At 41.3% G+C, this 72,089-nt stretch overlaps 1 protein-coding gene across 1 annotated transcript; it reads left to right on the forward strand.

The window, feature by feature from the left end:
- Positions 1-2,578: 2,578 nt before the first annotated feature.
- LOC126191063 (uncharacterized) lies at positions 2,579-55,291 on the forward strand. The gene is made up of 7 exons (XM_049931780.1): positions 2,579-2,729; positions 13,545-13,596; positions 20,636-20,697; positions 20,813-20,848; positions 26,822-26,972; positions 43,913-43,977; positions 54,941-55,291. The coding sequence occupies exons 1-7, from the start codon at positions 2,652-2,654 to the stop codon at positions 55,166-55,168; spliced, it is 672 nt and encodes a 223-aa protein (XP_049787737.1). The 5' UTR covers positions 2,579-2,651; the 3' UTR covers positions 55,169-55,291.
- Positions 55,292-72,089: the final 16,798 nt, after the last annotated feature.

Below are 72,089 nucleotides of genomic sequence, written 5' to 3' on the forward strand. Positions count from 1 at the left end.
AATTTACACCTGTCCATACATGCTGGTTATGGAAATCCACAACACATTTCATGTGACCCTGCCTCATCGGTAAATAAAATCTAGGATGTGAACAGTGGATCTGGGGCATACTTCTGCAACAGCCACTGACAGAAACACCGTCTACCATGATGATCCTGTGGTCTTAGGGCCTGAACGCGCTGTAGATGATATGGGTACAGCATTTGTTCATGAATTACCCCCAGGTCGGAGAGTGACCCTAGCCTTCTGCTGCTGCTAATGGTCACACACTGGTCCCAGAGGTTTGTTCCACGGAATGTAGCACTCCCTCCTCCATCTCAGGCGTGCGGACTGTGCGGGGTCTTTCACTGTCGCTCTTGCAAGGTGCAAGGGTACCTGCGTCCCTCAGACGCTGGAAAAGACTGCCGAACAGCTCCTCAGAGGGCACCCCGCGCTGTGGACATTTTTCATCGTAGAGGATACCCTCTTATAGACTACATCCATTTGCTAAACCATAGCAAAATATCATATCCGCTCTTTCACATGTCCAATGGTAGGCTTCCATTGCTAACAAGTGGTGGGAGAGAGAAAATGTAAATGTACAACATCTGTACGTATAAACAGTGCAATGATAGTAAACACATAAGTGAATCCGGTTTTGGAAGAAGATAAAACACCAATACGTACCCTGGATTGACAGTGCAGTACAATAAGGCACACAAATACGACGAAAACTAACGTAGCTTGCAACACGACTCGAACCACACAACTGACTGCAGACCACCTAGTGGTTGGTAGAGTACTGTGAGTAAGACATCACGATGCCCTGCCGACAGTGCCAATATCCACAACCAAGCATCGCGCAGGCCGTCCTATAAACACGTCTTTATCTCGGAAAGTATGTGTATTCGGACCCGTGTTTATTGGACTTATTTTTCTTGTTTCGACGAGCACTACCACATCTCAAAGTAGTCGACACCTCCTTTTTAAAACCGGTATAAAGAACAGGACTGGACCCAAATTTGCGCCGGCAGTTGTGACCGAGCGGTTCTAGGCGCTTCAGTCTGGAAACGCGTTGCTGCTAGGGTCGCAGGTTCGAACCCTGCCTCGGGCGTGGATGTATGTGATGTCCTTAGGTTACTTAGTTTTAACTAGTTCTAACTCTAGGGGACTGATGACCTCAGATGTTATGTCCCATAGTGCTTAGGGTCATTTGAACCATTTGAACTCAAAATTGAATCCTGAGAGACTCCTATTCTAATTTTACCCCAGGCACTAGTTTTTTCTACCTTTGCGACGTTGTCTGAACTACTAAGCGCGATATCTTTTATTCTGTTTTTCAAGTATGATTCAAACCAGCTGTGTGTAAAACCATCAATTCCCTAAACTTTGAGTTTTTCTGAGAGAGTATAATGGTCTAAACAATCGGAGCCCTTGGAGAGATCGCAAAAAATACCTGTTGGCGATATGTTATTATTTAAGGCTTGTACTCTTTGATAAGTGACTGTATAAATAGCATTCTCAGTCGGGCAATCTCTCTGGAATTGAGACTGTAATATACTAAGCAAATTGTTTCCTTTTAAGTGTGCGACAGTTCAAAAATCGTTCAAATCGCTTTGAGCACTATGCGACTTAACTTCTGAGGTTATCAGTCGCCTAGAACTTAGAACTAATTAAACCTAAGTAACCTAAGTACATCACACACATTCATGCCCGAGGCAGGATTCGAACCTGCGACCGTAGCGTTCGCTCGGCTCCAGACTGTAGAGCCTAGAACCGCACGGCCACTCCGGCCGGCTGTGCAACTGTACTTGAGTATATCATTTTCTCGAATATTTTGGAAAAATGTATCAGTAAGGAAACTGAATGATTGTTTTTCTTGTCACCTTTCTTACGGTGTGGCTTAATAGTGTGTGTGTTCAAGTGTGTTTGTGTGTTTGAAATCTTATGTGACTTAACCGCTAAGGTCATCAGTCCCTAGGCTTACACACTACTTAACCTAAATTATCCTAAGAACAAACACACACACCCATGGCGGAGGGAGGACTCGAACCTCTGCCGGGACCAGCCACACAGTCGATGAGTGCAGCGCCCTAGAACTCGCGGCTAATCCCGCGCGGCGGTGTGGCTTAATAACTACATATTTAAACCTGTCTGGATAAATTCGGTGTGCCAATGATGCATTGTACGAGTATATATCACTAAGGACATTACTTATGATTTTGGGAGAACTTTTCGGAATTCTGTTTGAAATATCATCAACCCCACAAGAGCGTTTGTCTTTTTGAACTTCTATAATTGTATTAATTTCATTGAGGATGTTGGAGATACTGGTTGCTTAAAGTTTTGTGGAATGACGAAACACTGTTCAACCCTAACCTGGGCTCCATCTTTGCAACGACTGGTGGGGAGCGGCGTTTCGGCGAAGCCTTCGTTGGCCGCAAACTAGGGAGCGACAGTATCAGCTTATTTACACAGCTCGGCCGCGCCACGCCGCGCAGAGCCTTATCTCAGACACGGGCTTTTTTGCAGAGCGTGGCGTCACCCGCGATTCGGCTGAAGAGCGGAGCAGAGTCCCGGCAAGTGCAGAGGCGCGCCGAGGCTGCCGGAAGCGGCGGCATCCGCCCGCCGCGGTATAAAGCGGGCGCGCCGGCCGCCGACCGCCACACACCATGGCGACCACCGTGCTCTCTCCGGCAGCGCTGCTGCTGGCTCTGCTGCTGGCGGCTGGTAGCGTCACCGCTCGCAGGGTAAGTGCGGCTGCTCCTGTGGCAAGTCTGCTTGCCATTCAACGGGCTAGCGAACTGACTGTAACAGGCTGCTTGACGTTTCCACATCTCGTATACTAAGGTAGGCAACGGCCTTGCCGCAGTGGATTCACCGGTTCCCGTGAGAGCACCGAAGTTAAGCGCTATCGGGCGTGGTCGGCACTTGGATGGGTGACCATCCAGGCCGCTATGCGCTGTTTCCATTTTTCGGGGTGCACTCAGCTGCGTGATGCCAATTGAGGAGCTACTCGATCGAATACTAGCGGCTTCGGTCAAGAATACCACCATAACGACCGGGGGAGCGGTGTGCTAACCCCACACCCTTCTATCCGCATCCTCCACTGAGGATGACACGGTGGTCGGATGGTCCCCGTTGGCCACTCGAGGCCTGAAGACGGAGTGCATATACTAAGCTTCTAAAAGTCATGGGTTACCTTCTAATGTTCAAGAAAAACAATACCAATCGCCGTTATATAGGTTTATTTCTAGGCAACCAGTTTCGACGTTACACTACGTCGTCTTCAGGCCAAAACTGCTCCAATCCAGTAACCTTCGTGTTACAAATATAGCAGCGCCTTTGACTGGTCTCGTAATAGCTATTACGGGCACACGTGCTCGTATGCCCATAATGGCTATTACGAGACCAGTTAAAGGCACTGCTATATTTGTAACACGAAGGTTACTGGATTGGAGCAGTTGTGGCCTGAAGACGACGTAGTGTAACGTCGAAACTGGCTGCCTATAAATAAACCTATATAACGATGATTGCTATTGTTTTTATTGAACATTGAACAGCCATAGTCTCATACTGCACCAGAAGGTGGAGTTACATTCACCTCCTAATGTAGTGTCGGACCTCCTTTTGCCCGGCGTCGTGCAACAACTCGACGTGGCATGGACTCAACATTCCCGTGCCATAATTGCAGCAGTTTTGCCGGTGCAAGATGTTATGCTTGAATTGATCTCTCTATCGTGACCCATAAATGTTCGATGGGGTTCATGTCCGGTGATCTGAGTGGACAAACCATTGCTCGAAGTGCCCACAACGTTCTTCAATCCAGTCATGAACAACTGCGACCAGGTGACGTGGCTTATTATTATCCATAAAAATTCCATCTTTGTTTGAGAACATGAATTCCATCAATGGCTGCAAATGGTCTCCAAGTAGCCGTAAATAACTTTGACCAGAGTACCCAATCCGTTACATGTAAACACATCCCACACCATTATGGAGAGTCTGCAGCTTGCACAGTGCCTTGTTCACAACTTGGATCCATTGCTTTGTGGGGCCTGCGCCACACTCGAACCTTACCATCAGTTCTTGCCAACGGAAATCGCGACTCATCTGACTAGGCCTCAGTTTTCCAGTAGTTTAGGGTCCGACAGATATGGCCACGAGCCCAGGAGAGGCGCTGCAGGCGATGTCGATCTGTTAGCAAAGGCACTCGCATCGGTTGTCTGCTGTTATAGCCCATTAACGCCAAATTTCGCCACACTCTGCTAACGGATACGTTCGTCGTACGTACCAAATTGATTTCTGCGGTTATTTCACACATTCTTGCACGTCTGTTAACACTGACAACTCTATGCAAACGGCACTGCTCTCGGTCGTTAAGTGAAGGCTCACGGTCACTTCTTTGTAACCTATTATTCTCGGCAGTGAAATTTAGTATTCCCGGCACACTCGTCACACTATGGATCTCGGAATATTGAATTCCCTAATCACTTACTAGGTGGAATGTCCCAAGCGTCTAGCTCCAGCTACCATTGCGTGTTCAAAGTCTGTTAATTCCCGTCGTGCGGCCACAAACACGTCGGAAAACTTTTCACATCAATCACCTGAGTACAAATGACAGCTCCGACAGTGCTCTTTAGATCTTGTGTACGTAATGCACCGCCATCTGTATACGGGCATGTTGCTATCCCATGATTTTTATCACCTCATTGTGTGTGACCATATAGGAGGGATAGTTACGTTCTTTCAAACGATGGATAACCTGGGTGAGACCTTTGTTGCATCGGTTGTTCAGGAAACACCCACCTCCTCATCATCCCGGAAATCCTTGCCACGCCGTGACATACTACTGCGCGCCATGTCAGGAGAATTGAGCAAGGTGAGCCAAAATTTGATAGCCCAAAGGAGCAACTTGTGTGCCACTCTGTCCTGTGCAGAATGACCTGAGGCGTTGTCGTGGAACGAAAACACCCTCTTGGACAACTTCCCACAACGCCTCGAGAAGCTTTGAAAATAATTTATTTTCCGCCACGGTCACACTAATTTCAAACGAAACGACTAGTTTCGACTGGAATCGGCCATCCTCGTATCATAAAATACTTGTCGTGGTTCACTCCCATCACTGTAGAAACCTCACTGGATTGACTGCATGGGTGAACATTGTGGTTTCTGTATTAATTAGAATGAACCAAGTCATGTGTTACGATGTAAATATATCTGATTTCGGCTGAAACACTTAATTTGATATTAATGTGATTGTTACAGATGGTAAATTATCTTCAGAACAATCATTCTACAGCCGACTGAAACGTCATTCCTTCAACAGTCCTGTGGCTTCTTTAGGCGATTTGCCCCTTGCGAATACAACTTGTTGGAATCGCACCATGGCAGTCCCAGAATACATTGAACGTCACTTACCCCGATGACAGTTGGGTAACTGCACTTTATGGTGGCGGTGTATCCGCAAGTTTCCTTTGTCTCTTGATAATAGCTATACAATACTCGTTCATAGTGATTATACGGCTAAAGAACTCATATAGACTGGCATAGCACAGCTGCAATATTTTCGCATTTTGCATTTTGCTTTGTTGGTCGACATTATCTCCTCTCTATAAGAATTTCGTCGTCAGTATACGTCTTGAGTTTGTTCTACACACTAAGTTTAGTTTTTACTTTTTCTCGTATTTGATTGACAGAAATTTCCGAGACTGTTTTCCCCCCGCAGGGACGACTGTCACAAGTTTCCAGGAGGTTGTTTCCCACAGCTCATATATTTGAACAATGTCATTTTACCGTCTTGAGTTTCTGATAAAGTTCTTTATTTACACAAGCAGTTCCAGTGTTCATTGTACCATGCTACGTGAAAATCCTTATCGTCAAAATCGTGAATTATACATTGTTCTGATACTAATATCACTTTCTTGTCTACATGTTCTTGTATGTGAGGTCTTCTCCATGCGGTATGAATCTGTTCACAGTGTCAACGCCGATTGCAGTTATAACATGAGTGAGAACACTACCTAGCACAAAATTTATAAACTGGCAATGTAATTTATATCGCGGTATGACAACAGTGTATAGCTCATGATTTTATCATCCGACCATAATGATTTTATATTTCGCCTGACATGGTGCTGTGAATACCTTTACGAACCTGATGATGGATAGCCGACTGAAATTGATCGTGTAAGTGTAGAGTTTTACCAACTGTTCAAGGCAGTAATATGAAATTTTTCGAAATTTTCAGTTGTTTGTTTCATGTAGCTTAATCGAGCTAAGCTTTGTATTTACTGCTGCTGTTTAATTTACTCCCAGATATCAATTTCACAAAACAAAGTTAAATGTCTTTTGGATATATTTGCTATACTGACGTTTGTTCTCTGTCAGTTTATTTCCTTAAAATACTGTTAACTCTGGATTTATGGAGCACCTCTATATATTGCAGCTTTTTTGAAGGTTTTGTATTTAATTGTATCTAGTATACAGCTGCATTCCATGTAATATAGCCCAGTACAGTTCAAGAAATGACTGAGATATACTGGCTAGGTAGATTCACGCTTTGTTGTTGTATATGTTTCAAAATCACAGCTGTTAAACCATTCGGTAGTTCTTTTACTTCCCTCCACGATTTATATCCTACAAAGATACGACATCACATTGCCTTTTAATATCCCACAACCATAATCTTCCTTATGCTACAATGAAGTTAAAGTTGACATTTTAACCTTGAGCATATTATGCTGCCAGATACACAAGTCTATTTCAGATTTTATCCAAGTTACGATTTGTTTCGGCACTGGTACGATTTATACCGTATTTTAGCCAAAATAGATTGTAAACAGCCTCTATTTTGGAGTAATGAAAAGTCTCTTTCAGCATTTTTCTTTCATTTTCTCTCTAATAACTCGTAACACCTTTCTCCAATTATTTATTTTTTGAGAGTTGTTGTAGATTACATCTAGTATTTTTCGGGGCTCTGTCTACCGAAACTCATGTTTGTTGGTTACCCTGATACACATTCCTAACATAATAATCTCGGTCTTGTCGCTCTTCGCTTTAGAACCTCTTGCTGCTATTTTCTTGTCCAACGTTTTCATATCTTTTCGGTTCTTTAGCGCTATTCAGATAACATCTGCATTTGATACAGAAGCAGTAAGTACACCAACGACGTTTAATAGTTAAATTTCATGATCTATTATTGATATAGGAGATCCAGCACTATCGGGAGCACCATCATGGGTAAGGGGCATTTTTGTTTTACTGAGCGGTTTGTGTTTATTACTTTAGTACTTTGTCCATATATCACAATTCTCGAGCTTGATAAGCTGTATATGACTCAGTGGTTTTATGAATTCAGGATTAAACCCTTTCGCGGTCATTATTCTGTAAGGTACTTCCGGCTTCTTCTATCGAATGCTTTCAAGAAGACAACTGGTATTTATTTATTTATTTATGCATTTATTTTACCTGGCAAGATTAGGGCCTTCAGGCCCTCTCTTACACCTAACCAGGCATATTCAGATTCAACAAATTTCAGTTTCTACAGATCATTAAGGACATATAACATGTTATACAGTATTAATGTTACAGAAAAAAATAGAGATTATAAAAGTAGTACAATGATAATTATAACAATCAAAAAATAATTATAACAATCAAGAATAATAATAATAGTAATGACTATGTATATGAAAGTAAACATATTTTTTTCTTTTATGAATGTCAGTCCTATTGCTAGTTGGGAATTTTCTCGTTATATTCTTGCAGCTTGTGAGTTATTCTCATCAAGCAGTTACGTCTGCACTCGCTTATGTTGCGTAATGTTATCAAACTGGGATTAGTACGGCTATTCCTTCATCAAAATTTTGCAGAATATCGTATACAATTCATTACATTGGTAATTTGCTGATTTTTCCTCTCCCAAGAATCTCATAAGACTCGGCTGGTGTTTCATCTGAGCCCGATAATTTCCCTTCCGGTGCTTGTCTTATTGATTGAAGAATCTCTTTGTTTGTGTAGGGCTTGCAAAATGTTCGATTGTCATTTGTGCCGAGCTTTTTTGTCACATAGTGAGTTTCCTTATCACCGGTAACACCCTCTCCACAAAGGTTCCGAAAGTAGGTATGAGTTTCTTTAGAAAACCTTTTTGCTCTCTCACTACATTTACTTTCTCTATTTGCGTACTTTTTACTATCTGTTGATTGCTCATGTGTTGTATCTTAGAAGATAGTACAAGAATGTTTGACCTGCCTCGGCTTCGTTTATTACTTAGGTTCTTTCTTTAAGACCATCCAGCTGTTGCTATGTGATAGATTAAATTTTAACCTAAACCTTATCAATACTTTGTATATCACACACAAGGTCTGTACGTTTACTACAAGATTTACAGATATATGAATATTCGAAATTCAAGATGTCTAAAAGCGTATTAGAAACTTCTTAGTCAGCCGACTTGCCCGTTTTACCCAGCATTCAAGAGCACTAGAATATTTCTGTACTTGCCTTATACAAGCCACCATACGCGTTAAATTATTTCAATCCTCGGCGTAATGATTTGCTTCAAAATCTTGATCTTTGCTGTGGTAGTAACCCGATATAGGCTATGTATCAGTAATAATCAGAGAAGGTGGGAGGAACTATGTCAGGATTAATTAGGTTCGTTTTCGATGACCGCTGCAGAAATACTATCCAGCCTGTTACTGCTGCGTTCATGAGACAGGTGTAGGTCGGTACCTATACATGTGTTGTTTTCCACGTGTCATGAAAGCCAAGGCTTCAGTCTCTTAAGTTTGGATGTTGGCCAGTAATATGTAACATACAGTTGAAATCATTGCCTTAGGTAACTATCTGTGTGTTCTTACGCAACAAATACACATACTACTTTAAAATTTTGATCCCTCAGTTTTATTACCTGACCAACAATGGGTATTTTCAGTATTAGTGTGTTAGAAAGAAGTCCAGAAATTTCACGGCGCGAATCTGAGTGTTTCATTTCCGTAAACAGAATTCCTTCCTTCACTAGTAAGTCCACCCTGATCAACAAGTCCTGCGTATATTCATATAAGACTCGTAGAACGACACATGGATTTCCTCTGAAGAAACGTACTGTACAACAGCTACGTCGACAGAGTAGCGATACATAAAATCTGCAAGTACTGATATTTTCAATTTGCTCGTCAGTTTGTTTACATCAGTTTTTGCAGTGTTATAGGCCTGCACCGTTTAATTGTGACATGTATGAGCCAAATAAAAGAAACTAAAGTCGGAATTTTCCCGGTGTGCCTAGAAGTTCATCTGCCCAGGGTCCGTATTTCTGTTTACCGCTTGCCAGTCCCAAGTCCCTACATTCTTGTGCGTACAGAACCTTTCTTGATGCTCACATACGGAGTGTATGTAACCTTTCTCCACAGAGCGTATGTAGCCTTTCTTATCGTCTTTCCTTCTTTTGTGATGTTAATTGCTCCTGGACCTTTCTCTGTTAGGGATAGATAATGTCGGCCTTTTAGGTTGCATCACAGCATTGTTTCCTACATCATTAGCCAGACTGCGCTCCTTTATTTCGTAGTCCTCATACTGAGTAACATTCAGGTCTCCGTTTGTTCCAGTTCCGTCGTAATTTGTTCACCTGTTGATCATTTGTTTCTTACTCGTGCTTTACATAACTTTTCCCTCCTTTTCTGCAGTTACTGAAGTATCACTTACTTCTTGATCAAGTGAACCTGTCATTCCTGGAAATAATTACTTCAGTATGTTGTTTTCTACACGCCCTATTTTTGCTTCTGTACGTTTGAATTTTCTGGACACTTTTGCTCAATATTATTTCTGTCTGTTTTTGATATATCTGTCTCTGACGTATTAGCAATACATTTATTTTCAGAGCATTATTTTCATTTCTTCAGCCCATTCAGATTTATTCGCTTAAAGGGATGTAAGATGCACTGATTTCATTTCACCTTAACAAAATGGTTGCGTGAGTACTTATCCGGTGGTAGCCGTTGTTACTACGTTCCTTTAAAGGTCTTTTGCGATTACAAGAATTGTTAAAATGTTCTGCTGAGCACAGGGGTAATCTTCTTTTGTTAAATCCTTTGTGCTTACAGATAAAGAGACAAGACCCTACATGCTTCTGAAACTCTCATGCAGACCTCCATCTGACAATGTATCGTCTCCAACCCATCAGATGGAACTTTAAAGTGCTTATTGTAAGTTCTTACAGATCTTAAACCGAAACCAGCACAAATAATGATAGCTGTGCTTACCAAACTACCAACGTGCTTAAATTTTATGCGTCTCACAAATACGCTGTTTTAATGTTGTTGTAGCTGTAGTTGTGGTCTTCAGTCTGAAGACTGATTAAATGCAGCTCTCCATTATACTCTATCCTGTGCAAGCATCTTCATCTGTGAATAACTGCTGCAACCTACATTCTTCTGAATCTGCTTACTATATTCATCTTTTGGTCTCCCTCTAAGATTTTTACCCCCCCCCCACACACTTCTCTGTACTACCAAACTAGTGATCGCTTGATGTCCCAGAATGTGTCCTATCAACCTATCTCTTGTTCTAGTCAGGTTGTGTCACCCCAGTACCTTCTAACCTTCAGCATTCTTCCGTAGCACAACATTTCAAAGGCTTCTATTCTCTTCTTGTCTAAATTGCTTATGACCATGTTTCACTTCCCTACATGGCTACACTTCATTCAAATACTCTCAGAAAAGAGTTCCTAACTCTCAAATCAATATTCGATCTTAACAAATTTCTCTTCTTCAGAAACGCTATTTTTACCATGGACAGTTTACATTTTATATCACCTCTACTTCAGCCATCGTTAATTTTTCTGCCCAAATATCAAAAGTCATCTACTACTTTAAGCGTCTCGTTTCCTAATCTAATTCCCTCTGCAGAAACTGATTTAATTCGACTACATTCCATTATCCTTGTTTTGCACAATGGTTCAAATGGCTCTGAGCACTATGGGACTCAACTGCTGTGGTCATTAGTCCCCTAGAACTTAGAACTAGTTAAACCTAACTAACCTAAGGACATCACACACATGCATGCCCGAGGCAGGATTCGAACCTTCGACCGTAGCGGTCGCGCGGTTCCAGACTGAAGCGCCTAGAAACGCTCGGCCACTCCGGCCGGCTTTGTATTTGTTGATGTTCATCTTACCTCCTCCTTTCAAGACACTAACGCATATGAATGCCTGAGAATTTCTCACCATCCAGTTTTACTTCACTTGTTTTATTTGAAAAGCGATATTTTTACTGCACCGTGACGAATGTACACTGTGAAAGGAAACAGAGAGCACTCTAGCATACATAAGCAGACCCACTCACGGCGCACACAACACCGCATGCCCGCTCACTACGGTTGCCACAGGCAGATTGATCGATGATTATTCTCGTCAGAATCGACAGTAGAGGAACGCCAACAACAATTTTTCGTGTTTATCTACCGACAAGCAGAAAACGAAGAGATAGAGTGTACGATGGCACTGAACGAGTAACTCATTATGCAATGGGCGATGAAAATATAATAATCATGGAGGAGCGGACTACTATAATAGTAGAGGGAATAAAAGTTAGTTCTGTGCAATAATACGGACTCGGTAATGGGAATGAGAGAGCAGGAGGACTCTTTGAGTACTGCAATAAATTTCCGCTAGCAATAGCAAATAGACTGTTCAAGAATCGCTGGAGAAAGAGGTATACCTGGAAAAGGCCTAGAAACACGAGAATAATTTTTTCAATCTTCCGACTTGTCTGGTACGTCACGTGACGAATTCCTGTCTTATGCCAACGCCTTCGTTTGAGAGTAGTACTTGCATCCTAGAGGAAGATGCCAGATGGATCAGGTGATCATAAAACAAAGATTCTGAAATGAGATACTGTAGTACGTGCCCAGGAGCAAATACAGACATAGTTCGCAGCTTAGTAATGTTGAAGATTAGATAATAGTCAGGAAGGTGTGTTAGGTAATGGGATACTGAACAACGGAGGAAAGATAATCTGCGTTTTAGGTTCTCTGAGGCTGTAGATACTACGATAATGAATATCACAGAAGGCATTTGAATTGAAGAGGACAATTACTAACCTCGACAGACATGATGAATAGAAGAAAAGTAACCGAAGAAACTGGGAGCGACAGAATAAATATTTGAATTGATCGATGAAAGAGTGAAATACAGAAATATTTATGAAAAGAAAGGGACAGAGCAATGAAAAGTGATGGAATTGATATGAAGTGCAGGAAGTTACTGCGAAATGACTGCAGGAGATACGTGAAGAAATCCAAAAGGAACTGGTAATCGGAAAGTCAAGACATCCTTCGGTAAAATTAAAACCAAGGGAGTCAGTATTAAGAGGGGAAAAGGAATTCCACTGTTAAACGCAAATGAGAGAGCGGGTTGGTAAAATTGTACGCCGAGGTCCCCTACGAATTGCAAAAACTGTTTTAAGTGTTAGAAGGAGAAATGTGTTCCAGTTGAACATAAGGGCTCCTGTATTGCAGGCAGTGTGTGAAAGATCTTTTGAAGGCTGAGATCAAATATAAAGCAGAAAGCGAAGATAACATTGCCTTAGAAATTCTAAAATCAGACTGGTTTGCAGAAACTATGACTCTGGAACATACAATCGGGCTATCGGAAGAGCGTCATCTACACAATCAAATGCGAGATAAATGCGCGAGTCGCACAGTTAGCTTAATAGTTCATGTATCCAAGTAGCAAGGAAGAAGAATATACAGAGAATTAAAAAGGAAAGGTGCGAATATCTAACATGGAGATTTGTTTGACTTTAAGAAATTACCGGAGAGGGAATTCCTAACTTGCAATTGATAACGTGGTCAAGACAAGAAAAGTCAAGACACTGTTGTAGGATGTGTCGACCTAGGAAAAGCGTTACACAACGTAAAATGGTGCAAGATATTTGGGAGACAGACAGGTAATAGAAAATAAGTATACCAATCAAGCGAGGAACAATAAGAGTGGAATAACAGTCTCGGGTCAAAAAGAGCATATGGTCTTGTTCATCATGTACATTGAAGAAGTAATGACGGGAATAGCTTTTTCAGCAGTCTTTAGTTGATGAACGAAGCGAAAGCGTTGTTGATACCAGAAGTCTACGGATAAGAGTTACTTATTGCTGACCCCCATTTAGACTGCACATGAGGTTGGATTCCTCCTACACGTTAGTTATGGCTCAAAAGACGGTGTACTGAAACAACAAAACTGGTCGCATAAATAAAATACATTCAAAATACACACGGCTGATGGCGTTTTTAATGTTACGTTTTTTTGACGAAAAAGAGTCATGACGTACACCTTTCAGAGAGTCTCTGTTATTGGGTTATTTATGTTACTTGGCTATACCAATACAAAACAAAAAACACTATTGAGAATAATAAGCACGCAAATACTGATTTACTATCCGTAAGAACAGTAACAAAGACAATATGTATGTTCTTGGAAAGGCAAACCTGCTAAACATTAAACTAAGAATAATTTTTGTAGTATAGAGTTTAATGAATACTTTAAACAATTTTTGACCTTTCTTCTGCAGGGTCCTAGACCTTTCGGCCGATGTGCTTCGTCGGTGGGTGATATAGATAGAGGTAAGTAGAAAACTGTAGATTGTGTGTTCGTTATTAATTTATATAACTAATTGGACAGTTCTTCTGTTTGGTATACAGAAACAGCTGATATTAGACTGAACTGGTTTAAATTACATGTAATACATTAGCAAAACAAAATTCGTAATTTAAACAAGAATTGTTATTTTAATTTAATGTTAATTTAAAGTTCATTAAAATGATTAGTTCCTTTTCATTGTGGGTGTTTCAGACTTTAAATACTGAAATACGTTATCATTAAAAGACAAAAGCTATCATAAGCAGACAAGTATGTAGTGCATAGCAAATTTTACGCTTTTATTTATTCTTATTTAGCCTGACCATATTAGAGCTTTAAGGTCCTCTCTTATGTCTGGCCAGGAACAACACAAACCATATTATTATATACCATTCAAAATGTAAATTATTATTATTATTGGCACAGCTACCAATATTAACAATAAATGGCATTAAGAATGATATAGATTAGTGTAGCGCATTTGAAGCATTATCAGAAGCGGAAGAGATGAAGAAAGAAGAGACGATTGAAATGACAGTGACAGTTGCTGTTAGGAAAGGACAGAATTTAAATAGAGAACTCTGTGCACAGGAGGGAGATCGAACTGTGAAGGAGAGCATATGGGAGAAATTTGCTATTGTTATAGAAGATGTTTTATGAAATTTGAAAGGAATTTAATTTTTCTGATATTCTAAGAAAGATTGTTCCAAAGATGAGTTCATGACACAATAAATGATCTAGAGAATTTCGCAGTGTTATGTAATGCTGTAGAGAGGATTTTATCTTTTTGAGAACAAGTATTTCTGCTATGCTATTCTGAAAGTATAGTAAGAGTTGAAAATAAATAAGAGGGAGTTAATTGCCTGAAAAACTATGGAGCTTAGAGTATGATAGTCCCTATGCTTATCAGCGTGTAGACATGAGTATTGTTAATAAGCAGGAGTGATATGGTCGAAATGGCTAAATGTGTTCTACACAAACATTTATCGGCAGTTCTAGCGGGCGTAAGTGGTCGGACAGAAGTCCTTTGAGAATAGGATCATCGTAATCAAGTATGGGGAGTATTAGAGACTCTACGACTTTCTTTTTCAGCTCGAAAGGGAATATTGTTATATTTTCGTAGCGAATGATGTGATGGTGATATCTTCTTACAGACTGGATTTTGTATTCAGTCGAGTCTAAGCGACGGTCCAAGAGGAAAAGTTATTTCTATACTGTTTACGATTAAGAATGGAAGAGTTTCTGTGTACTGATATTTAATAAGTTTTTTGAGTGACTACGACTGCTTGCGTTTCAAATGGGTTAAGTTTCAAATCTAAGTTATGCATTCACTCTGATAAGGCAAGTAAATCAGCATTTACCTGCAGGATGTGTGTACATAGGTTTGTTAGACTTTCACTTAGCGATAAAGGTCGTTGGCGTATGCCATAACAAAAGATCTTTAGCATATAAGTGATATTTGCTATGGAAAAGAGTAGTCGAGACATCATTAATATATAATGAGAAAAGTAATTGGCCCTGTATTGATCATTGAGAGACCTCTGATTTTGGCGGGATTTAACAAAATAAAAAAGTGGGTTAGAGAGAGCGTCTTTGGTTAGTACAAAAACGTCCTAGTTCCGGATTCAAAACCCATCATCGCTTAAATTTTGATTAATAATCAACACTGGCGGTCGAAGATTTCCAGCATAAGAAGTCACTGTCATTCTGCCAACGGTCTTTTCAAAGAGAGCAGAGGAGCGGACGGAGGTTCAGGGCACTCTGTTGTCCTCAGGGTGGGAAATTGTCCCTAAAGGTGGAAGAATCAGCAATGATCAACGGTATGAGGATGCAGAAGGCAATGTAAACCACTGCATTAAAGACACCTAATGTGTATCCATAGGACATATGACCTGTAATTGAAAAAGTGACATGTTGATATCTCCAGTGGGAAAAGATTCCAGCATGGTCCCCCATTCCAGAATTTGGGAAGGGACTGCCAAGGGGGAGGTGACGCTGAGAAAAAATTTCAATAATCAATGAAAGGATAACGTTCTACAAGCCGGGATGTGGAATGTCAGAAGCTTGAACGTGGTAGGGAAGCTAGAAAATCTGAAAATGGAAATGCAAAGACTCAATATAGACAAAGTAGAGGTCAGTGAAATGAAATAGAGAAAAGGATTACTGGTCAGATGAATATAGGGTAATATCAAAAGCAGCAGAAAATGACATAAAGGAAGTAGGATTCGTTAAGAATAGGAAGGTAGGGCAGACAGTGTGTTATTGTAAACAGTTCAATGATAGTGTTGTTCTTATTAAAGTCGACAGTAAACCAACACAGACAAGGATAGTTCAGGCATAAATGTCGACATCGCAAGCCGAAGATGAAGAGAAAGTGTATATAGGATATTGATTGAAAGGCTGATGAAAACCTAGTAGTCATGGGGGACTGGAATGCAGTTGTCGGGAAAGAAATAGAAGAAACGGTTACAGGAGAATACGGGCGTGAGACGAGGAATGAGAGAGGGTAAGACTAATTGCGTTCTGCAATAAATTTCAGACCGTAAAAGCCAATACTCTGATCAAGAATTAGAAGAGGAGGATGTATACTTGGAAAAAGCCAGGTCGTACAGGAAAATTTCAGTTAGATTATATCGTGGTCAGAGAGAGATTCCGAAATCAGGTAATGGACTGTAACGTGTACCCAGGAGCAGATACAGACTCAGATCACAATATGGTAGTGATGAGCAGTAGGCTGAAATTTAATAGATTAGTCTGGAAGAATCAATACACAAAGAAGTTGGATACGGAAATACTAAGGAATGACAATATACGTTTGAAGTTGTCTAACGCTATAGATACAGCAATGAGGAATAACTCAGTAGGCAGTACAGTTGAAGAGGAATGGATAGCTCTAGAAATGGTATTCACAGAATTTCGAAAGAAAAACATAGGTATAAACAAGGTAATAGGTAAGAAACCATGAATAACAGAAGAAACACTTCAGGTGATCGATGAAAGAAGAAAGTACAAAAATGTTAAGGGAAATTGAGGAATACAGAAATATGAGTCACTGAGGAATGAAATACATAGGAAATGCAGGGAAGCTAAGACGATATGCCTGCAGGAAACATGTGAAGACATCGAAAAAGAAATGATTATCGGAGGAACTGACTCAGCATACAGAATCACTAAAATTAAAAGCAAGGGTGGTAACTGAAGTGTTGGCAGAAGAGCCAACACTGTGTTGCTAGAGGAGGTCGAAATGCACGCGTTTAATTACACGCTGACTGGCGTGAGGTCTGGAACAGTTAAGGGAATTAATAGTAGCAAATAAAGTACGTAGTTGATATAATACTTAACTCTAATCCACAATTGGTGTACATCGCTCTTGATAGTACATGTTATAATCTCAATATCAAATGCTATGGCGCCTTGCTAGGTCGTAGCAAATGACGTAGCTGAAGGCTATGCTAACTATCGTCTCGGCAAATGAGAGCGTAGTTGTCAGTGATCCATCTCTGGCTAAGTCGGCTGTACAACTGGAGCGAGTGCTAGTACGTCTCACTAGACCTGCCGTGTGGCGGCGCTCGGTCTGCCATCACTGACAGTGGCGACACGCGGGTCCGACGTATACTAGCGGACCGCGGCCGATTTAAAAGCTACCACCTAGCAAGTGTGGTGTCTGGCGGTGACACCACAGTAACATTATGAATTCAGCAGCAATTTCACTGTTAAATGCAGAGGAGAGAGGAGTTAGGTGGAAAGCGTACGCCTCTATGCGGGAGAAGATTTGTCTGATATGATAGAAGAAGAAACAGGAGTCGATTTAGAAGGGATAAAGAATCCAGTATTATCCTTTAAAAGAACTTTGGGGGACTTCAGGTAAAATAAATCAGAAGGTATAGATGACACAAAGATATAATTTCTAAAATCATTGGGGGAAGTGGCAACAAGACGACTGTTCACGTTGGTGTGTAGAATGTATGAGTGTGGCGACATACTACTGACTTTCGGAAAAATATCATCCCGAAGACTGCAAGAGCTGACAAGTGCGAGACCTATCGCACCATCAGCTTAACAGCTCATGCATCCTAATTTCTGACAATGTTAATATACAGAAGAATGGAAAAGAAAGTTGAGTTTCTGTTAGATGACGATCAGTTTCGCTTTATGAAAGGTAAAGACACCAGACAGGCAATTCTGATGTTGCGGTTGATAATGGAAGCAAGACTAAAGAAAAATTAAGACAAGTTCATAGGATTTGTCGACCTGGAAGAAGCATTCGACAATGTAAAAGGTGCAAGATGTTCGAAATTCTGAGAAAAATAGGGGTAAAATAGAAAGAGACAGGTAATACACAATGTACAAGATCCAAGACGGAATAATAAGATTGGACGACCAAGAACGAAGCGTTCGGACTAAAAAGTGTGTAAGACAAGAATGTAGTCTTTCGCTCCTACTGTTCTATCTGTCTATCGAAGAAGCAATGACGGAAATAAAAGAAAGGTTCAGGAGTGGTATTAAATTTCAAGGATATTAATGATACGATTCCCTCATGACATTGCTGTCTTGAGTGATAGGGAAGAAGAATTACGTGATCTGCTGAATGGAACGGTCTAATACCTAGGAATTACAATTACGAACAATTTAAATTGGAAAATGTTGTGGGGAAGGCAAACCAAAGCCTGCGTTTTATTGTCAGAAATCTCGATTGATGCAAGAGTGCTCAAACGCATAACAAAATGAGACGTCCGTCTAATTGTTCATCGAAATCCTCGATTTGATAACCGTTTACGAAATAAAAGTGGTGTTAGGCCTTACGTGAGCCATCGGGTGTACCAGACGTGTTTTTAAAGTTAAATACAGTTTTTAAATGTCACAGCTTCAGACTGCTGTATGGGATCAACGCAAACACGGAGAGTACGTACGTTTATTGTCTGACCACAGATATTGCAGTGGAAGTACGCGTCGGTGCTTACGTTTTTTTGTGCTTGTTTAAAATATCCTAATTAATTGATAATCCCATTGAGTGTGAATACTGACACTGTTATAGTTGTTAAAAAAACACGTAAGTGATATATGCAGGTGTAGTTTGAAAAGGATGGCCAGATAATCGGCCGTGACCTTATAGTCGGAATCATCCGATAATTTGCCGGTACTAATTTAAGGAAGTCGTGGAAAATTTAAATCAAGTTTTCAAACAATCGACTTTCCAGTGCTTTGAATACCATTGAACGATACTGTAACAAAGATTAATAATTTTTAAGCAGAATCGTCAATGTTGACGAATCATGGATCGGTAAGTTACACGCGAAACGAAACAACAATCCAGGGTATGGAGGCATTCATAATCAAAAAAAAAAGTTAATCTGATGCAAACAAGCTCATGTTTACTGTGTTAATGGGATAGGTCGGATATGTTGCTTGTACCGAACGGGGCAGTGCAGTGGTTAACACACTGGACTTGCATTCGGGAGGACTGACCATCCTGATTTAGATTTCCTGTGACTTCCCTAAATCGCTTAAGAAAACTGCCGGGATGGTTACTTCGAAAGGTCAAGGCCGCTTTCCTTCAGATCCGCCTGTAATGACGTCGTTGAACACTAATCTCTTCCTCCTCATTCCAATGTTGCTCGTGATTTTTTTGCTTCAGAGTAACACAATCATTTTCGAGAGCTCATTAAAGGGATTATTTTAACTTCATGACAATGCCCATCCATCCACACACGGCCTAATGAATCGCAACGTTTGGCTGAGGACAACATGATTACCCTCGGTATAGCAGTGATGTAGTATCCAGCGCTTAGCACTTGAAAAACATTTGAGCGGACAGTGACGATGATTTCAAAACAGCCGTTCAGCAGTGGCACCCAAATTAGGTCTTAGGTTCTTATCAAACTGGAATTAGCAGTTGGCCGTTCGTTATGATGAGCACTACAGCGTTGGTGGAAACTGCGTTGAACTGCAGACAAATAAAGGTATATGCTTTTAAGTAATAACCTTTTTTAAAATGCTGTTTTACTTGTTTCAATAAAACCAGCACCTTGTATTCGACATACACTACCTACGACAAAAAATGACGAATATCAACACCAATGAATTATAAATGTAACATGAATGAATGAACTTCGCATAGCCATGATATATTATTTCATCCTCTGAAAAATATATTATACGATGTTGTAGCAAGGTGTGGACCGTTATGCTGGCACAGGCTAACTGTCTAAGTAGCTGCTGCTACTTTTGATGAGACAGGTAAGGGTACCGCAGGCAATTCACGATCTTTCACATATATCGTTCAGAAGAATTGCCTTAATTGCTTTCACCGTTTTCTTGAGGTCCCATTTAGTCCTCTGCTGTTTAGGACGGCCCGCATCTCGTGGTCGTGCGGTAGCGTTCTCGCTTCCCACGCTCGGGTTCCCGGGTTCGATTCCCGACGGGGTCAGGGACTTTCTCTGCCTCGTGATGGCTGGGTGTTGTGTGCTGTCCTTAGGTTAGTTAGATTTAAGTAGTTCTAAGTTCTAGGGGACTGATAACCGTAGCAGTTAACTCCCATAGTGCTCAGAGCCATTTTTTTTGTTTAGGACGCGCGGTAAGCTAACATACGTTTCGCTGAGATGTGGATTCCAAGGCAGACATGATAAGAAACAGTAACTGACAAAAGTCAACTGATTTCTCTTAGCACTTTTAATGAGTCATTTCGTCAATTACGGGTAGGGTAGGCAAATGGATGAAATACCTTGGCAACCATTCCTAGACTTGTTTGCGCTATCCGAACTTACTTTCCTTTTAACCTCTGAGCTGACAATATGACTAGCTCGTCTGTGTCAGAAAATCTTTGAAACTTCCTGAATTGTGAATAGTTACACTGTGTTGATAAAAAGAACATCCTTTCCGTCTTATGGCATCTTCCTTTCCTACTGCTATATGGATGAGATTTTTTAAAATTACAATAGAAAAAAATGGCAAGTTTATTCGCACGAAACTTCGTTTTGGTATTGAATTACTTGCACGAGTATAATAAAGTTTCTTCTGTTACAGATACTATGATGAAAATCGTCAGAAACTTTGAAGTTCCCGATGAAACCTCTGATGATCAAAAGGTAATTTTTTCATTTCTTAATATTACACACAGGAAAAAAGTATAATGTTTTCGTTCATGAAACAATGTTTCGGGTGTGCTATGTGTTGTTTCATATATTCTTTTCTCTCTTGCAGTGCATGCTCCGCTGCGCTTTAATGACAAATCGATTGGTAAGTACTTAACAACTTATGTCAAACACACATTTTTCGTCAAGACCACTTTTAGATATATGGTTCCATTTGGCATGTGATAAACGAGCGAGTGGGAGGGTCCATTACTGTTAATGTTAGCAACATATACGGACGGAATAGGATACAAACCTCCTTCCCCGTACACTGATTTAGGTTTTCGGTGAAAAAGCGTGGAACGTCTAAATTAACATAGTCTTATGGGAATTCGAATTTACGGCGACTGGCAGATGGCATTCCTGTTGATCTGATAGAAACTGTATAAGAACGTACTGAAGATGGGATACTAACGTGTTTACCTGCGTGATAATACAATGAAAAGATATTTTGATCAGTGGTAAATGAAACATGTCAGCCATTTCAAAAAATCTGAAGAAGACTATGACACTACATGTAAATCATTAATGGCAGCTTGCAGCGATATTTATTCGTGCATACATGTCCGATGAAACATTGCATCTTAATTCGGAATAAATCAGGCACTGCAATATCGTATTTATCCGCCGACACCGGAGAAGCGACTTTCAAATAAAATGTCTCCTCTGTACGGGAATATATACAGGGTGGTCCGTTGATAGTGAACGGGCCAAATATCTCACGAAATAATCATCAAACGAAAAAACTACAAAGAACGAAACTCGTCTAGCTTGAAGGGGGAAACCAGATGGCGCTATGGTTGGCCCGCTAGATGGCGCTGCCATAGGTCAAACGGATATCAACTGCCTTTTTTTTTTAAAAAAAAAGGAACCACCATTTTTATTACATATTCGTGTAGTACCTAAAGAAATATGAATGTTTCAGTTGGACCAATTTTTTCGATTTGTGATAGATGGCGCTGTAATAGTCACAAACGTATAAGTACGTCGTATCACGTAACATTCCGCCAGTGAGGACGGTGTTTGCATCGTGATACATTATCCGTGTTAAAATGTACCGTTTAGCAATTGCGGTAAAGGTCGATATCGTGTTGATGTATGGCTATTGTGATCAAAATGCCCAACGGGTTGTGCTATGTATGTTGTTCGGTATCCTGGACGACATCATCCGGACCGTTCGCCGGATAGTTAAGTTATTTAAGGAAACAGGAAGTGTTCATCCACGTGTGAAACGTCAACCACGACCTGCAACAAATGATGATGCCCAAATAGGTGTTTCAGCTGCTGTTGCGGCTAATCCGCACATCAGTAGCAGACAAATTGCGCGAGAATCGGGAATCTCAAAAACGTCGGTGTTGAGAAAGCTACATCGATTGCATCCGTACCATATTTCTATACACCAGGAATTGCATGGCGACGACTTTGAACGTCGTGTACAGTTCTGCCACTGGACAAAAGAGAAATTACGGGACGATGACAGATTTTTTGCACGCGTTCTATTTAGCGACGAAGCGTCATTCACCAACAGCGGTAACGTAAACCGGCATAATATGCACTATCGGCCAACGGAAAATACACGATGGCTGCGACAAGTGGAACATCAGCGACCTTGGCGGGTTAATGTAGGGTGCGGCATTATGGGAGGAAGATAGTTGGCCCCCATTTTATCGATTGCAATATAAATGGTGAAGTGTATGCTGATTTCCTACGTAATGTTCTACCGATGTTACTACAAGATGTTTCACTGCATGACAGAACGGCAATGTACTTCCAACATCATGGATGTCCGGCACATAGCTCGCGTGCGGTTGAAGCGGTATTGAATAGCATACCATGACCCTCACGTTCACCGGATCTGACGTCCCCGGATTTCTTTCTGTGGGGAAAGTTGAAGGATATTTGCTATCGCGATCCACCGACAGCGCCTGACAACATGCGTCAGCGCATTGTCAATGCATGTGCGAACATTACGGAAGGCCAACTACTCGCTGTTGAGAGGAATGTCGTTACACGAGTTGCCAAATGCATTGAGGTTGACGGATATAATTTTTAGCATTTATTGCATTAGTGTGGTATTTACAGGTAATCACGCTGTAACAGTATGCGTTCTCAGAAATGATAAGTTCACAAACAAAATAAAATGTTCAAACGTAACTAGGTTCTGTATTTTAATTTAAAAAACCTACTTGTTACCAATTGTTCGGCTAAAATTGCGAGCTATATGTTTGTGACTATTACAGCGCCATCTATCACAAAGCGAAAAAAGTGGTCCAACTAAAACATTCATATTTCTTTACGTGCTACACGAATATGTAATAAAAATGGGGGTTCCTATTTTAAAAAACGCAGGTGATATCCGTTTGACCTATGGCAGCGCCATCTAGCGGGCCAACCATAGCGCCATCTGGTTTCCCCCTTCGAGCTAGACAAATTTCGTTCTTTTTAGTTTTTTCGTTTGACGCCTATTTCGTAAGATATTTGGCCCGGTCATGATCAACGGACCACCCTGTATAATGGATGTACGAGTACAGGTTATAGAGATATGGTTTACAGCATATGGAAGTTTGACTCTGGCTGTGAGTCGCGCTCGGTTAGCCAAATGGTAAGGCGACCGGTCGCGATAAGCGGGAATTCCGGGTTCGAGTCCTGGTCTGGCATAAATTTTCAGTGTCGATATTCCGGTCTGCAGCTGATGGTCGTCCATACTCGTAACTGCGAATGCATTTCATGTATAAGCAACTATACGCTACGGGTCGCGTGTTGACGGGAATGACGGAAACGAAGAGATCTACACAGTCCACGGTGGTAGGCCTCTATGGTGGGTGGTGGAATGGGATAGTTGGAGATCAGGATACCAGTAATCCACCACGACGCGCTGGGTAGCAGTGGAACCGCGAGTTGTCTCCTGGCAGTGTAACGCCTTGTCTTACAAATATCATTGGTAAAACATTCGTTTATCGTACATCAACTACAATAGCCGTGACGACGCCGAGAGAGGCAAACGCCTGCAGTATATACACTGAGGTGACATACATGGTGTGAAGGGCAGTGGATTGGCAGAACTGTCATTTGTACTCACATGACTCATGTGAAAAGATTTCCGGCGTGATTACGGCCGCACGACGAGAATTAACGGACTTTGAACGCGGAATGGTTGTTGGAGCTAGACACATGGGACATTTCGTTTCGGAAATAGTTAGCGAATTCAATGTTCCGAAATCTATAGTGTCAATAGTGTGCCGAGAATTCCAAATTTCAGACAACGCAGTGGCCGACGGCCTTCACTTAACAACCGAGAGCAGTGGCATTTGCATAGATTTGTCAGTGCTAACAGAGAAGCAACATTGCGTGAAATAACCGCAGAAATCAGTGTCGGGCACACGGCGAACTTATCCCTTAGTATAGGGCAGTGAAGTTTGGCGTTAATGGGCTGCAGCAACAAAAAAAAAAAAAAATGGCTCTGAGCACTATGGGACTTAACAGCTATGGTCATCAGTCCCCTAGAACTTAGAACTACTTAAACCTAACTAACCTAAGGACATCACACAACACCCAGCTGCAGCAACAGACGACCGACGCAAGTGCCTTTGGTAGCAGCACGACATCGCCTGCAGCGCCTCTCCTCGGCCCTTGAGCATATCGGTTGGTCTCTAGACGACTGGAAAACCTTTGCCTGGTCAGATGGGTCTCGATTTCAGCTGCTAAGAGCTGATGGTAAGGTTCGAGTGTGGCACAAACCCCACGAAGCTATGGACCCAGCTTGTCAACAAGGCAGTGTGTAAGCTGGTGGTGGTTCCGTGGTGTGGGCTGTATTTACAAGGAATGGACCGGATCTTCTGATCAATCTGAACAGATCATTGACTGGAAGTGGCTGTGTTCGGCTACTTGGAGACCATTTCCAGCCATTCATGGACTTCATGTTCCGCAACAACGACGGCATTTTTATGGATGACCATCTGTCATGTCACTGGGCCACAGCAGTTTGCGATAGGTTTGAAGACCATTCTGAACAATTCGAGCGAATGATTTGGCCACGCAGCTCGCCCGACACGGATACCATCCAATATTTATGGGACATAATCGAGAGGTCAGCTCGTGCACAAAACCCTGCACCGGCCACACTCTCACAATTATGGATAGCTGTAGAGACAGCATGGCTCAGTGTTTCTGCAGAGGACTTCAACGACTTGTTGAGTCCATGGCAAGTCGAGTTGCCGTACTATGCCGGAGAAAAGAATGTCCAACACGTTATTAGAAGGTATCCAATGACTTATTCCAGCTCAGTGTAAACCGTACACAGCCGCTGAAGGACGCTGTGGTCAGCTTGCGACTCATGATCACAGGCAGCCAGCAGCGTCGTTCAGCCGAGAAAGACAAGACCGCCAACTCCAGCAGGAAGACGCCCCACAGCCGCGCCAAACAGCATTGGTCAAGGCATGCCGTGGCGTGGACCCAGGGCAGAAGGGGAGAGCACACGACAACAGTGCCTGCCCACACAAGTAGAGGCAACGAGCAAGGAGTTTACCTGCAGAGGCGATGGCAGCTGAATGGCTGCAAGGCCCTAGACTGCAGCTGTAGACCTTATAGTTTAAGAGGCCACTAAAGCACGAGATGTGTGAGAAAAGCCGGCTGTTGTGGCCGAGCGGTTCTAGGAGCTTCATTCCGAAAACATGCGGCTGCTACGGTCGCAGGTTCGAATCCTGCCTCGGTGTGATGTCCTTAGATTAGTTAGCTTTACTTAGTTCTAAGTCTAGGGGACTGATGACCTCAGATGTTAAGTCCCATAGTGCTTGGAGCCATTTGAACCATTTATGAGAGGAAAGTAATTAGAGTTTTTTTTGTCTACAAAAGTTTTTTTTTCAAACACTAATTTTGTCCCTTCAAAGTCGGAGTCGTTGTTCTTGGTAGCAGCGCTGAAACGCATCAACTAGTAGGGCCTTTCAGGTGTCGGTTACATTCCTTCGAATGTTCTCCCGAGTCCTAAAATGACGTCCTTTTGAGACATTTTTCAATGTCAGGAAAAAAAAAGTCAGTTCAAGTGAATAAGGGTGGGGGGGGGGGGGGCTATGGAACAACAGGAATGCCTCTTGAAGTCGAGAATTCCGGGATGAAAGTGGTCGTGTGACATTGGACTTCCTCATGATACAGCATCCACTTGGCTCAAGTGCGCATTCTCTCATGGTTCATCCTTTTCCTGGGCCTTCCTAGGGCATCTTTAATACTTGACAGCATGTGCTGGAGGAACAATCTCACAGGAGCACGCACATGTTCGACGTTTGCGTCGGTTATTGAAGTGGAAGGTCTCCCTGAACGAGGTTCATTTTCAGTGTGTTCTCAGCGATCCAAAAATGATTTTTGCTCTTGATAAGGATTGTTTCACGTAAGCCTCTTTCAACTTTTCAAATGTCACATTCGCTGATTCCCTGAGTTTAACACGAAACTTAATGGCATAATATTGCTCTAAATTCCGTTGTTTCGTTTTCGTAACACACAACAAAACCAGTATTCTAAAGCACAGCAACATTTTGGTTTCTTAAACATTTTCTTCCCCTGTTGTGGTGTCTCCCATTGATTCGAAATTGTGGCCTCGAAAAGTGCAACTGCACAGCAGTGGAAAGTAAAGCAACACATCCCACGATACACACGAAACGAGTGGACCCAATATGGCCCTATGTGTCACGTGACAATAACAAACAGCAGACGGTGGCAAGTGAAGGGATGGGGACGGCCACTTTTTCCCTGCCCAGAGCCTTAATTACTTGGGTGGACCACATGATCAACGAGCACGACACACAAAAAGTCGCGGGAGATGGATCTTCAGAAACGCAGATGACAGGGAAATCGTCATTTCGATGGGGCACTGTCTTGTACAGTCAGATATATCGATCAGTATATCTATCTCTTGGTAATGGTTGAACACATATAGAAAAGTTTCCTTACATAAGTTCTGCAATGTATCTCGCCGTTTCTCTGTTTTTATTTTTAAATCTTCTAGAATGTGTCACGTATATATTTTCATAATGAACCGACTGCCTTGTTTTAACCTCAAAGTGGTTCAAATTTGTGTGTTTCGTCACAGGTTCGAGATGGTGTGCTGGACACGAGGCAGATCCTGATGAACATTCGAGCGGACGCGCACTTTGCGGGCAGGATGGCCTCCGTCTACGGCCAGAACATCACCCTCGACATGGACCGGCTATCAAGCGACGTGGAAGCCTGTGTCACCTCTGGTTAGTGACACGTTTCAGCCTTCGTAGCACCTCTCTCTCACACGAAGTTCGCTTTTTTAAAAGTCATGGGTCTGTCATAGATGCTGCAGCTATTTTTCCTATCTTGCGCTAATCTTTTGACCCCCTAGGTAGCTACTGTATCCAACATCCTCCGTAATCAATTTTTTGCATATTCTAGTCTTTATCTGCCTCTCCTTTGTCTCCTGCTCATTCCAGTGTCGTTCCGCAGCAGATGCCCCATTAACATCCGCCTTCTTATAGTAAAAGTTCTCTATAGAGTCCTTTCCTCTCCCATTCTTTGTAGTATTTAGTCCTTTAAACTATTTTCTATATCACTGTGTGAAAATAGATCCTGCGCTACTGGCCGACGTGACTCAGGGACACTCGTACCACAGCTCACTCTGCTGAATGTTGCCGAAAGCGTCGAACTTTTCTCCTACTGCAGGCTTAATTCGTCTTGGCGCCACATTTGATCACACGTAGTTAAAAGTAGATGATAGAGAAACTCTAAATAAAGTGAGAATCGGCTACAGACACAACTGAACATACAGCTTGTTCCCAGAGGTCCTTGAGTTTCCACTTGGACTAATAGAATTAATTAATTAGAAGACACGGGAATGACAGGCAAACGTGCATTATTGTAGTTAACCATCAGTTAAGGGACTGGCAGACAATGTTCGGTCAGTAAGAACAACATACAAAATGACCGTAGGAAAATGTGAATATGGAAAGTGAACAGCAGGCCGTTGTGGCTTCAGTCTGGAACCACGCGTCCGCTACGGTCGCAGCTTCGAATCCTGCCTCGGGCATGAATGCGTGCAATGTCCTTAGGTTAGTTAGGTTTAAGTAGTTCCAAGTTCTAGGGGCTGATGACCGCAGATATTAAGTCCCACAGTGCTCAGAGCCATTTGAACCATTATGAAAGTGAAAAAAAAAAAAACATGAGGGCGAGTAAGACAGCTTCTGTTCACTGACTGTACATGGCTGTGGAAAGTCAAAGATTATCTTATCTGCTGCGTTCAGGCTTCGGTAATACGTATGCGGTAATTCCCAGATGTCAACGTAATTCCAGTGTGTCGATTCTCTTATCTTGAGAGCAATGAGATTGTGATGTTGTTACACTTGTCTTTCTTGGAAATTAATTCGTAATACATTTGGCACTTGACTTCATTTGAATCTGGAAGTCTTAATAACTTCGTACACAGTTACTTTGAAAATAAGGGTAATAATACAACGTAAATTACAGATAAACTGTAACATGCAGTTTCTGGCGTTTCAGTAAAATTTACATCTACATAAGGACTTAGAGATGTAAATGTAACAATGAGGCAAAGGTTTGGAAAAGTTAAAACATATAATTTCTGCGTTCCCTGTATAATATGCACATCTTAGTTTCCTTTCTTGCTTCTCCATCAAAACCTGAGCATGTTAGTGGATGATCAGAATCCCTAACACCGGTTTTATGAATCGACATTCATTCATTGGAAGTACTCCTTTCCTGTGTAGATGCTGGGATAGGCAGTCATCTCCGGTTGTTAGCTGAATGTTGCCCACTACTTCATCTTCCATTTATTCCCGAATAGCTCCCAATAGTCTTCTATGCTTTCCCCAATGCTTTCTTTTACACTACTGGCCATTAAAATTGCTACACCAAGAAGAAATGCAGATGATAAACGGGTATTCATTGGACAAATATATTATACTAGAACTGACATGTGATTACATTTTCAAGTAATTTGAGTGCATAGATCATAGAACATCCACCTCTGGCCGTAATAACGGCCTTGATACGCCTGGGCATTGAGTCAAACAGAGCTTGGATGGCGTGTACAGGTACAGCTGCCCATGCAGCTTCAACACGATACCACAGTTCATCAAGAGTAGTGACTGGCGTATTGTGACGAGCCAGTTGATCGGCCACCATTGACCAGACGTTTTCAATTGATAAGCGATCTGGAGAATGTGCTGGCCAGGGCAGCAGTCGAACATTTTCTGTATCCAGAAACGACCGTGCAGGACCTGCAACATGCGGTCGTGCATTATCCTGCTGAAATGTAGAGTTTCGCAGGGATCGAATGAAGGGTAGAGCCACGGGTCATGACACATCTGAAATGTGACGTCCACTGTTCAAAGTGCCGTCAGTCCGAACAAGAGGTGACCGAGACGTGTAACCAATGGCACCCCATACCATCACGCCGGGTAATATGCCAGTACGGCGATGACGAATACACGCTTCCAATGTGCGTTCACCGCGATGTCGCCAAACACGGATGTCGACCATCAAGATGCTGTAAACAGAACCTGGATTCGTCCGAAAAAATGACGTTTTGCCATTCGTGCACCGGGGTTCGTCGTTGAGTACACCATCGCAGGCGCTCCTGTCTGTGATGCAGCGTCAAGGGTAACCGCAGCCATGGTCCCTGAGCTGATAGTCCATGCTGCTGGAAACGTGGTCTAACTGTTCGTGCAGATGGTTGATGTCTTGCAAACGTCCCCATCTGTTAAGTCAGGGATCGAGGCGTGGCTGCACGGTCCGTTAGAGCCATGCGGATAAGATGCCTGTCATCTCGACTGCTAGTGATACGAGGCCGTTGGGATCCAGCACGGCGTTCCGTATTACCCTTCTGAACCCACCGATTCCATATTCTGCTAACAGTCATTGGATCTTGACCAACGCGAGTAGCAATGTCGCGATACGAAAAACCGCAATCGCGATAGGCTACAATCCGACCTTTATCAAAGTCGGAAACGTGATGGTACGCATTTCTCCTCCTTACACGAGGCAGCACAACAGCGTTTCACCAGGCAACGCCGGTCTACTGCTGTTTGTGTATGGGAAATCGGTTGGAAACTTTCTTCATGTCAGCACGTTGTAGGTGTCGCCACCGGCGCCAACCTTGTGTGAATGCTCTGAAAAGCTAATCATTTGCATATCACAGCATGTTCTTCCTGTCGGTTAAATTTCGCGTCTGTAGCACGTCATCTTCATGGTGTAGCAATTTTAATGCCCAGTAGTGTATTTATTGAGTTTTCTTGATTCAGAACTGTCTCGTGAATTAATTTCTTAAGTATGTCAGGCGGAATGGGATGTTTGTTAGCTTGTTGATGTGTTTCTTGTCTGGCCAAGAGGTCAGCCGGTGAGCAGTCTCGTTTCAGTCGATTGATAAATGTGAAGGTATCAACTAAAATACTACGTCTTTATTTCTGTCGATGATATACTTTAAGGCGTGTCTTATTTCAGTTGTCTCATTTCCGTCGATTTGTAAATGTGAAGGTATCAACTGAAAAACTATTTCTTTATTTCTGTCCGTGACATACTTTAAGGCGTGTCTTATTTCAGTTATGGGTGTTGTTTCTGTGGAGTGGTTTGTTGAGATAGCCTCAACGGCTGCTCTAGAATTAACCAGTTCCGCAGCTACTGTAAATAAGTTGATTGTGTTTATAAGTTAATTGCTAGATGGTGTGCACGAATTTCACCGTCAAAGCTCCTTATACGTTGCACGAGAGCGGAGTACTGGGAAAACAATTTGATGTACACCTCGCCTCCAGTGTATCATAAATCTTTGATCCATTCGCATACATTATAAGCCATTCTGATTATGCGTATTTTTGATGTAACACCGTTGTTTTCCGTTGCCTTTCATATCGTATCTGCACTTTTCTTCTTAGTAATGCTCTCCATTGCCTATAGAGTATCCATGCCCCTTTAATGTAAAGGATTGACAAGTTATTTGGCACTCTCTATAGTTATATCTGTGTCTAGGTTGTTCAGTAGCGTTTCACATGCTCCTGTTGTTGATGTTTGTGTTTTTCAAGAAGCTAGGAAAGCAGACTTCTGTCCAGTTTGCTTTGTGTGATGATTTCATTTTGATGAATGTACATACGACTTGCTTCTTTATTTTTGTTGGGTGTAGCTTTGACTGCTTCGTTATGAGGCTAAACGCTTGATCCTGGTTTCTCTCTAATGTAACTATCAGTTTTTGTGCCGTAGAAATGAAATTTTCACGTCCGGATTTAATAACAGATTTCATGTATATATATTGAATGTTTTGTTTATGCTGTTCTGAGTGCATCCTCAAGTTGGAACAGGTGGTCCCTTAAGGACTTTCATATTTTTTGAAATTTCTTTCCTTAATAAAGTCTGTGTGGTTGGTGGATTACCTAATACTGCACATCAGCAGCTTTCGATTTGCTGTTGAGTATTTTACTATCGAAAGATGATTATTGCAGGAATCAAATGCCTTATTAATCGTTTTTCTAGTTTGCGCTTTTTGACCAGTGGCCCATATTACGATGTCGTATGCAAACGTGCTCACATTTATATTTTCAGTCTTCATCAGCACTCCAATCAGGCCATTTAATTAGATGTTAAATGGTTACAACTTCTGACTTGTCCCTATGGTATTCCAGTTTTGTTTGGTTTTTACCTCGTTTGTACCTCATTCTATCGTGTCTTCGGCCAATTTTGAGTCAGGAATATTTTTACTCTACCTAGCATGTTTCCATATATTTTCAATTTATTCACATTCCCTGGCCAAATTAATATGACTACTTGAAAAAATTATGAAAATAATGTATAATTCTTTACATAAATTTTTATGGGTTTTTATTATGCCAAATACACTTGGTTAATGCAGGGACATATGCCAAAATAAAAATAATCCACCTTTATGGTTTTTATTAACATTTAGTCAAACCACCCTTTGCACAAATCTCAGAGTGCACTCTGCGAAGCACACCATCTATGCATCGCAAAGACGTATCTTTCAAATGTTTACTGTGGATCCAGTGAAATAGGGCTCTTTTGATAAAATTTATTTTAGTTGTGAAGTGGTCTTTGGCCACTTACCTTTTTAGCAAATCCCAAATTTTCTCCGTCAGGTTCAAGTCATGAGAATTCCTGGTCAGTCCAGTAGAGATGCATTTTTACTCTTCAGGAAACTCATCTTGCATGAATACTGATTTTACTTGTTTGTTGAACCAGTTTCGAAGTAACTGAAGCAGACGCGTTAGTAGAACTTCGTTGTATTGCTACAGTCTCAATGCTCCTTAAACTATGTAGCCCTTCCAGTCCCTTACTACAAATTACAGAACAAATTATGACTTATATTGGATGCTCGGTATTCTTTAGGACACAATTATCACTGTATTTTTCTGAAGGCTTTCTCCTAGTTGACTTTGTCTTGTCATTGTAGCACACCAGTATAACAAATTGTTATGATGTGAAATGAAAATGGAATATTTTTTTATAAGAGAAAGACAAAATATTTAAAAAAAACTTACTGAGCTCGAGACATCCACAATGAAGTTCCTGTACTTCTTTGCCCATCGAATCGTTGATTCCTCATCCTGGTGTTTTATCTAGGTTTACAAACTGTTCTGCAACTCTTGTAGGTCAAGTAAGACAGTAATCTGTGAACTGTACTGATAGAGATGGAAGCTTCTGCATCTTCAAGCTTCTTTCTGATGGCGCTATTTGTTGCCGTGCTATCTTCCAATACTATATTTTGCAAGTGGCATTTGCCATGCATGCTATGCAACTTATTATTATAATCAACAAATCAATTTTTAGAAATTCTGCATTTTTTTGTTATTTCTCGTTGAGAGACATTAGTTTCAGTCAAGAGCCATTTAGCAAGTCCCTATTTTGTTGTTGAAAGTGAAACGTCCCCTTAGAACAAATTATACACAACTGTGCTTAACCTGACACACAATATTATTTAGCGCAACGCAATCTGACTTTCAAAAATCCCTACAAAAGAATGGCCCTGACTAACATTAACCTATACCTTTCACAAATCACTTACTTCACAAAAATCTTCGTTACTGGAACTACTGCAATACAGCGAGCGCCACTACTGCCAGGTAAATAAAAGATTCAAACTACTGAAGGCACTAACTACTGATAGGGATAGTTAGCAAATGAAAGATTTTAATAGAGAACAGACACTGTATTTACCTTAATATCATCATATATATAGCAGTTCATGACAAATTACAAAACTCCGCCATCTCTCTCCCCACATCCACCACCGCTGGCGGCTCACCTCCAACTGTGCAACGCTACGCGCTGTTCACATCCAGCTGCCGCTGCCCAACACTACAATGGCAGACAACAATGCAAACTAGCCACAGGCTGCACACAGCACAGCCAGTGATTTTCATACAGAGCGCTACGTAACGTTGCCAATAAGAAAATATAAACAGCCTACTTACATAGCCCCCACGCTCCCCACAAAAAATTTTACAAATTTTTTTGGCCAGTGGCCAATAATGATTTGATAAAATTTTTCATAATTACAATAACAAAGATATCAAATGCACACACTTATTGATACAATGTTGGTCAAAAGCTAAAATTTTCTCACAGTTCATAAAGACAGTGCTGATCATTCATCATTATAGTAATTACAGTTTTTCTTTTTCACAAAGTCTCATTAGTAAAAGAAATTGCACACAGAAGTAGTGGATTTCCATGCAATCTTGACGAAGTAGTGTTGTCCTTCCAACGGAAAGACAGTGCTGACTCTTGACATGCAGACAGGTAATGGGCCACAACAGAGCAAACCCACAGCAGAGTCATTTGACGTTTTGAAGAATATTGGTAGGTAGGTCATCACAGAGCAGACCCACTGTAGTCCTGGTAGAGAGTGTGGTATTGGTGGGCTACCAGAGGTGCAGACCCACTGCAGTCCTTGTAGAGATAATGGTATTGGTGAGTCAGCAAAGGTGTAGACCCACTGTAGTCCTTGTAGAAATAATGGTATTGGTGGGTCATCAAAGGTGTAGACCCACTGTAGTCCTTGTAGAGACGGCCAGCAGCCATCTGCTGCGACTGTGCAGGTGCACAATCACCATCGAAGAGTCTTGCAGAGAAGATACAAGTCCATAAACCACCACTTGTGCACGCACAAAGTTTTGGAATTGTCCTTAGAAGTCTTGCAGACAATATAGCAAGTCCATAAACCACCACTTGTACACTCACGAAGTTTTTGGAATTGTCCTCAGAACCAGCAATGCTGTTATCCAGTCCCTTGCTGAATTATTAACACACGTGCAAACACTAACAGTCCCTACTTCTCATATATTGTCCATATAGTATGACCAACAGAAACGTGTGCAGTGAAATGGAACTTACAAGTTACTTAATTTGATGAACTGCTGTCAATTACAATTTTATAACATAAGAATACAATAACAAAGGTACAAAATACATCATTAAAGAACGTAACAATACAGATAACATTTGTAGTACAGGCTTTACAAAAGAATCGAAATAACATATACATCAGTGTTACAGGAATTATTACATGAGTACATACATAAAAGATCAGAGTAACTTGCGAAACATCAACTTCACACATGAGCATTAAAACAGAGCAGAATAAATAATGTCTAAATATCTTTACAACGTAAATAACATAGTATTTGAAATATTCTACAACATAAATCTTATTAGCGAAACACATAAAGACAGGAAAAAGACAAATATACAAGGATACATAAACATATAGCGGAATAATACAAAAGGAAAGGACAGGGTTTGTTTTACTGCAGTATTTTGCAAACAAAACTTTCTTTACTTCTTGGAGATCTCCCTTCATTCATCATTATTCCCAAAAAGTCCTATCTATACCTCCTTCCTGTATTCTATTCATATGTCTTTCAAAATAATTATTTCTGATTGTACAATACTCATTTTGGCCCAAATCTTTTTCATATAACGTCGCAATGCATTCTTTTCCTATTCTTCATAGTCAATTTGTTATATAGTCTACCCCTCTTAAGCTAACTTAAATCTACTGAGCTCAGATGCTAAACTAAGGGACGAGGCAATGCAGCAGCACAAAACAATTAACACAAACAGCAATGACAAAAAAATGCAAATTGGCAGCAGCAGTAAATCTAAATTAACAGAGAAAATGCAACATTACAACTAATATGAGCCCATGTGCAGCAACAATAAAAATAAATCAGTAGTAAAACTAGCTTAACAGAGTAATACAAAGTCAAATTCTGTAACATTATGCCTGGCAAACAGCAGCAGCAAATATAAAAAATATAAAAAATATAAAACTTATATCTATACATGACAAAGCTCAAGCAGAAAAAATATTACACTAAAATGGCCATGTCTAATACCTATGTCACATCTTAACACTAGAGTGATGCATCACGAGAACTTACACTAGCATATAAGTTACCAAATCGTAAAGAAATTATTTATGCAATTTCTGTGAAGGGAAATGTCTATTTATGTGCCCTCGTTTTCTTGGAAGTAAATCATAAATTTCTTATTGACTGGATCTGTAGGCATAAAATAACTATATTAGTACATATATTAAATTTTATTTTAACCAATGCTGCAGTGCAGCTAGAAACTAGATATTAAAGAAAATGAGCAAATATGTGCAAAGTAAAGCATAAGAACATCATTCAGTAGTCATGAGGCATTTCATAAGTTAGTAGAAAAATCTCTCAACTAGAGAGACAGTAGTCATAATCAGGTGTATAGACATAAAAATATATCTCGTCATTTCATTAGGCATTTCAGTAAATATCATAAATTAAGAGCTCCACAGTGTAATCATATGTTTTCAAGTTCGATCATGTCGTTTTTGCGATGCTTTCTACAAAGGAACGTCAATAGCGAGGATAATGGCCTCCCTTTTTTTTCTCCACCTGTACCTCTGGAAGGGGCACACACTAATGGCTTTTTTCCAGGTGATGTTGCCCAGCTGGGTGCCCGCGACGCATTACGTGCAGGTGGTCACTTAACTTTCTTACGGAAATATTTATGACAGCAGTTTCCGCTACAGTGACAGTCTCATATAAAAATTTCACAGGTCGAGAATTTACGTTGCAAATGTGTAGAAACAAAATCTTATGAATATAACAGTGTCCAAACAATTTTCGCCGGCATTGTGATACATTCACGCATTTACACACATTTCATAACTCTTAAAGTACGATTCTTGGTTTCCAACATCCTTTTTCACAAGTCAAGAGTCCCTAACTTCTATTCATTATTCATATACATATAAACACGTAATCACATTCCTCATATATGGTAGCATCATCTTATTGACATAAACATACCTCAACAGCATAATACACATCGTCATCGTAAAAATAACATCATAACACCTCAGTCAAATCTCAAAAAAGTCGTAGCTTTCTGCAATAATTTCAAACCATAAAAAATATTCTCTGCTCATTTCAATAGTGTCATCTGCCTGAAACGTACTTTAAAAATCATGATCTCATACCAAATACATCATTCAAAGCTCTCATAGTATCACAATGGTTCCGAAAAAATATGAAGAGTTCACACAGTACAGACAAAATACAATTTCGTAAGTGTGAAGTTATCCAACGGTGTCATTACGTAAACATGTGTCACTGATGTAGTAAAAAGATGTTTATCTCTCAGTTAAATGATCAGATAGCTGTGTAATTTATGTTTTAGAGAAATATGGTACCGATGTGTAAAGTTGTATAAGCAAATACCATATTAGCTAGGGTTCCTTGTGCTTGCCAAACACATGGTACACAAAGTAAGCATGTACCCCCCAGAGGATTAATGTAATTATACCCTCAGGTGTTACAGATTACAGCAATGGAATGAAATGTATCACGGAAAACTTTCTTTGTAATTCAAAAATCTTTAAAAATAAATGTTTTAAGTACAAAATTAATCACTGAAATGCGTGTCCTGTAGCGCTAAATGTGCATCTTGCTGTAAGATCATCTCTGTGGAAGTGTCGTAGTTATTGTCCTCCGAAAGCTAAGTTCTGCAGAAGTCAATGTACTTACCTCATGATAAACAAAAGTGAAATGCTTTGCGTATAGATATCTTACTTATTACGCTTATTGCCGTGATGAAGAAAGTACTGTGCTGTAACGTATTGTTGTGCTACGGAAAAGGCTGTCTCATTGTAGCTATAACTCAAAAGTTACTACTAAACATGTTTTACTTTCCAGAAGAATTCAGAAAAACTGTGCAGATATAAAACAGATGCACCACAAGAGCAATATTGTAAATTGTCACTCATTAGTAGCGTCGTGATAAAATCATGTAGCTGTCACATTAACTAAGCACTGTGTCATCTGGTATTTCACAGAAAGTACTTCAAATCCAGAATGTATTTTCAAGTGAACCAAAATGTTGCATTAAAATCTCATTAGCAGTACCAGATATAATGTTATTTTTCTTGGAGCCAGCCGGCGCACGTGTATGCCTGCGGTGCGAGTCATTGTCTGTCTCTTTGTTGCCGTGCGTCGTTACTGGGATTAGGAGGCCTAACTTCCACAAATTCGCCTTGCCGAGAGGGCCCAGCTCTGTTAGAAACCCGCCAGTTCTGATGAAATTCACGTCTGTCGTTTTGTCGGTAGTTTACATAGTTTCTTGTTTGTCGGTCATGTGGTGGAGAATTTCTCCCTGAATCGTAACTGTGCGCTGGACCATTGCGTCTGAAGTTATTCTGTCTCCCGTGATAATAATTGTTCTGGTTGCCAAATTGTCTGTTTCTATGAGTGTCTCTGTCATATTCATTACTACGGAAATGCGATCTTTCTCTGTAATTATTATTACTCTGCCAGTGGTTGTCATACGGATGGTGTCTGTTTTGGTCACGATTTGCATTGTGAGAATAGCCTTGTCGTGTCCAGTTATTATTTCTTTCATCGCGGAATTGCGACGGATGTGACCTGTAGTTGTTGTGTTCCTGTTTTCGCATTACGCGATTGTCAGTGTCAATTTCCAGTTCTTGTAACAGTCCCTGAAAAGCTTCAATGTCGTCTTTGCAACGCCCTGCCAAAATAATATGTCGTAAATGTTCAGGTAATTTGATTAAGCAAATGCTTATGAGTTCTGAGGGGCTGTATGGGTTTGACAGGTACTGATTCTTGTGCAACATGTCTTCAAAATATTTCACAAGACTGGAAAATTCAGATTGTTCGAAGCGTTTCATCATCATGATGCTATGTTTTACTCGGTCTTGTGTAGCTTGAGACCAATACGCTGAGAGGAAGGCATGATAAAATTCTCCTTCACTGTGACAATCGTGAATGACCGATCGCATTCTTACAGCTGGTTCATTCTCCAAGTAGCCACACGTAAATTCTAATCTGTGTTCTAATGACCAATTGGGAGGAAAACAATGAGAGAATTGATGGAGCCACACTTGTGGATGAATGTCGTTGGCAGAATTCTTAAATGTTTTGAATTTTCGTGTAGTAATGAACAGCTTATAGTCAAAGTCATTGTGTCGGCGAGTAGCATATCGGTCATTGTTATGTCGTGTCAGCGGTTCCATCTCAAAATTCGGTCCACCTTGCCAATTCCTTTCATAATTACCGAAATGCCCTGTGTTATTATTTTGTGGCTTTTCCGTATTTCTAAGTTCCTCTTCCCGTGTTGGAGCGCGAGTGTCCTCTGAAATATGTAATTCTTGTATCACCTGCGTCAACTGATCTTGTACTTCCCGGATTTCTGTTTTGTACTGTGTATTGATTTGATTTTGATTTTGTTTGAATTTTCTTATTTGTTCATACTCTTCTGTGTCAGTGAGGGCTACGGGTCTTGTGTCATTCAGATCATCATCTACCTTTGTAGATAAGTTAGTGACCTGATCCGCACAACTGTTTTACTGTGCAACAATGAAAAACCACAACTACCAAGGAAATTCTCTCTATAATTACGCGCTAGCAATAAACAAAAGCTACACTAAATACACAAACTACAAGAAAAAATCAGAAGATTCCAGTGAGGTATCCTAGGCTAAGGGTCGACATATGAAACGTCCCCTTAGAACAAATTATACACAACTGTGCGTAACCTGACACACAATATTATTTAGCGCAACGCAATCTGACTTTCAAAAATCCCTACAAAAGAATGGCCCTGACTAACATTAACCTATACCTTTCACAAATCACTTACCTCACAAAAATCTTTGTTACTGGAACTACTGCAATACAGCGAGCGCCACTACTGCCAGCTAAATAAAAGATTCAAACTACTGAAGGCACTAACTACTGATAGGGATAGTTAGCAAATGAAAGATTTTAATAGAGAACAAACACTGTATTTACTTTAATATCATCATATATATAGCAGTTCATGACAAATTACAAAACTCCGCCATCTCTCTCCCCACATCCACCACTGCTGGCGGCTCACCTCCAACTGTGCAACGCTACGCGCTGTTCACATCCAGCTGCCGCTGCCCAACACTACAATGGCAGACAACAATGCAAACTAGCCACAGGCTGCACACAGCACAGCCAGTGATTTTCATACAGAGCGCTACGTAACGTTGCCAATAAGAAAATATAAACAGCCTACTTACAAAAGGTCTGTAGCTAATCCCATGTCTGAAAATATATAATAATTGGATTAGGTTTCCTCAAATATTAATTTACAATGTAAAAACAACAATCGTGCTCAGAAAGGGTTCAAATAAACTAAAACTACTTTTTGTACATGCCACGAATAAAAATATTTATTTAGAGCCAATTTACTGTTTAATTTTTAATAATTGTAGGTAACAACAGAAAGCGTTAGGTGTATGTATTTTCTTCTAGAAAAACAAATGATATCAGCAATTCAACAACGACAAAATCAAACAACTGTTTCATGAAATATCCTTCTGAAAGCATGCAAATAGTCTTAAAAATACTTAAAGTCTTTCTAAAAATCTTTTTCCCTTTGAAATTACATAATATTACGTCATTTCATGAATTATCTTAAATGATCTCATTCATTTGACCAGGGACCGTAAGCTTACTGTTCCACATGACATAATGTGCTCCTTGAGGAACAACAAATCCTTGTAATGAGCTCTGATTTTTATTGAATCCTGATGTGACGTTTTGTATTAGTTTCAGAACTGAGTTTGATGTGGGAATATTATCTATGAAACTTGCTTGCTCCTCTTCTAGGGTTTCCTGAGTTTCAAGGTTCAAGGATGGAATTGAGTTCTGCAGTTATCATTTTTCAAAAGTTTTGGCCATTAATGATGTCAATGTGTTTCATTAATAGTATCCGAAGTCTTAAATTGGTTTGTCTTGTTGAGGATTTGTATGATTGTAGCAGGTTCGAATTCTGCCTTGGGCTTGGATGTGTGTGATGTCCTTAGGTTAGTTAGATTTAAGTAGTTCTAAGTTCTAGGGGACTGATGACCTCAGAAGTTAAGTCCTATAGTGCTCAGAGGCATTTGAACCATTTTTATGATTGTAGCAACTAACAATCCCCCCCCCCCCCCCACATACACACACACAGATTTAGTGGTAAGAGGGCTCAGTGGACAGCCTGTCCAAAACTGAACACTGGGTCATTTCACCACTATACCCTAAATGTTTTAAAAACTCATGGTAAAAGATTGTCTGGTTCCTTCTTTTCCCTGGCCACAAAGGCTTTTATGTTTTCATTGCACTATAATTCATTATTTAATCAGTTCTCTCAGGCTAGGGAATGTGGGATTAAAAGTGGTACAAAGCTTCAATGCATTTAAGAAATGACGTTATAGAACCACAAAAACTGCTGTAATCAATAGTTATTAACAGACAAACCATTTTCAAGTCACAGATTAACACTACATTGAGCTTGTGGCACGACTTTGACCAGGTAGGATGCTCTTCACTGGAATGGTACATCTATTCGAGGGCTGACTATGAATACTTAAGGCAACAGACATGTGTGTATGTGGCAGATGCTGCAGATTGTAGTCAACTACGTAACTGACTCAAGAAACCTTCTCTGAATTGATGTAATGTTAATCTGACATTAAAGTCTTCACTTGTCCGAAACTACTTGTCTGTGAATAAACATTTTTAAGCTGTGTCTAGTGTTAGACTTTGCGATTTTGAGTTCAAGGAAGTGTACTGTTTCTTCTGTTTCTACTTGTGTAGTGAACTGAAAGTTGTAGTGTAAGACATTTATCTGCCTGTATTAACTGATTATATATTCTTGAGGTTTCTCTTTGAGGCATATGATATTGTCTACATATTTGTTTGTATTATTTCTTAAAAAATTTCGGTGTCAAAGTGATTCATTAGGATATCTGCTAGTGTGTATGAGATTGAGCTGCTCATTGGGAGCTCTTCCATTTGTAAACATAATGAATTCTTAAATTGTCAGTCGATTTGCTCAGTGATTATTTTTACGATTTTTATCAGTTCTATTATGGAGATTTTTGAAATTTATGGGTTTCCTATCTTTTCTTTTATGATGTTAGTTGTTGTCACCAGGTAGGACTCAAGCGTTTGTGTCTTTCACACCGAAAGATATCAGTTTTGCAGTAGACAGGATGCATACATCTTTTACTTTTGCATTAATTCCAATAAATTTTTATACTTCTGTTGTACCCCAATTTGGAATGTTGAGTTAAGTGTTTGTGTGCAAACCTTGCAGTATGATATGTGATAGCACTCTTGAAGATGATAATTGGTCTCATCAAGGTATTGTCTTCACGTATTGTGTGCTGGATTCTGAACACACACACACACACACACACACACACACACAGCATAAGTGAGGTAGCAACAGAATAAATGTATGCAAATATTAACAAAATCTGTTTTTAGGTAGAATTGAAACAAATGAACCCTTGATCACAATTACTTAAATCTTATTGACCAGGTTTCAGCACTTCTAAGAGTGCCTTCATCAGAATTAGACAATTAGAATGGCCTATAACATAGCTTTTTTATCTATAAAAAGTGTAAGTGCTGACACACAATGAAAGACAGAGGCAGTACTTACATATCACTTATAGAATAATTAACAGATCAGAAGTCACAAAATATATAAAAAAAACCTGTGGATGTACAGGTACTAACAGCCCATAGTGGCTCGCATTCACGCTTTCCTTTTTTATATATTTTGTGACTAAAGCCCTTCTGATCTGTTAATTATTCTATATGTGACCTGTAAGTACTGTCTCTGCCTTTTATTGTTAGTCAGCGCTTACTCTTTTTGCATAAAAAACGTCTTTTCCTATAAATTTGTAACTATGTTATAGGCCATTTTAATTGTTTAATTCTGATGAAGGCACTCTTAGAAGTGTTGAAACCTGATCAATAAGACTTAAATAATTGTGACCGAGGGCTCATTTGTTTCAATTCTACTTTAGAAACGGTCACTGAACCAAGCAGCCATGTTTTAAATCTTTTTACGGACTGTAGTGGCAAACTATTGATTACAAACATCTATATTCATCAAATTATTGGTATAATAACTTAACCTGTTAATATGATCGGTTGCAGTTCCGATAGCCCTGCTTTCAAGTCATTCAAGACATAATTTTGTGAATCAAATTCAACTGTCGAAACTGCATCTCACTTATTCTGTGCCGGTCGTTTACAATGGAGTCCCCAGCACGACTGTTGCCTCCCTCCCACCCCCACCCCCCACAATACTGTCTACAAAGGTGTGGGCCATGTTACTTTGCGTGCACTCCGCGCACCAGTTGACAACACTGTGGGGCTTCTTCAAAGTATCCACAGATACCTCACATGTTTGTGAATTGTTGGCACCGGTATATTATTCTCTTAATTGAACAATATATATGCATTATACAGCAATCATTAAATATATCATGTCGTTGTTAGTTCCAATGAGTCGTTTCATAAATTCATACGCCTTTATATTGCTGCAATTTAATTCTTAAGTTTCAGACACGTTTCACCTATTCTGTTAAAGACATCTTCAGCGGACCATTTTACTTATACGTCTGTCCTGTCAAAATCACCGTTTCCTCTCATCTGGTCATTGGTTGGAGAGTGCACTCGATTCACGAAAATTTAGCACATATTCGTAGAGAGAGAGCTTCGGGTTTTCATATTTTCGCACTCCGCTTTTCTTTACCTGAATGGTGTGAAACATTACACTGCTTATCTGGCAAGAAGTTCAGATTCATACTACAAGAACTGTGACCATTTTTGTCGCAGCACTGTTTGTGTGGGGTGATTAGTTGGAAATGTTTGTGGGGGAGAGGGAGGAGAGCCCACATCTCGTGGTCGTGCGGTAGCGTTCTCGCTTCCCACGTCCGGGTTCCCGGGTTCGATTCCCGGCGGGGTCAGGGATTTTCTCTGCCTCGTGATGGCTGGTTGTTGTGTGCTGTCCTTAGGTTAGTTAGGTTTAAGTAGTTTTAAGTTCTAGGGGACTTATGACCACAGCAGTTGAGTCCCATAGTGCTCAGAGCCATTTGAACCATTTTTTTTTTTTTTTGGAGAGGGAGGAGATGGAACTATTTCCAGCATACGCCATACATCTAAGGGTGACCTTGTCGATATTTTTCGTTAGTTTCTGTGTCAGCATATCCTATACTAAAATACGAAGACGTAGTGTGCGTACCTGTATCTCTGGGTGTGAGTAAAAGACTGAAGTCCTTGACTTGGTTGACGTATGTTTCATATAAAATCCTCGTCTCAGTGATATAATAAGAACTTCCTCTTGTGTTCACGTTTCAACTTTGCGTGTGGAATCTTAGACATCTTACTGCAGATTTGATGTAGCTTACTATCCATGATGCTACAGACCTATGTAAAAGGCAGTATGATCCCTGCCCTCTTTCACTCTGTTTGCGTAAATCTCAGCACAAGTGACTCTTTCGGAAGATCACTGGCTTGCTTTGAAATATCCTGTTATGAATTCTTTAAATACTGTTGTCTCAAAGTCATAAATCAGCATTAGGGGAACACAACGACACTAAACCATTTTTTCAGATTTCGTACTCTTATACGAAGGCAGGATCATGAGCTATGCATCAAAGTGAACATCCTAACTCGTGTGCTCGACATAATATACAATATATGACGCAGCACGCATGTACAACAACAAAAAATTGACGATACATAAACTAAAATTTTTGGAAAGGCCGTCAGCAGTTATGATTTCAAATGTTCCTTAAAACTAATGTTTATTTCTGTTGCAGAAGAGAATCCTGACTGTGATACAGTCTACAACCAGTTCAAGTGCGTCTCTGATTTAATTTCCAACGTAAGTAACAAGCTTCTATTTAGCATTTTAATTTTGTTGTTTTTTATATAGCTGGTGTTTAATTACTCTCGTTGCATCTGTTCTACACATGAAATAGTGCAGAATACGAAGGGCGTTCAATATCTACGCGACAAATTTTTTTCTGAAAGCAGATTAGTTTTATTCAGGATTCCAACACACCATGTGATTCTCCACTCTTTTGGCTACAAATCCATATTTTTCAACATAATCTACGTTCAATGCACCCTTACTGGGAAGGTCAGTATACCCGCATGGTATCACCACTCTACTGGCCGACGTCAGAGCCAGCGTCTTGGTACATCAATAACTTCCCAATCATTTTCGTGTTGCTTCCCGAGAAGTGCGTTCTTCCTGGACCAAACAGATGGAAGTCGGATGGCGCAAAATCGGGGCTCTAGAGTGGATGAGGAAGAACCGTACAATGAAGTTTTGTGAGTTCCTCTCGGGTGTGAGATCTGTGTGAGGCCTTGCGCTGCCATGGAGAAGGTGGAATTTGTTGTGGCGTAGCAAGACAGCCACGCCACTCGGAAGTAGCCGAAATGCACGCGTTACACACGCCGGCTGGCGTGAGGTCTGAAACAGGGTACGTAATGAATGCTATAAAGAAAAGTACGTAGCTGCTGTAATACTTAACTTTAATCCATCATTGTGGTACATCGCTCTTGACGATACAAATGAGACTCTTTAAATACAAGCACTGTAAGGCTAATGGCGCCTTGCTAGGTTGTAGCCATGGACTTAGCTGAAGGCTATTCTAACTGTCTCTCGGCAAATGAGAGAAAGGCTTCGTCAGTGTAGTCGCTAGCAAAGTCGTACAACTGGGGCGAGTGCTAGTTCGTCTCTCTAGACCTGCCGTGTGGTGGCGCTCGGTCTGCGATCACTGACAGTGGCGACACGCGGGTCCGACATGTACTAATGGACCGCGGCCGATTTAAAGCTACCACCTAGCAAGTGTGGTGTCTGGCGGTGACACCACATTCCTCCCCCGCAAATCGGCGAACGGTCGTGTTATAAGGCTTCCGCCCGCCGTGGGGAGGGCCCCATGTTGACGTATGCGATGAGGTGGGGAGCCTAACAACAGGCGAGGCTGTGCCACCCGCACCCGGCCATTCGGTCAGAGGGGAGCTAGGAAACGCCTGGAAACCTAGTCCAGGGTGCACGCCAACATGCGGTGTATGCGCCCGTAAAGAGACAGGAGGGGCCGAAGGGTCGACCTCCATTGCGTCGGGGTATCCGACGCGCGATGACGCCATGTGGTCCGGAGCGGGCAAGAGTTCCATGGCGGAGGACAGCTGGTCACGGGAAGCGATCGGCGGCGCGTGACCCAGGGAGGCGCCCGGCGGTTGCAGCGACGCGTCCACTGCGGGCGGGGCCGACGGCGGCTGCGGCTGCGGCGCGACGCCATGGGGCAAAATGGAAGGCATCGTCGGTAACACCTGGGGATGAGGCGAGCCAGTAGATGGGTCCCCAGGGCGCTGACCGGACGGCACCGTCGCTGAAAGCAGACGGGGAGCGGCAGAACCCGTGCGACGACAGAGACGCAGCTGATTGAGATGCCGACGCACCTCACCAGAGGCCCCCAAAACCAAATACACCGCGCGGCCGAGGCAGCGAAGAATGCGCCCTGCGAGCCAACGCCGTGAACCGCGATAGTTGCGATAGAATACAACGTCGCCTGGAGCAAAAGCAGGAGTCTGCCGCTGCACAGGAACCTGATGCAGCGGATGCAGCAAAGACATCAAGGTTCGATGAGGACGATCATGGAGCAACTCAGCCGGCGAGCGACCATCCCGGGGCTGAGAGCGATAGGAGGACAAAAACAGCAATAACGCGTCCTCCCGAGAATGCGACTCTTTCAACTTCAACATCTGTGACTTGAAAGTCCGGACCAATCGTTCAGCGGCACCGTTTGACTGAGGCGAAAACGGCGCGGATGTCAGATGTTGAATACCATTGGCCTTGCAGAATGACTGAAATTCTGCGGCCATGAATTGTGGGCCATTGTCGGAAACAATAGTCTGTGGAAGACCTTCAATGCAAAAGATAGCGGACAACGCTTGGATTGTGGCAGATGACGTCGTGGAAGACATCCGGACAATAAAAGGAAAATTACTGAAGGAATCGACCACAACCAACCAGCAAGCATTCCAGAAGGGACCAGCAAAATCTATGTGTAAGCGTTGCCAAGGGGAAGTGGCTTTTGGACATGCAAAGAATTTCCGCGGTGGCGCGGATTGTTGTTCGGCACACGCCATGCAAGAAGAGCACATATTCGTAACCGCAGCATCGATTCCGAACCAAGTACAGTGCTGACGAGCAAGTTGTTTCGTTCGCACTATACCCCAATGGCCTTGGTGTAGAAGCTTTAAGACAGAGGACTGTAACGAACGTGGGACCACGACCCTAGACTGATCATTATCAGAACGCAACAACAAAACACCACGTCGTACAAAAAGTCTCTCCTTGTGAGCAAAAAATCGGCGAACCAACGGATCCTCGATCCGTTACTTGGACAAGGGCCATTGCGTAGCAACAAAACGCAAAACGGTAGCAAGGACAGGGTCAGCAGCTGTGGCTGTAGCTACACGACGAAAATCAATCAGAAACGATTCGACCACGTCATCAGTTTCCGAATCAATGAACATGCAAGCAAGTTCAGAAGAATCGAATGCCTTATCCTCAGCAACAGGCAAACGGGACAACGCATCGGCGTTTCCGTGCCTAGCAGTGGACCGATACAAGATATCGTAGCGGTACTGCGAGAGGAAAATAGACCAGCGAATGAATTTCTGCGCTGTACGTGGAGGTACAGGCTTGGTCGGATGAAAAAGCGATGTCAAAGGTTTGTGGTCTGTGATGATGGTAAAGGGACGACCATACAAGAAATCATGAAACTTTGTAACACCAAACACGAGAGTCAAAGCTTCTTTCTCTATCTGGGAATAATTTCTTTGCGCAGACGACAGCAATTTGGACGCAAAGGCAATAGGGCGATCATGCGAGCCATCTTTGTGCGCAAGCACAGCACCGATCCCGAAATCCGATGCATCTACCATCAACAAAAGGGGTTTCTGGGGATCGAATGGCGTAAGGCAAGTATTTGAAAGCAACGCCGATTTCAACTGGCGAAAGGCGCGTTCGCATTCCGTCGACCAGACGAACGGAACACCTTTACGGCGTAAGCGATGAAGCAGAGCTGAAATGGAAGAAGTGCGCGGCACAAATTTATGGTAATAGTTAATTTTTCCCAACACACTCTGTAGCTGCTTCAAATTCTGCGGCGAAGGCAAGTCCTGTATGGCACGAAGGTGCTCTGGACTCGGATGTATGCCTTGAGCATTGATTATATGTCCCAGATATGGTAAGTCACGAGCAAAAAACACACATTTGTCCTTCCTCAAGCGATGACCATTCTGTCGCAAGACCTGAAATAATGTTCGTAGATTGAGTAAATGGTCGTCTGCTGTCTTTCCGGAGATCGCAATATCGTCCAGATAGTTTGCTGCAGTAGGGACCGACGCACAAACAGTTTGTAAATATTGCTGAAACAATGCAGGGGCGGATGCACACCCGAATGGCAGTCGTTTGAATCTGTACAAACCAAGATGCGTGTTAACCACCAAGACGCGCTGGGATTCGTCGTCCACCGGTATTTGCAAGTACGCATCTGCTAGGTCCAACTTTGAAAAATATTTTCCCGGGCACAGTTTGTCAAAAAGATCTTCCGGGCGGGGCAAAGGAAAAGTGGCAGTCACTAGTTGTGGATTCACAGTTGCCTTGAAGTCCACGCAAAGTCTCAATTTTCCGGAAGGTTTTTGCAAAATTACTAAGGATGAGGCCCAGAGAGAAGGCTGCACACGTTCAATTACACCCTGTGATTCTAAATCATTTAATGTTCTTGTGACCTCATCACGCAATGCGTGGGGAACATTGCGTGCTCTGAAAAATTTCGGTTGCGCGTTTACTTTCAGTTCCAAATGTGCTTCATAGTTCTTAGCGCAACCAAGGCCCAGTGCAAAAATGTCTGAAAATACTTCACATAGACGAGAAACACTGGCGGAAGGCACAGTCTGGTTCACTGATAGGACCTGATTGACTATAGACAAGTTAAACAACTGAAATAAATCTAAACCAAACAAGTTCACTGCAGAAGAAGAACGAAGAACGTAAAATGACACAAGTTTTGTTTGTCCCTTGTATGTTGCAAGAAGGCTGCACTGTCCTAACACAGGGATATGCTGTCCAGAATAACTAGTGAGCTGAACATTTGCGGCACGCAACGGAGGTGCGCCCAGTTGTTTGTACGTGGCGTGATTGAGCAATGAAACTGCAGCTCCGGTATCGAGCTGGAACGGTATCACTTGTCCAGCAAAGTCCAAATCTACAAAAAGTTTATTGTCCTGCTGACGACAAGAGCGAATGTCTCATGCAATTGGAACTGTTTCTGGTACAGAAACACTGGCGACTTGATGGGTTTTCCGTCGACGTCGACGCACACTTTTTGTGGGACAAACACAGTTACTGTTAGAGAGAGTAGCACTGGACGGTGTGGAATGAACGACATGAATGTCCATGGGCGAAGGTTCACGAGCCTGAGTATTCTTGGTTCGATTCCGGCGCGAAGCAAAGGGCCTGGAATGGTTGTGAGAGTCCAGTCGGAGCTTTTTCTGGCAAACACTTTGAACATGTCCTTTTTTATTACAGAAAAAGCAAATAGCTTGGCGTGATGGGCAATTCTCACGCGAATGTCTAGTTGCACACTGCGGGCATGATTTCACTGCATTTGCGGGCTGGCGCAGCACACGTGGCTGTGCGGACGTGCGCGAGGGCTGTTTACAGTTCCGTGCAGCTCGCACGGCAGGCCGGTTAATGTGACACACAGCTGGCGAAGTTTCAAAGGATTCCTGAGCAAAGTCAAGTGTGTCTTGCCTATCCAATATGTCTATCACTTGTTGAAGGGAGGGATTGACTAGTTTCAAAATCTGTTCCCGTATACGAACATCAGAAACAATCTGTGCAATTGCATCACGCACCATAGTATCTGAATAAGGGAGTCCACATTCACATTCAAAAGCACAATCCCATCCTCATCGCCAACTGTTGTGGCGTAGCAAGACAGCCACGCCACTCGGAAGTAGCCGAAATGCACGTGTTACAAACGCCGGCTGGCGTGAGGTCTGAAACAGGATACGTAATGAATGCTATAAAGAAAAGTACGTAGCTGCTGTATTACTTAACTTTAATGCATCATTGTGGTACATCGCTCTTGACGATACAAATGAGACCCTTTAAATACAAGCACAGTAAGGCTAATGGCGCCTTGCTAGGTCATAGCCATGGACTTAGCTGAAGGCTATTCTAACTGTCTCTCGGCAAATGAGAGAAAGGCTTCGTCAGTGTAGTCGCTAGCAAAGTCGTCGTACAACTGGGGCGAGTGCTAGTACGTCTCTCTAGACCTGCCGTGTGGTGGCGCTCGGTCTGCGATCACTGACAGTGGCGACACGCGGGTCCGACATGTACTAATGGACCGCGGCCGATTTAAAGCTACCACCTAGCAAGTGTGGTGTCTGGCGGTGACCCCACAGAATTCGTATGCATTTTTGCGATGACGAACACACTGAAGCCGTTTATTCAATTTCCTGAGGGTACCACAATACACTTCAGAGTTGATCGATGCGACACGATGGACGACATCAAACAGAATAACCCATATAGAGTCCCAGAAGACCGGCACCGTGACTGTATCTGCCACTCCATGGATTGCCATTTGGTTTGCGGTCGAACTGATGAGCCCAAGTTTCACCGCCTGTGCTGATGTTAGACAAAAAGTTGTCACGATCAGCCTCTCAACACGCAAGCAGCCCCGTACAGATTGTCCCTCGTCGCTCTTTATGTCTTCTGTTAGGGTGCGAGGAACCCAGGCCTCACACACATTTGAGTAACTCAACTGGAGGACTTGTGTGTCAGCACTTTCAACAGAGATATTCAGTTGAGCAGCGAGGTTTTTGATTGTGACCCGTCGATCACCTCGAATGACAGTGGCTGCACTTTCGAACATTGCGGGAATCACAGCTACGTGTGGCCTGCCGGCATGCGGGAGATCCTCGTTACAATGATGACAGACGCCTCGCCCAATGACTCACCGTGCTTTTGTTCACTACCAGGTCTCCGTAGACATTCTGCAAGCGCCTGTGAATATCTGTGATGCTCTGATTTTTCCCCCAAAAGAAACTCAATGACAGCTCTCTGCTTGAAACACTCATCGGTTATCGATGCCATTTTGAAGGCTACGTATAGCGTCATCACCTATCGAAACTTCATGAAAGTATAGGGGCTGAAGCGGGAAAATTTCTCCATCCAATACAACAAATTCTGCATTTTTTTCAACCGAAACTGAACGAGAACAAAATGTGTTGCATTACTTACTAAGTGCTCTTTGTATGTTAACTCATAAAAATAGACTACAAAAATGTCATTTTTCACACTTGAATTGAAAACAATTTTTAAATATTTTAATGTCCGGATTCCATTGCTCACATAGTGCTGGTGGAATTATTAACGATTCGGTTTGCGTCAAGTCCAGCAGTAGTTGGGAAAACAGACAATGTTTGTGAGAAATGCGACATAAGGTCAGATTCGTGTAATATTATTATGCCACTGACAGCACTGTTTGATTTCCTGTGAGGTGTAATACCACTCCGTCCGAGGCATAATTGGACTACAGGCAATGAAACAAGTCTTAATGTCTACAGGTGACCACGAATTATGACGTCGATATGGGTTGACAGACGAGTCATCCCCAGAGCCATGATGGTCTACACAATTTGTTTTCGTGTGCTGGCCCACTACTGGACTAAGGCTACACGTAGAAGTGCCATTAAGCGCACCACCATTTCCATACCTCTGATGTACCACGAACTATGTGTGGAAGTCTGTTGCCAGAAGTACCCCTGATATCAGACTACAACCACTTCCACCTAAGATGCGTGACATATGCTCCACAATGAGCAACTGCTTCTCGCTATCCATGCATTCGAAAAACAGGAACATGTAACGGTCTCCAGCACTCCAACACCTGGATTGCCAAAGACTCCGAAGGCTGTGTGCGACGGTGAGGAGGAGAGTTCTCATCCTCGCACAGAGATGGCACTGATATCAATCAAATTTTGTTTGTGTTACATTGGTATATGTTACATAATTACGCCAGGCAAGTGTGACCCCATTGAGTGCGTTACGTCAGTTTGCGAATATTCTGTTCAAAAGGGTCAAGTGGAGCGCAGTGGCGTCATGAAGTTCTTTATTCGTGAAAGTTTATTACTAAAACATACACTGTTGAGACTAAGGATCGTCTCACATGTACATAAAAATGTCGAACGTTACTAAAGTTCGTTTTATTTAAGAAGCTTTAACAGCTACCACGTTAAAAATTCGGGGGCATTTCTTCCCAGCACGCTCTCATATTAAGACTTGTTTTCAAAAAGTATATGTCATATTTGAACCTCATTTTTCCACATATATTAAAGTAAGTTTTTCAGTTATGGAACATTTTATTCTTTTAGGACTCGTTTGTCCACTTCTTGTATTTCTTTTTCCTATGCTTTGCTACAGATCTCAGGGTGGTCAACGCTGACTGAGAGCGGTAGTGTAAGGACCAAAGAGTTTTTTGACCGTATACGGAAATAAAAGAAATTTATTCGACACTTCCTGGAGCACATGTTACGATTGCATCGCAGCTTCTGAGAGTACGCAATTCAATGCTCCAATCCTTCAAAGTTATCTATGAGTGTGCTTCACTTTTGAGTTGACACTGGACAGAAAAATCCAGAGGTCAAGGTACAGGACCTGTTCGACCTATCCATCTGGGGCCATGTTGACGCTTTACATGTCGTCTTACATCAGTAGCAAGACGTATCGTTGCCCCATCCTTCATATACTACATAAACTGTAAAGATGCAGCAATTGCAAGGGTGTCTCATAAACACATATTGTCACTTAACCATTCCGTTTTTAATAATTTTAAAATTTGAATTTGTTAGTGTTCTTAATTTCTTCTGTTTACTTATACACCCTACAAGCCCAGTACAGTTTTTACATATTGTACTCTTTCATTTCACTGCATTTGTAAAATTTTATAATTGACGAATACATGCAGGCCTACAGACACGACAGCTTACGAACTTATGACAAACGTGTTTTGTTATGAATAATATGACTTCTGGCAAAGTGGCTAACTTCACCTCATATTTTAAATATATGCTACTGTGCTAAGCTGATTTTGTGTGTATTTTTTTGATGATACTACTATGGCTCCATTATATTAGGACATGTTTTAAAACAGGTATATCTCGTCACATTTAAGCACATTTTTCCACATTTATCAAAGTAATACTTTTCATTGTGGCATATTTAATTGCTTTAAGAAATAGACTGCCCACTATTTGTATTTGGGTTTTACGTGTTTTGGTGCAGATATCAACAGGGACATTTCTGACCGAAACCGGTATTCTAAGGACCAAGTTCTGTGATCGTAGACTGAAAAAAAGAAAATTATACTGAATTGTAAGGTCTTGTCTAGGCTTACGAGATGATCTCACAGTGTATGAAAGAAGTGATACCTCAGTGGAGAGATAAATTACGGTATTGCATCCAAATGTTAGAATGACACCAGGAGCGCCCCCTACAGCGGATCCAAGTGTACAGTAATGTGCCATAGTAGTATTTTCTTTCTTGTAAAGGTAGACAGCCATGATTAAAACTTGAAGCCAATTAAATGGGGACCTGATCGAAATGTTTACTTTACATATACTCTGTACTAATGTAGATATAAAGTAGCGACAGTAAGTATTTTTACAATTACACTTTTCATAAGAAAACAACTTATTCAAAGAAAAATTTTTATGACTGTTATGTCACTTGATTTACAGCGCTAACTGCGCTGATGTAACAAAACGTAGAACATTGTTTTTCGTAACTGGCAATATCACAGGCAGACTCACAAAACTGCTGTAGTTTGACAAAATTCATGTTACAGCTTAATAGACTTGTGGAACTCAAATCAGTGTACATAGCCATTGCTATTAGGCTGCATAAACTTCCGCTATAATTACAGCCGCTCAGCGTAATGGTATGGAGACAATGAAAGCAGCCAAACAATGCAGGGGGATTTTCTGCCATACTTTAAGCTCAGATTACAATAATTAGTCTCGGCTGGAGAATTTTCGTTGCCTTAGCGTTCGACCGACTTCCTCCCACACATGTCGAACCAGACAGATCTGGGCTATGGTTTACTCTTATCCTTTTCAAAAAGTCTTTGACATTAGCAAAAGGTGCTTAGGATAATTGTTGTGCTGAAATTTCCGGCATGTCCTATTTTATCTTTGGCATGGGACAACATCAGTGTATTCAAGATTTCACAACAATTGAAACGATCCATAATGCCTTCAGTAGGCACCAGAAGGACGACACCTGAATGGGAGAAGTATACCTACACCACGGCGTTCCCATCACCATGCTTAACAGTGGTTACTTGGTACTGGACAGCGTTTCTTGCGTCGGATGGTCTTCGAACATATCGAGTCCCGTCGGAAGAATACGAATCAGACGTTCATCGGACGTGCGACCACTGTCGATGTGTACAGTGATGGAAATGCTGGAGGACGGTGTGCGTTATCTTGAATCAGAAACATTCCCAACAAACATTAAGAAAATGATTTTTGTTAAACATGAAGAAATACTCAGCTCAAATCTTCTTCCTGTGAAATGTACAGCACATATAGACCTTCCTAATTATTACAAGTCCTCTAAAATATTAAATTCCTATCGCTGTGCCTTTGAATGATGCTAACGCAGAGTCCAGAGCTGGCCTACGATACCTACAGAGCTTAAGTCTTGGAGACTACGGACGAAAATTGCAGGTTGCAGACTCGGCGGTAAATGGAGACCGTACACGACACGGCACACTAAGAGAATTGTGCTCCGTAGCTCAGTGCTCCTGTATTTATCGAGGCATCGACGAGTCGCTATCCACATATGTTATGCCCGTAGGTTGGCAGCTGCGGCCTCTAGCGGACCTCAGCATAGTTCATACTACCAACACATACAGTGGCTACGCTACGAGTGTTTCGAGCGCGGCTTATCGCTTCTGGTGCGGTGTTCTCTAGAGGCGTGAGTACCGTCACCATTATGCGCTCTGGAAAACTCAAGTCAAGCTTTCCTGTTATTTGCTAATATTAATGACTTTTTCCTTGGGTGGCAGCCACGAAGATTAGACTATGGGAGGATTTGTTTTACCGTACTGTTCGATATTTCCACGTTGCGGAATTCACGCAGTTCTCTGTTTATATCAACAGCAGTCTTATTTGAGTCGCTCTTTGACATCATCCTTATGAGATTCTTCGTCCGGAGTGTGACTGTGCTGGACCTACCCGGTATTCGTTTATGATTTGTGGTACCTGTTAACCGCTTCTCCTCATTCCAAACTATCACAATCTGCCTGAGACTTGCATCGCTGTAGGGGATCGATTACCGCAGTTTTGAGGTCTACTGAATTCTCTTTGACATTCGGCACATTGCGAACTGCGAAGACACAAAACAAAAACTAATGTAAACCAAAGGTATTCTACGTAATACTGGCGGAGGCATTCGTTTTCCGACAATAAACCAGTGTCAAAAATTCCTTTTGACCGACCACAACAACACTGTCACTGTTGTACCTACTGCCACTGCACTGACTCCTGTCGGACCTGTTTATATGGATGTGTGCAGCTGTACAGTGAGCCAAGACGGACCGGCTGGGCAGGGAAGCGGACGACGCAAGCGAAAATGTGTTTGTCAAAATACTTATTGTCGCTACTGTAGATGAAGATATGTGTTTGAATGCTGGGAGGCGGCAGCCACCCCAGTCACTGTGCAGACGTTGGGAGGTTTCTGCTCTTGGCCGCAGGGTAACATGGCGAACTACGCCAGCTTCGTGGAGGTGGACGGGTCAGAGCCCGGCGACTGGATGCGGCGGCGGCAGATGCTGACGAGCCGGCCCCACGGTCCCCCAGGCCCCATGGGGGGCCACTGGGGGCCACCGCCCCCACACCACCGCGGAGGACCCCGCGGGGGTGGCAGGCCGCCTCCACCACCTCCAGAGTCCGACGAGAACGACGTCGAAGAACTCGAGTAGTAGCAGCTACCTCTTCAAAGAAACAGCAGACAAGATTATTTTTACAGTTCTTGAAACCAATAGTAATTCACTAAAACTTGTACAGCTCCAGTATATAAGAAATATATTTGCCCAAAAACGATACCTAATGTTTCATTTGTAAGTCGATGTATTCCCTTTTATCTGTTTGTATGCAAATACACTGCGGTGACAAACGTCACGGGATACCTCCTAATATCGTGTCGGACCTGCTTTTGTCCGGCGTAGTGCGGCAACCCGACGTGGCATGGATTCAAGAAATCGTTGGAAGTCCCCTGCATATTGAGGCATGCTGCCTTTATAGCTGTCCGTAACTGAGAAAGCGTTGCCAGTCCAGGATTTCCTGCACGAACTAACCTCCCGATTATGTCCCTTAAATGTTTGTTCGGATCATGTCGGGAGACTGGCTGGCCAAATCATTTGATCGAATTGCCAGAATGTTCTTCAAATAAATCACGAATAATTGTGGCCCGTTGGCATTGCGAAATGTCATCCATAAAAATTCCAACGTTGTTTGGAAACATGAAGTACATGACTGGCAGCAGATGGTCTCCACCTAGCCGAACGTAACCATTTCCAGTCAGTTGCCCAGTCCATTCCATGCAAACACAGCCCACAGCATTACGCAGCCACCAACAACTTGCATGACCAGGGTCTGTGGTTTCGTGGTCCAGCCTATATGGTCACGAGCCCTGGAGAGGCACTACAGGCCGAGATCACCCGCATCGGTCGTCTGCTGCCATGGCCCATTAACGTCCAATTTAACCACACTGTCCTAACTGATACGTTATCGTACATCCCACGTTGATTTTTGCGGGTATTCCACTCATTGTTGCTTGTCTGTTAGCACTGACAACTCTATGCAAACACCATTGCTCTAGATCGTTAAGCAAAAGCCGTCGGCCAATGCGTTGTCCGTGGTGAGAGTTAATACCTGAGATCTGGTATTCTCAGCACTCTCTTCACACAATGTATCTCGGAATATTGAATTCTCTAACGAATTACGAAGTGAAATGCCCTGTGCGTCTAGCTCCAACTACCATTCCGCGTTCAGAATCTGCTAGTTCGCGTCGTGCGGCTGAGATCACGTCGGAAACTTTCTCACGTGAATCGCCTGAATATAAATGACAGTTCCACCAATTAAATGCCATTTTATACTTTGTGTACGCAATACTTCCACCATCGGTATATGCGCATATCGCTATCCCATGACTTTTGTCATCTCAGTGTAAGTTTTTGCTGGCAATGAGATTTAACCAAAACATTGGTGCAAGACATTGCCACTGACGTGATATACCTGGTTGCTGGAAAAGATTTTGTATCGTTCAGTGGGCTCCTCTCAGTTCTTCGTCATCGACATATACCTGTTGTGCAGCCTCGGACAAGTGTGCCACACCAACCATGCCGCCAATAGAGTGATTGCCAGTGTTTCACCATATAATGGTCTGCTCTGTCAGTTCCCTAGTCACCCATGTCACCCATTCATCCTCTAACCCTACCCTGTTAAGACGCAACGGAAGTCCACGCTTCCTCCTGTTGTTCAATGGAAAGCAGCATCCACCAAGATGAATTTACATTTCTTGAAACCAAAAATAGCTCAATCAAAAATTACACAATAGAGTTGATAAGTAATATGCTGGCGCAAAAAGGATACCTAGTGTTTCTTTTGTACATCCATGTCTTCCTTTTAAGAGCGTTTTAAAAAGAAATTTTTTTCCCTCACTGTTTCAAATTTAACCAAAGGGCAAGGAGAAAATTAGTCACTCTGACGCAGGGATGGTGTTCATATTGCTCATTGTGTTGGTGCATGTTGCAAAATAATATAAGTGAAGCATCAGTGCAGTAGATTACTTTCTACAGCTTTTCAATGATTCGAGTTGTGTCATGTTTGTTCAAATGACAAAACAGTCAGAGCCTTTGGAGGCAATGAGTACTGTAAGCCAAAGGCATTATGCAAGGCACCCAAATCACTTAAACTGAACAAAATTCCTAAAGTTCAGTAAGTTCATTAATGATTATATGCATTAACGATTCACCATAGCAAAATTCAGCCACTGATAGCTATACTAGCACTCACTGTTCAAATATGTTCCAAGTATTGATCTGATAAGCTGCAAAAGGAAAAAAACTCCCAACTATCAGTTAACTCACGTCACTAACTGCCCATGCAAACCTTACCAGCTGCCTCACCATCCAGACAAGAACATCACAAACGCCCAGAACCATACTCTGCTCGACTATTTAAAATTTCTCTCACATGACCTACCGCTACAGTCAAGTAAGAATCTTGGAACGAGGCCACCATTCCAATGAACTCATATTTTACAATATTTACATATATCAAACATATGAAATATACATTTTCAGATAACTTGAAGACAGGTATTATTTAATTATACGTTCAAAACTGCAGAATAATAAACTATGATTCATATTTTATACATCTCAAAGCGGATTGACAAGAGCTAGTCAAACTCATAACTTTCTTTGGACCGCCGCTTCCTTACTGCGCTACTCAAACAGCCGTTAACTTATTAAAACTTATTAAAATTATTATTAACTTATTAAAATTCTTATCAAACAAACAAATTACACTACCAGGGCAAATCATTCATGTTGGCGATAATCTATTTTGCATTTATGCACAACTCTGCTTTCGCGCTCTGTTAAAAATTATTAAATCCATTCCTTATAACAGCTAATGTGTGTGTTTAAAATAACTGCTGTCAATTGTTAGCTGACTTCAGTGCCTACACTGACTGAAAAATAGTAGCAGTACCAAAAAAAATTAAGGTAGAGTAATGGAATTTTGGGAATAAATTTGTCTAGATAAAATATTTAAGTGACTGACATTGCAGATTCACAGGTTAATGTAAGCGCGAGATAAACCATTGCAAATGTGAAATTCTGGTACATTGGTTACCGGTGTAATCGACAGAAAGTCGAATGCAACCATTCAGTCATGAATGCAGTTTGTTGTACAGTTGCCGACGTCAGTTTGTGGGATGGAGTTCCATACCTGTTGCACTTGGCCGGTCAATACAGGGACCTTGTGGATGACCCTGGAGTTGTCGTCCGATGATGTCCCGTATGTGTTCGACTGGAGACAGATCTGGTGATGAAGGCCAGTCAACATATCGACTCTCTATAGAGAATGTTGGATTATAACAGCGATATATGGGGGAGTGTTACCCTGATGAAAAGCATTCCACTGAATGCAAGCAAAGCAGGTCAAATGACCACAGTGAAGTACAGATTTGCAATCAGGGGCCATAGGATAGCCACGACAGTGCTCCTGCTGTCGCACGAAATCGTACCCCAGAGAATAGCTCCAGATGTAGGTCCATTGTTTCTAGCACACAGACTGGTTGGTTGCAGACCCTCAAATGGCCTCCTTCTACCCAACACTCGGCCGTCACTGGTACAGTGACAGACGCAGCTTTCATCAGAAAACACTATAAACCTCGAACCTGCCTGCCTATGAGCTCTCGCTTGACACTAATGAAGTCGCAAATGGCGGTGATTTGCTTTCAGTGGAATGCTCGCTACAGGGTGTCTAACCGACTTGTAACAATTCGTTGTTTCGCTATGGTGCCGGCAACTGCGCAGATTGCTGCTGCAGATGCAATACGATGGGCTAGAGCCATATGCTGAAGAAGATAGTTTCTTCTCTCAGTAGTGCCACGTGAACATCGGGACCGTGCATTATTGTACCCATGGTCTAGGTGTAACGTCTTTGACTAATAGTCAAAACGTCCTCTGTCTCTTGTCCGAACCTCGCCGCCGTTTAAATTCTGAATAAAAATCTGCAATGGCGGCCGAAGGTCCTGCCAACGGCCTTTTCAAAGGGGAGGGAGGAGCGGACAGAGGTTCAGGGCCTCTTTTGCCCTTGGGATGGGAAGCTGCCCCTAAAGGCTGGAGAATGCAGAAGGCAAAGAAACATCTGCATTAAAGACGCATAATGTGCATCCACAGGCACAAGCCCTACTGCTGAAAAAATGTCATGATGATCTCTCCATAGGCAAAATATTTCAGACTTGTCCCCCATGCACATATCCTTGAGGGAACTGTCAAGGGGGAAGTGACCATGAGAAAAAACCAGCGAATGGAAGGATACGAGACGGGGCGTAGAAAGTTATAAGTGTGAAAGTTGCAGGGAAGCTGGAAAATTTGAAAAGGGAAACGCTAAGGCTCAATCTAGATATAGTTGGAGGTCAGTAAAGTGAAATGGAAAGAAAGATTTCTGGTCAAATGAGTATAGGGTAATATCAGCAACAGCAGAAAACGGTACAACGGGAGTAGGATTTGTTACGAGTAGCAAGATAGGGCAGAGAGTGAGTTACTGTGAACAGTTCAATCACAGGGTTGTTCTAATCAGAATAGACAGCAAACCAACACTGAAAACGATAGTTCAGGTATACATGCCGACATCACAAGCAGAAAATGAAGAGATAGAGAAAGTATATGAATATACTGAACGGGTCATCCAGTATGTAAATGGAGATGAAAATTGAATAGTCACAGGTGATTGGAATGCGGTTATAAGGGAAGGAGTAGAAGAAAGTGTTAGAGGAGAATACGGGCTTGTTAGTAAGAATGAGTGAGAAGAAAGACTCATTGAGCTCTGAAATAAATTTCGGATAATAGTAGTGAGGATGAGGTATACTTGGAAAAGACCGGGAGATACAGGAAGATTTCAGTTAGATTACTTCATAGTCAGGCTGAGATTGCAAGACGTACCCAGGAGCTGATGTAGACTCAGATCACAATTCAGTAGTGATGATGAGTAGGCTGAAGTTTAAGAGAATAGTCAGCAAAAATCAATTATCAAACAAGTGGGACACAGAAGTTCAAATGAATGAGGAGAATGACTTGGGGTTCTCCGATAGTATAGATAGTATGGTAAGGAATAACTCAGTATGCAGTTCAGTTGAAGAGGAAAGGACACCTCTAGAAATGATAATCACAGAAGTTGGCAAGAGAAACAGAAAAGGTAAAAAGAGGGTAACAGGAAAGAAACCACGGATAACAGAAGAAATACTTCAGTTGATCGGCGAAAGAAGAAAGTACAAAAATTTTTAGGGAAATTGAGGAATACAAAAATACATGTCACTTAGGAATGATATAAATAGGAGGTGCAGGAAAGCTAAGGCGAAGTGTCTGGAGGAAAATGTGAAGAAATCGAAAAAGAAATGATTGTCTGAAGGACTCACTCAGCATACAGAAAAGTCAAAACAACCTTCGGTGAAATGAAAGAAAGGGTTGTAAGGGGTTGTAGCATTAACAGTATAATGGGAATTCCAATGTTGAATGGATAGTGGATAGATGGAAGGAGTACATTCAGAGCCTCTACGAGGGGGAAATTATCGCACAATCATAATATACAGAAGAATGGAAAAGAAAATTGGAGATGTGTTAGTTGAAGGTTAGTTTGGCTTTAGGAAATGTAAAGGCACTAGAGAAGCAATTATGACATAGCTGTTGATAATGGAAGCAAGACTGACGAAAAATTAAGACACGTTAGTAGGGTCCATCTACCTGGAAAAAGTGTACAGCGATTTAAAATGTTGGAGGAAGTTCGAAATTTTGAGACAAATAGGGATAATATACAAAATGTACAAGAGACAAGAGTGAGCAATAAGTGTGGATGTCCAAGAACGAAGTGCCCAGATTAAGATTAGATCAGATTAAATTAGATTCATTTTTAGTTCCATAGACCCAAAAAATGAGATGATTCTCGTGGATGTGGAACATGTCAGAAAGTATAACATAAAAACGTAAAACTTTAAGTATAATACTTAATATCCTGATCATTTGTCATTAGATTGTGGAAATAGGTGAATACAATGCAGTAAAATGGAACAGCTGTTATTTACAGAATTAACACGCTGTCAGAATGAAACATTGTTATGTACTATTAATAAATTTATCATACACAGAATACCCAATCTTGATTGTTCTGACCAAGTTCTGTCAAAACTGAAATTTTTTTACTTACATTGGCTTAACAGTCTCTGTTAAAATATTCATCTACAGAGTAGAAGGTGTTGCCTATCAAAAGTCTTTCAAAATCTGTTTAATCTGAGCTTTATCTGAAACCAAGTTATTAATGGTCTCTGGCGGTTTATTGAAAATTTATGTTCCTGATTATTGGACTCCTTTTTGGACTAAGGTAAGTGATTTTAGGTCTTTATGTAGAGCGTTCTTATTCCTGATATTGATACTAGGTATTGAGCTATTGAATGGAAATAGAAGTATATTACTTCCAACAAATTTCATAAAGGAATAAATACACTGAGAAGTAGTGGTTACAATACAAAGCACCTTGTACAAGTTTCTACACGATATTCTTGAATTTACACCACAAATGATTCTTATCACACACTTTTGCACCCTAAAAACTTTTGCTCAGCTTCATGAGTTACTCCAGAATATGATCCCATATGACATAATAGAATGAAAGTAAGCAAAGTACACAAGTTTTTTATATTTATATCTCTTACATCTGAAATCATTCTCACTGTGAATGCAGACTTGTTTAGGCGCTTAAGCAATTCTGCCCTTCCCAACTGAATTTATTATTGAGTTGTAACCACAGAAATTTAACACTGTCAATCTCTCTGATCTGCATGTCTTCATATTTTATACACATGCTGGAAGGAAATCTCTTACAGGTTCTGAACTGCATGTAGTGGGTCTTCTCAAAATTTATTGGCAGTGAATTATCCTTAAACCATTTATTAACATGGGTGAAAATTTGATTAGCAGCTATTTCTAAATCTTTACTTGACTTGCTACTTATTGTAATGTTTGTATCATTTGCAAGCAAAACAAACTTAGCATATGGCAATGTAACAGACAAGAGGTCATAAATGTACACAAGAACAGCAATGGACCCAAGATGGAACTTTGAGGAACACCTCATGTAGTTAATTCCCAATGACATGAATACTGACTGCTTACTGCACAGGTATTTTGCAACAACACCCTTTGTTTCCTGTTAGATAGATAAGACTAAAACCATTTCACAGCAATGCTGTGGTTCACATGGTCAAAGGCATTTGGCAGGTCACAGAAAATTCCAGTAGCCTCTAATTTATTATCTAATGAATTAAGTACATTCTCACTGTAAGTATAAATAGTTTTCTCTACATCAAAACCCTTAAGCAATCCAAACTGTGACTTGAACAATGTATTATTTGCAGTCAGATGCTTAGGGAGATGCTTGATAACAACATTTTCAAATATTTTTGAAAAAGCTGGCAAAAGTGAAATTGGTCGATAGTTTGATGGTATTTCTTCACCCTCTTTCTTGTAACGAGGCTTAACTTCAGCATCTTTTAGCCAGTCTGGAAATGTTCTGCTGATAAGAGATTGATTATATAAATAAGATAGAACTCAACTCACATGAGCACTCTTTGATTAACTTCATTGATATGTTATTATACCCACTCGAATACTTAGATTTTAAGGATGTAATGATGGTTGAAACTTCTTTGGAAGATGTGAGTGTCATTTCTATTCTACTGAAGTTATTTTTAAAGACTGGTCTCAGATACTCCATTGCACTGTTCACTGAACCTGATAACCCAAAGCTGTCAGTAACAGAAATGAAGTACTTGTTTAAGAGTTTGCAACATTACATGCACTTGGTACCAAAGTCACATTTAGTTTTAGAGCTATTTGTACCTCTTCCATCTTGGCTCCACCTGTCTCTGTCTTCACTATATCCCATACAGTTTTTATTTTGTTGCCTGATGTAATTATCATTTTCTCATAATAAAGCTGCCTCAATATCTGTATTACGTGCTTCAATACTTTGCAATATCCTTTGTAATGCATTACAATTCTAACAGAGCTGTTCCTAGATAGTAGATACAGTCTCCTTTTTGTCCCACATGATATCTTTATTCCTTCTGTAATCCATGGTTTATTTTCAAAAGTGGAGGTAACTTTATTAATGAGTGCTTTGTATTTTCCATTTGAGTCAGAAGTATTGTAAACATCTATCCAGTTCATGTCTTTGTGCAATTTCCTGAATTTCTCAATTTTTGACTTATTTGTTACAATCCTGTACTCAGATTTAATACATTTTTTATCCTGACAAGTTTCAAAATTTTCCACAAGATGCTGTATGTCATGATCAGATATCCCATTTACTATTAGTTTTGTGATATGACTTTTTTCCCTAGATTTGTTTACAAAGATATTATCAATAGCAGTCTCAGAGCATTTACATATCCTAGTTGCAAAGTTCACAGTAGGAACTAAATTGAATGATAGTGTTACTGACTGCAATAATTGTTCACTGACAAATCTTTTCAATAAATCCACATTAAAATCACCAGCAACGACTTTTTCCTTGTTTTTTACCATGAGACAGGACAACAGAGCTTCCAGATTTTCTATGAAGAGGTAAAAATTTCTGAAGGTGATCTATATATACCTACTTCTTAATCAGGTTATTATGAAATACTACTTCTGTTGCACAAACTGCTAAGTGCTACTCTGAGCAAAATTTATTAACATCAGTATTCATGAAATCAATACAGTTTCTGGCAATGTGGCAATGCCTTCTTTCTCTATATTTTCTCTGCAGAAGGAAGAAGCTAACTTCAATCCTGTAACATTTAACATATGTATACCAGTGGTCACATGATTTTCAGAGGGGTAGATTATATCAACTGATTTGCTCGACTCTAGTTCTTCAACACGAATAGGCAACTCATTACGATTACTCCTTAGTCCTCGGATATTCCGATGCAGTAAAGATAACTGATTTTGTGAACTGGCCGAATTACAACTGGATGAACCTAATTGTCCCGTCAATTTTTGAGTGTGACTAATTTCAATCAGAGGTTGTCTGCCTAAATTGTGTATATTAAAATTTGCTTTCTGGCTGCCTGTTTTATCAATGTGAATGTCATTTTCAGCCTGTCTCTGAACATCTTTTGTTTCTGCCTTCCCTACCCTAAAAAAAAACTGCTGATCTGTCACTTGTAACCATTGGTACTTTACCACTTGTGATGGTGCCCCCCTTAAGTTATTTGCTATTAGCCCAGACAGTTTTCCCTTCCCTTTCCTGCTGAGGTGAAGGCTATACCTAGTATAGTATAAGGAGTGCGTGGGACAGGGATGCAGTCTTTCACCTCTACTGTTCAATCGGTACATCAAAGAAGCAAGTATGGAAATAAAAGAAAAAATCAAGGATGGAATTAAAGTTCGAGGTGAAAGGACATCAATGACAAGAAGCACTAATGACGTTGATATCCTCAGTGAAAGTGGAGAACAGCCTAATGAGTACAGAAAATGTACTGAGAATAAATAGAAGTAAGCCAAAAGTAAAGAGAAGTAACAGGAATGAAAAGGCCAAGAAATTTAATATAAGGATTTGTGATCAGAGACGAAGTTCAGGAATTCTGCTATCTAGGCAGCAAAATAACCCATGACGGTCAAAACAAGAAAGACATAAAAACCCGGCTAACAATGGCAAAAAGTGCATTCCTGGTCAATAGAATGCTATTAGTATCAAGGAAAGACCTTAATTTGAGGAAGCAATTTCTGAAAACGTACGTTTGGAGCACAGCATATAGTATGGTAGTGAAACCAGAAGAGAAGAGAATGGAATCGCTTGAGATGAGTGCTGAAAATTAGATGGACTGATAAGATAAGGAATGAGGAGAGTCTCTGGAGAATCGGCGAGGAAAGGAATGTATGGAAAACGCTGACGACAAATAGGGACAGGATTGTAGGGCATCTGTTAAGAAATTTGGAAAGTTTGTTAAGTTCGTAGGGGACGAAACTGCTGAGGTCGTCGGTCCCTAGGCTTACACATTACTTAATCTAACGTCAACTAACTTATGCTAAGGACAACACAAACACACTCCTGCCTGAGGGAAGACTCGAACTTCCGACGGGGGAACATCTGTTAAGACGTCATGAAATAACGTCTAGGGTACTAGAGGAAGCTATAGACGGTAAAAACTCTAGGGAAAGACAAAGATTGGAATACATCCAGAAAGTAATTGGGTGTAGGTTGCAAGAGCTATGAAGACCATGGCACACATGTAGAATTCGTGGCGGGCTGCCGCTGCCAGCAACCATGTACAGTGCCTACATTCCTGCAATGTCTTTATGCAGTATCGCAGAGGGAACATCCAACTTTTCGTAGCCCAGTTATACGGCGTCGTTCAAACTCAGTGAGGTGTTGGTAACGGCGTGTTTGTCGGCTTAAAGGCATTCTTGTCTCACACCAACTCACCAAATCCAATCTCAAAAGTAACTAACGCTCATGACCGTTACAGCGTGTATTTAAAGCAAATCTCATTTGCATCCTCATCGTCCCGCTACCAGCGCCACTCTTGCACGACTGGTCCAAAATTTGAACAGACATCGTCTTTCAGATGTAGAAATACGCCTACCAACTTTCGTTTTGGTCGCACAAATTTTTCTTGGTGCTGCGTTTCTTTCGTCAATATATAAAGAAATAATATATTAATATAAGTGTAAATAACACTGTTAGTAGTTGTTTTATAAGTATGGCAATAACATTATATGATTCCTCTCTTTATTTCTATTTCAATGCTGACATCTAAGTTTCTGTAGCGTGTCTGTGAGTGATTATAATGTTTAGGTGAATATTCGAAGCTTTTGGTTTCAGCTTAGCTATAAATTGGCCATACTGTTCAGCATTCACAGGTATGCGGTGGTACAATTTTACCTAGGTGTCACGAGAATTCCAAGCTACGTCCGGCCCATTTGACAGTGGCGCGCCCCCTCTCTTGTGGCTCACAGCAGCGACCCGGAGCACTTTCCAGCCCGACTCACCTACCTTACGGCAACTTGTCCGTTAGGTGTTACTCAGTCTTACGTGCCGTTTTTTGAATACTTTGTACAACGAACATAATGCTCACAATTTTACACTATCCACGCTTTCGTTCTGTAAATGTTTATCAAACGATTTTTTACGAAATGATTTCATTAAAAAACTTAAAATTTTACGTTCTACAGTTGCATATCGCAACTTCATGGACTGAGTATTGTTTTATTATTCATTACTATAATTATGATATTTTGAAAGTAATTGACAAAGAGTATTTAGTTCTAAGATTTTGCTTCGTTTGACATGCTTGCTGTATGGACACTTTGTATTTTGTGCACATTAAGCCATAAATCTGTACATATGCAATGTGGCTAACACTTAGAAATTAGCCAGAATGATATTTTCACTCTGCACCGGAGTGTGCACTGATATGAAACTTCCTGACAGAATAAAACTGTGTGCCGGACCGAGACTCGAACTCGGGACCTTTCCCTTTCGCGTACAAGTGCTCGACCAACTGAGCTACCCAAGCACGACTCACGGCCCGGCCTCAAAGCTTCACTTCTGCCAGTACCTCGTCTCCTACCTTCCAAACTTTACAGAAGTTCTCTTGCGAACCTTGGACAACTAGCACTCCTTTCTTTCCGGAGTGCTAGTTTTGCAAGGTTCGCAGGAGAGCTTCTGTAAAGTTTGGAAGGTAGGAGACGAGGTACTGGCAGAAGTGAAGCTTTGAGGCCGGGCCGTGAGTCGTGCTTGGGTAGCTCAGTTGGCGCCGGCACAGTAGCTCAGCGTGTTCGGTCAGAGGGTTACGTGCCCTCTGTAATAAAAAAAAACTGAGTTAATCGATCAACAACGAACCTCAATGCAACGAACAAAAGCGAACAAAATGAGATTAAAAAAAAAAGTTGGTAGAGCACTTGCCCGCGAAAGGCAAAGGTCCCGAGTTCGAGTCTCGGTCCAGGACACAGTTTTAATCTTTAATCTGCCACGAAGTTTCACTTCGAAATTAATTTTTATCTTGTAAGGGTATGCGTATCTCCATATTTTGAAGGGTAATGGGGGGTGGGGGGGTTTATAACTTCTGGAACACTACAGCAACAAAATCGTTGAACGCCACGTTGAATTTAACTTAATGTACATTGTAAATCTATCAGTGGAAAAAATATACTAGGGGCAATTTACATCTACATCTACATCTACATGGATACTCTGCAAATCACATTTAAGTGCCTGGTAGAGGGTTAATCGAACCACCTTCGCAATTCTATCTCGTATAGCACGTGGAAAGAATGAACACCTATATCTTTCCGTACGAGCTCTGGTTTCCCTTATTTTATCGTGGCGATCGTTTCTCCCTCTGTAGGTCAGTGGCAACAAAATACTTTCGCATTCGGAGGAGGAGAAAGTTGGTGATAGGAATTTCGTGAGAAGATTCCGTCGCAACGAAAAACGCCTTTGTTTTAATGATGTCCAGCCCAAATCCTGCATCATTTCAGTGACCCTCTGTCCCATATTTCGCGATAATACAAAACGTGCTGCCCTTCTTTGAACTTTCGATGTACTCCGACAATTCTATCGGTGAGGATCTCACACCACGCAGCAGTATTCTAAAAGAGGACGGACAAGCGTAGTGTAGGCAGTCTCTTTAGTAGATCTGTTACAGTGTCTAAGTGTCCTGCCAATAAAACGAAGTCTTTGGTTAGGCTTCCGCACAACATCTTCTATGTGTTCCTTCCAATTTAAGTTGTTCGTAATTGTAATGCCTAGGTATTTAGTTGAATTCACGGCATTTAGATTTGACTGATTTATCGAGTAACCGAAGTTTAACTGATTCCTTTTAGCAATCATGTGGACGACTTCACACTTTTCGTTATTTAGGGTCAACTGCCAATTTTCGCACCATTCAGATATCTTTTCTAAATCGCTTTGGAATTTGTTTTGATCTTCCGATGACTTTATTAGTCAATAATCGACAGCTTCATCTGCAAACTACCTAAGACGGCTGCTCAGATTGTCTCCCAAATCGTTTATATAGATAAGAAACAGCAAAGGGCCTATAACACTACCTTGGGGAACGCCAGAAATCACTTCTGTTTTACCCGATGACTTTCCGTCAATTACTACGAACTGTGACCTCTCTGACAGGAAATCACAAATTAAGTCACATGATTGTGACGATATTCCATAAGCACGCAATTTCACCACAAGCTGCTTGTGTGGTACAGTGTCAAAAGCCTTCCGGAAATCCATAAATACGGAATCAGTCTGAAATCACTTGTCAATAGCACTCAACACTTCATGTGAATAAAGAGGTAGTTTCAAAAGAGCGATGTTTTCCAAACGCATATTGATTGTGTGTCAATAGACCGTTGTCTTCGAGGTCATTCATAATGTTCGAACACAATATATGTTTCAAAATCCTCCTACATGTCGACGTTAATGATATGGGCCTGTAATTTAGTGTGTGATTGTTAAGTATGGAGCTAATGTATCAACATGCTCTGATAGGAACTTAATTGGTACACAGTCTATACCAGAAGACTTGCTTTTATTAAGTGATTTAAGTTGCTTCACTACTCCGAGGATATTTACTTCTACATTACTCATGATCTCAGCTGTCCTTGGTTCGAATTCTGGAATATTTACATCGTCTTCTTTCGTGAAGGCAATTCCGAAGGCTGTGTTTAGTAACTCTACTTTGGCAGCACTGTCTTCGATTGTATCTCCATTGCTATCGCGCAGAGAAGGTATTGGTTGTGCCTTGCCGCTAACATACTTTACATACGATCATAATCTCTTTGAATTTTTTGCCAGGTTTCGAGACAAAGTTTCGTTGTGGAAACTGTTATAAGCATCTCGCACTGAAGTCCGCGCTAAATTTCGGGCTTCTGTATAAGTTCGCCAATCTTGGAAATTTTGTGTGTGTTTGAATTTGGCATGTTTGTTTCGTTGTGTCTGTAACTGTCTTCTGAGCCATTTTGTATACCAAGAAGGATTCTTTGAATTCAGGTCACATCTGGACTACACTTATATTATTAATTTGGAAGGAGTGGAGATTGTCTCTCTGGAAGGCGTCAACTGAATTTTTATCTGCTTTTTTGAATAGGTATATTTTTCGTTTATTTTTGGAGGATATCGGGGTTACAGTATTCAATCTCTCTACGAACTAATCTCTGCAACCGCTTTGATCCTCGTTATTAACTCAGGATTATTTGTTGCTACAAGGTCAAGTGTGTTTTCACAACCGTTTACTATTCGCGTGGGCTCATGAACTAACTGCTCGAAATAATTTTCAGAGAATGCGTTTAGCACAATTTCGGATGATGTTTTATGCGGACCTCCGGAATTAAACATGCATTTTCGCCAACATATCGAGGGTAAATTAAAGTCACCCCCAACTAAAATTGCATTAGTCGGGTACGTGCTTGAAATCAAACTCAAGTTTTCTTTGAATCTTTCAGCAACGGTATCATCTGAATTGGGAGGTCGGTAAAAGAATCCAATTATTATTTTATTCCAGTTGCCAACAATGACATTTGCCCATACTAACTCACAGGAAAAACGTACTTCAATTTTGCAACAAGTTAAACTACTTCTAACAGCAACAAACACGTCACCGCCAACCGTGTTTAGCCTATCCTTTCGGAACACCTTTAGGTTCTTCGCAAAAATTTCGGCTGAGTTTATCTCCGGTTTTAGCCAGCTCTCAGTGCCTATAACGATTTGAGCATCAGTGTTTGCTTTCTATTAGCTCTTGGAGCTCTGCTACTTTCCCAACACAGTTACGTTTAATGTTTTGCTAAGAGTTCTGTAGGTAACTCAAAGGACTTCAATCCAGTGTACAATTGTTTCGTAGAAAATCTAAATTTTTGGGGGAAATATTAAAATATTAACTGTCGGCATAACCGTCGGAAGAATTTTTTGTGGGTGAATGGGGGAGCGGGGGGCGGGGGATGTGTGAAGTGGGGAAGAATAAAAATAGCCAGTTTTAATATGAATGATTCGGTGAATTTTAAAACGTGTCATGCCCGAATAATTACATTTGACTTGAAGTATACAGAAATTATTGTATCTCAAAACATTGATAGTTATCTACTTTGTATTTTTAAGGAACATTACTTTGGTTCCTAAATGCGAAGCGCATTTTGATAGTATATCCAAAATAAATATTTTTATATTATTAGCGCGAATAAGGATTCCATGTTTTTGATTCTATAATCTGAAATTACATCATCGTACGACTAAATCCGGGGTATTGCATAGTTTATGAACTAATTAGAGGCAATATTCACATTAATACGTTATTCACATTCTTAAAATATTAGACTGAAACTAAAAGTTAAATATCTGAAATAGGAAAAAAGTCAGAATGGTTGAGAAAATCTTACTGGACACTAACAAAAATACGACGTCAATGACTCGAGGTGGAGAAACAGAGAATAAATTTTACAATAGGCTTATTCAAGTTTTATGCTAGTGTAACACCTTGTTTGCTTGTAAAATTCCGCATTTCTTCACGTTAATTATTGCATTACTTTAATGATATGTTGCTTTTAGTGGTCATTGGCATAACATAAGCTGAACAAAATATGTTTTGGAGGCTATACTTTTTTGGGTTGGTTAGATAAAGTGTAGATCATGCCCAATATACGACAAGATAAATGTGGGAAACCCCCCAAACTCATCCTCAAATGCGCCAATAAAATCATCTTAAAGCAGCCTGAGACCGTACCAAGGTAATTCTCGTCTACATCTACATTTACATAGATACTCCGCATGGCGGAGGGTACCCTGAACCACTGCTAATAATTTATTTTCCTGTTCCACTCGCAATTAGAGCGACGAGAAAACGACTGCATATATGCGTCCATATGAGGCATAATTTCTCTTATCTTTTCTTATTCGTCCTTAAGCGAAACGTAGGCGGCCGGCCAGAGTGGCCGAGCGGTTCTAGGCGCTACAGTCTGGAACCGCGCGACCCCTACGGTCGCCTTCCCTATCACAATCCTCACATGCTCGATCCATTTCAGATCGCTTTGAACGATACGCCAAGATATTTAAACGATGTGACTGTGTCAAGCAGGACACTACTAATGCTGTATCCGCAAATCAGAGGTTTATTTTTCTTACTCATACCAATTTTCTTAATTTAGAGCTAGCTGCCATTCATTACACCATCTAGACATTTTGTCTAAGTCATCTTGTATCCTCAAACACTCAAGTCGACACCTTCCTTTATGCCATTGCATCTTCAGCAAACAACGTTAGATTGCTGCCCACCCTGTCAACCGTACGTTTTATGTACATAGAAAATAATAGCAGTCCTATCACACTTCCCTGGGACACTCTTGACGATACGCTTGTCTCTGATGAACACTCGCCGTCGGAGACAATATACTGGGTTCTACTACTTACGACGTCTTCCAGCCGCTCACGTATCAATGAACCTATACCATATGCTCGTACCTTCAACAACAATCTGCAATGCGACGACATCAGTGCGTAAACACTTTATCAAATGCAACAATTTTCTCTATTTTGTAAACACTTCTTTGATGCTTGGGTACCACAGTGCGCTGCTTTTATTGATACACTATTAAACAAGCACAGAAAAAGTTACAATTCAGAAAATCTGAAATGCGTGAGGTAGCAAACTTGATGATTGAAGAATGATATGAAACGCCTGTAAGTCCTTGCGAAGCTGTTGTTAGCACAACAAGAAATAGTCTGTAGTGCAATCCAGTAGTAGGCAACCAGGTTCCAACAGCATCTCACGGGGTTGCTGCGGACAGTCTTCACTCTGTGAACGATATGACCTTAGAGCCCTCGTGCCTGCTGTTCAGACTGCTCTCCATACATATGAGTGGACGTCACATCTTATATTCAACTACGCATCAAACCATCACACTTAACAGTTCTCCACTACGTCACTCAAGACTGTAGACTACCACATTGTGATAAAGGGGATAACATTTACCAAGTACGAGAAGATTGCAGTAGGAGAAACTGATGTGGGACTCTTCTGAAGCCCTACCTATTCGTGATCCTAACACAGACCAAGGCGTTTGTGGGTTTTGAGCA

This window comes from Schistocerca cancellata, chromosome 6, assembly GCF_023864275.1.
Source record: "Schistocerca cancellata isolate TAMUIC-IGC-003103 chromosome 6, iqSchCanc2.1, whole genome shotgun sequence".
Classification (NCBI taxonomy): Eukaryota; Metazoa; Arthropoda; class Insecta; order Orthoptera; family Acrididae; genus Schistocerca; species Schistocerca cancellata.

Bases quoted from the DNA above. Each gene is read 5' to 3' on its own strand.
- LOC126191063 (XM_049931780.1), top strand. From the start codon at position 2,652: ATGGCGACCACCGTGCTCTCTCCGGCAGCGCTGCTGCTGGCTCTGCTG. The intron at 20,698-20,812 runs GTAATTTTTTCA...TCTCTCTTGCAG, and splicing joins AAACCTCTGATGATCAAAAG to TGCATGCTCCGCTGCGCTTT. The intron at 20,849-26,821 runs GTAAGTACTTAA...GTTTCGTCACAG, and splicing joins CTTTAATGACAAATCGATTG to GTTCGAGATGGTGTGCTGGA.